The sequence below is a fragment of the Hibiscus syriacus genome, unplaced genomic scaffold (assembly GCF_006381635.1).
Source record: "Hibiscus syriacus cultivar Baekdansim isolate YM2019G1 unplaced genomic scaffold, ASM638163v2 tig00002840_pilon, whole genome shotgun sequence".
NCBI lineage: Eukaryota > Viridiplantae > Streptophyta > Magnoliopsida > Malvales > Malvaceae > Hibiscus > Hibiscus syriacus.
In genome coordinates this window covers 7733424-7805512 of record NW_024061947.1, presented here as the reverse complement: position 1 = coordinate 7805512, position 72089 = coordinate 7733424, and the positions used below count along the sequence as shown (strand labels likewise).

The window sequence follows — 72089 nt, the reverse complement described above, 5'->3', positions numbered from 1 at the left end:
AATGGGCAGGGGTCAGAGTACATGGACACTCAGAAGAGGCTAGATGCAGACACTCTTTAAAGAAATGGTCACTAGATCTACATCGATAACAAGTACCCATCTTTTTACGACATTCTCCCCTATGTTGATTTCCATAGCACTTGTAAATAGGTACATAAGAAACACCTGATGAATCACCCCGCCTAACAGCTGAGAGTGGAGTTGTAGGCCTAGACCAGAATTACTCCTAGAGGAGTAGAAGTACGAGTCATCTTCTCAGGGCGTGGAGAAGACTCAATCAGGCGAGTAGGCCTCCTAGATCGCTCTCGATCTATTCAGTTTTTATAAAAAAACCACGCCCTCAACCTCCTCAATTTCTTTTTCTCTATCAACCAACGCATAAAGCACATTATCCTGATGAGTCACAATCTGCCTACATAGCTCATACCTAAGTCATCGAGCAAACTAACGACACTTGTCCCTATCCGTAGGAACCAGACTTTCACTATACTTCAACCATACTTCATTAACTTCAAAAACTCCATCTCGTACTCGGAGGCTGTCATGTCTCCATGGACCAAATCATAAAATTGTTGTCGTCTCTTAGCCAGATAACTTTTTCCAAGGAAACGTTTCCTAAATCGCTCCCTAAAAAGTCCTATGTCAAGCGGTCGGTCGGAACATTACTCACCACATACTCCCACCAGGTGTGGGGATTCCCATCCAACATCGAAACAGCTCCCAAATATCTCCTCCATAGATCTAAACCTAATTGATTCATACGCCTCTCAGTATCAAATAGCCAATCCTCAACCTCAGCTAGAGTTCCATCAATAAGGCCTGCAAAGGTCCTAACTCCATTCACAATAAAAGTATGAGAAATAGGCACATCGAGTGTAACGTCTACGGCTCTAACTGTACCCTGAATCAACTAGAGAAATTATTTACCGTGATTATAATCCAAAACAACACTAGCATGCTTGATATTAGAATACGATGCTCCTCTAACTAGGGTAGTCAAACCTATACCAAGAGTAAGAGGTGAATCTATCGGGGTCGTAAGATCCTGAGGAGTATAATGATTTATCGGAGGCGGGGGATCTACACGCGCATCATCTAACGAGCCAGCAAACCTAGTCGTTTGACCTCACCCACGACCAGGTCAACAACCTCGTCTAGTGCTCATCTCAAAGGATCTCAAAGCTTACTACATAAGATAAAATCTAGGATTAGAACCGACACTTGGAGTCTCGTACATAATAAATCTTGTAAAAATTGGTGACATGGCCTTTAGAACTTGTTTTTTAAAACATTTTAAAATTAGGTTTTTTGTTTTAAACCCATCCACAGTCTAAGGTTTTAAAAACCAAAAGATCTAATACCAACTAATTGTAACCCTTTAGACTCAGTCTATGTGTTACAACTAGACCTAGCGGATTACAATAAAAATTTTCAAAATAATTGCCACTTTAAAAATCATATATTCTTTAAAAAACATAATTATAATGGTAAAACTCAAATTAGGTGAGAGAAAACTTGAAATATTACAAGTTAAATAAAATATCATTAAATAGTATTAATATAGTCCATAAATCAGAGGTGAAATAAAATAAACCATAAATCAATATATCAAAATAATAGGCACATGTCATCAAAATAAAGGCAGCTCGGAAGATTGAAACATTACAACAAAATTATTGTATAGAATATGTCGATCCTCCAAGTGTCGGGATTGAGTACCTATCCAAAATATCTGAAAGGGCAAAGATGGGGGAGTGTGCTAGGGAGCTTAGTGTGTTCCAATAAGTGCAATATAAAACATACATAAGAATTTGAAAAATCATTCAGTAAAGTACTATAAAAATATCAGTGCCTTTTATTTAGAGAAAATAACCTCAGTGACCAAAAATCCCATATAATATACGATTTTAACCAACTTTTTCCGGATTTGCCAAAATGACCAACAAAATTGCAATGTGATCGCTAATTCGCAACGCGATCTCCATTATCGCAAATCAGTTTCCAGATTCGCAATGCGATTATTACTATCGCAATGCGATTTTCCAATTTCGCGTTGCGATTTTCCCAATTCGCTTTGCGATTAAGTAAATCGCAATGCGAATTTGGAAAATCGCAATGTGATACTGACTATCGCAACGCGATAATACAAAATCGCAATGCGATACTGACTTTCGCAACGAGATAATACATAATCGCAATGCGATTTTCAAAGCGCCATTAGTATTGCAAAGCGTATTTTATTTTCAAATTCCAAACACGAATATTAATATATTGGAACACTGAACCGTCCACAGTATATCCCGTAATCGCAACTCATAACCTAAAACCTAAAATCACAACTCAGTCCCATCTCCATCTCTCACTCTCTCACCCATCTCCGACGAAATCTGTCCCCATCTCCGGCGAAATCCGTCTATCTCCATCTCTCAGAGCCACCCTCACAATCAGAAATGGAAAATCAACCAAATCAACCACCGGGGTTAGTTTTTTAATTATTTTCTTTTTGAAATTTTTGCATTATTATTAGGTTTTTCATATTGAAATTGATGATAAGTTTACTCGTAATTTCAATAATAGATTAACCATTTCACTTAGATTGCTTATTAAATCAACCGAGAATCGCAACGCGAAATGAAAATCGCAACGACAAAATCGCAACGCGATTTTATTCTCTCGTTGCGATAATCAAATTCGCGTTACGATTGTCATTTTCGTGTTGTGATTTTTATTTTCAGAAACTATTCTTCTTCTGTAAATTGAAACTTGAATGAATTGCATTACTTCAACCAAAAAACAAAGACAAATAAGAAATTCACAGTGTTGCAAATTTAAGTTTGAAGAATAAACTATTACTCTTTATGTTTATTGTTTTTGATATATCTTCACAGTGTAGTTTTTGGTATATCTAACTTAGTATGTTTATTGTTTTTGTAGAACTTTTATTCGGCTCAATTGACCTTAAGAAATAAAGTCAGCCTGGCCAAAACAATTGCGTCGAAGCTTTCACCTGCACAAAGAAAAATGTTTGAGGATACTTGCTTCGGGCCATGGCTGAAAGTACAACATCCCGGTGGAGATGTGAGTTGACACACCTGTTTCTTCAAACCATGACTAGGGATCTACCAGATACTATACAACGTCGTGATGAAGAGATATGGTTTGATTTTCCACCGGCGTATACGTGTTTTGGGCGGGAGGAGTTTTGCATAATCACCGGTCTACGCTTCAGACACGATGATGTAGGTCGGTATACTAGACACATTACCCGCCCATCATGGTTATCCCGGGTTTTTCCTGAGCTGGAGAGGCCGAATCTACACGTGGAAGACCTGACGAGCTTATTGAATAAGAAAAATGGTTTTACTCGGATGGATGACGTCGATGTTGTCCGAGTATGCCTTCTAATACTTTTGCATGCCGGCTTTTTAGGCAGAGAGGCCAGACAACCTATTTCGAATGATCTAATCAAATTGGTAGAAGACCTAAATGCGTGGAACCTGTTTCCGTGGGGCTCGCATTTATGGAAAGCTACATGGAATAAGTTATCGTCTGCCTTGGATGATCGAAAAAGTTTGCATGGCGATGGTTCCAAATACAGTTTGACATGCTTTTTTGGGCCTTTAAGGTAAGAATTTTATATAATGTTTCCAAAATTATAAGTAATTATTTAACAATTACTAATGTTTGTTATTATATTGTTTGTAGATTGGATATTTGAGGCCTTTCCCGCCATGAAGACATATGCAATAAAAACTTCAAATGATATTCCCAGGGCTATTTCCTGGAAGAGGAAACGGACCTTGCAATGGGAAGATTTACTACGGTATACGACAATAAATAATGTAAGTTAACATAAATACTACCATATGTTTATAAACAAGTTATTACTAGTACATGTTTAATTTGTTTGAGCTTTTATATTATTAGGAGGCCAACACTCCATTACCGAGGCTGACACCCTCAGAAGCTGAGCTTGCCACTGATTGGTGGCAAGCTAGTAAGCGTTTTTTGATGGCACGGATGATGAGCAGCCTCAACTTCGGGAGCCATCACCTCAAACAGAGCTATCACCTCACCCAGAGCTATCACCTCACCCAGAGCCATCACCTAATCGACCCGACTATACACCTTCACAACGACAACCATCACCTATTCTGTCACATCATAGAGCCTCTTCTCCACCATCGCCGCAAGATAGGCGACCGGCAAAGATGCCACGACGTTTATCTCCCTGTTCTCCACCTCCACCTCTATGGGATGAGTTAGGGGAGTTACGTATGAGGTCAATGCCTTGCGTGAGGAGGTCGGTACTTTACGCAAAGACGATGGTGCATGCGTTGTGAGGTGTCTACTTTACGCGGTGAGGTAGCCACTCTACGTGAGATGGTAGCATCGTTGCAGAATGAGGTTCATACTCTACGCAACGAGGTAAGTTTAAGATTTTTCATATTTAACTTGATGATAAATTTACTCGTAATTTCACTTAGATTAACCATTTCACTTAGATTGCTTAATAAATTCATTCGGTTGCTGTCAATACTGCTAAACTGTTTTTGTTAGTATTTGTTTTTGGTTTTGTTTTTGTCTTTTGGTTGAAGTAATGCAATCCATTCAAGTTTCAATTTGCAGAAGAAGAATAGTTTACTTTCGCAACACGAAATGACTATCGCAACGCGGAAATGGCTATCACAACGCGAAAATGGCTATCGCAATGCGAAATGAAAATCGCAACGACAATATCGCAATGCGAAATGAAAATCGCAACGACAAGATCGCAACGCGAAATGAAAATCGCAATGCGATTTATGTTTCGCGTTGCGATCTTGTCGTTGCGATTTTCATTTCGCATTGCGATCTTGTCGTTACGATTTTCATTTCGCATTGCGATAGCCATTTCCGCGTTGCGATAGCCATTTCCGCGTTGCGATAGCCATTTCCGCGTTGCGATAGTCATTTTCGCGTTGCGAAAGTATGTTTCGTGTTGCGAAAGTAAACTATTCTTCTTCTTGAATGTTTATATATGTTTTCCTTTTAAATGTTTATATAAGTGCTTACTTCTGGAATATTATCTGATGCATTTTGTGAACTATGATAGAATAATGACTTGGGTGAATACAATGCAAGTTTGAAACATATTTGTCTTTGTTTAATATCATGTCTGTTTATTTACTGATTTATGTATTAATTTTTTTAGCGGCCCGATAAGGTGGATGCTTTACGTCGGGTTTTCCTTGTACGACGGAGTTCACGCATCAGACGGCGTGCACGTGCTATTACGTCTCCGTTCACCCCAATGGTACGAAGACTCCGCAAGAAGAAGCCCAACTCACCTTTCATCCCTCAAGAGTCTCCTCCAATCGTTCAAGAGGCCCCTATCATCCCTCAAGAGTCTCCCCCCACCGTTCAAGAGGCCACTGTCATTGTTGAAGAGGTCCCTGCCACCATTCCAGAGCTCGATTCACATGGGGTAATATATCGAATTATTGAGAAACCCCCACCGTTTCGGACATGATGGATGAGAGTTGGCTCTCGTATGAGTTATCGGCTAGTACCCTTCCGGTCTCTGAAGTGGAGAGGAGACAACTACCGGAAACAATTCTGGATAATACCCTTTGGGCTAAGACCGCAGTTGATTTTTATCTACATGAGCGGAGCCAAGGGTGTTACACTGACATAAGCAAACTCAACGATGAGATGTATTTGTTGCTTAAATCGTCTTGGTGGGGTGTGTTTATTAGGGGTTGAAGACAGTGGCTATTTCGATGGGGAGGTAAGTCTTATATTGTCTTATATATGATTTTGATTAATTTTTTTAAAAATTAATGTAATTCACTAATATATGTCTTTTTTTTGTAAAACAGCATAATCGATGCGTGGGTGTCACGTCTTCTAATAATAAGGAAGCTTAGGAAAAATAAAATTCACGATATACAATAATGCTGCAGCTTTTCACGCAGTTCACTTGAAGAATCAACGAGATGAATCATTTTCGTTGGGCAATGGACAAGCTAAACTTTATCCTGCATGGTGGGAGGGTCGATAAGGTTAGTGTTTTTTTTTAAATTTTTTAAAGTTTTTCATAAATAAGTGTGTAAATAAATAAAATTTACTTATGATTGCAGATGTTTATCCCTGTTTTGAACGTCGTCATTGGCTTCTCGTCCAACTTCAGCTCTCATCCCTGAAGATATAGTATATGACAGCATGATAAATTACATATCACTGTTGATTTGAGAGATTATCAAGGGATGGAGCTCTCATTTAGCTAAATTCTTGGATGGGATTAATTATTGGACTCATTCTGGACACAAGAAGCCAAAGAAGTTCAATGTTACAGTTGTCAGAGACGAGTCCGTGCCACAACAATCGTCGGGAGCCAAAGGGGATGTGGTCCTTCGTATGCTGTGCTTGGCGCGTTTGACGACGGAAGCATAGAGTTTCTACCTCCCATCGATAGAGATAGAGCTGTAGTAGGCTTGTGGTTTCGGCATTATATGGCTAGAGCGATATTCGACGCTGCCTACCTGCATCCACGTTATGAAAGTATCCATTTGTTAATGGTAAGTCAAATGCAAGTTTTGTTAACATATACTCCTTTTGGTTTGAAAATTTGGTTAGTACCTAGAATTCAATAATTTGCTGTTTGTAGGTTTTAGATGTGTAGGAAGTCTTGTTTGAGCAAATTTTGGTTTACGCAGGTTAATCCTTAAGTGAGCTACGTGAAATGGATGTACGGTGCAAAAGTTGATTCATTGATTCAATAATTGATGAACAAATAAGAATTATTATTATTTTTTTGATTGTTTAATTGATTTGTAAAAAATGATTTGTAAATGTTCATTTGTTTAATTGATGTGTACATAATTCTTATTTGTGCTTGTTTAATGATTGAAATGTAATAGTTGATTTGTTGATTTTCAATCTGCATTATGTTGAAGGCAAAACAGACTGTCGCAACACGAAAATGATTATCGCAACGAGAAAATCGCAACGCGAAATTAAAATCGCAATGCGAAATGAAATCGCAATGCGAAATGAAAATCGCAATGCGAAATGAAAATCGCAATGAGAAATCGCAATGCAATTTTCATTTCGCGTTGCGATTTTCTCGTTGCGATAGTCATTTTCGCGTTGCGATAGCCATTTTCGCGTTGCGATTTCCCCGTTGCGATAGTCAAATGAATGTCTAATAAGTGATAACAACTGAACAGATCATAGCAATGTTCAAACCAAGTTACTAATACATGCCTAACTGAAAATGTTAAAAGTGCACACAAACGTTTTGCATTTAAAAATCACCTAAGTTAACAGTCCCAAAGGTGAAGCCGGTTGTGATTGGGGATTTTGAAGATGATTGCGATTTTGATTGCCTTTTTGCTTGACACCATATGAGCTTTGATTTTGATGAGGATCCATATTTTGGTAGAGGAAAAGATGATTGTGATGGCACTGGTGATCCACATGTCAACCTTTGAAAATCGTATTGCGATTTTGTATTATCTCGTTGCGATAGTCAGAATCTCGTTGCGAAAGTCAGAATCGCGTTGCGAAAGTCAGAATCGCGTTGCGAAAGTTAGAATCGCGATTTTTGTGTATATATCTACGCAGCAGCAACAACTCATAACCTAAATCCCTAAATCGCAACTCATTCCATCTCCATCTATCACTCTCTCCGGCGACATCCGTTCCTATATCCAACGACATCCTTCCCCATCCGGCAACAGGTCTTAGTTTCGCAGCTCGTTTATTTAGTAATTAATTTACAACCATGAAATCATCTAATGTTGATCATGTTTGGATAGATTTGTGTTTTGGAGGGTCATGGGAGAATGTTCATGGTGTTTTACAATATTTGCCTTTACCCATGAATCTTCAACTAAAACTGTCATTAAAAAAGTTAACTTATGAAACTCTAATGTTACGTATTTCAAAGAAATTGAATTTAGAGCCCCTAAGTGGATTTAGGCTATCTTATCAGAGAAATGGTAAAGTTTATTTGTTAACCGACAATGAAGATGTTGAACGATTCATTGCTTACATTAGTGTTTCAAGTGATGATGTTACATTGTATGTTTTTGAACCTAGAAGTAGTATTGTTGGGTCAGTACGCGGTAGTAATCAACTAAGTTTTTCTCAAAACCCACAACCTTTCTCTAATCCAAATCCCAATCAACTTTCAGCACCAAATTCCGGTTTTCGTATTGACCAATTAGACGATGATGAGCCAAGAGAAAGTATACGAAATGTGTGGAAGATGGCTATCAACTAAAAGTAACAAATCAAGCAAAGATCTTTCGAAACAAGGGTATGATGACAAAAACTGATGTGGCGTATGATGCAAAGAGGATAAAAGATTGCGAAATGTTTCAAGTTAGGACTTTTATTGATAACACATACATGTTCAAGAACCCAAGTTTTTCCCACCATAGACAGGCAACAAAAGGTGTTGGTGGTTTTGGCTGAGTTAATGTTTTTGAATGGCAGGGTATATCGGGGACATGAAATTATGACTGTCATGAATGCTCGGTTCAAGATTAGTATATCATATTCTCAAGATTGGAGAGCCAAATGTTATGCCTTGGAATTGTTGAGGGGGTCGCCAGAAGCATTGTTTGCCCAACTGCCGGCTTATTGTCACAATTTAAAGCTGAAAAATCCTGGGTCGGTAACTCATATCAAAACAGATAGAGATGGACGCTTTGAGTTACTGTTTATCGCCATTGGTGTTGCGGTTAGTAAATCAATATAATTCTGTTGACTCATTTTTGTTAGTTACATACATTTCACATTTAAATGATTATATTTCTTGTGTATATTATTTTGTAGATTCGTTCGTTTATTACTTGCATGCGCCCAGTTATTATAGTTGACGGAGCACATTTGAAAGGTCGATACCTTGGAGTAAACTTATTAGCAGTAGCCATGGATGCTAACAATGGGATACTGCCAATAGCTTACGGGGTTGGCAAATCTGAAACCTCTGATTCATGGACATGGTTTATGGGGCATCTTAGGGATTGCATAGGTCATATTAGCAATCTGACAATCATATCCGATAGGGCAAACTCAATTGACAACGCTGTTAGAAGGTGTTTCCCATATTCTTTTCATGGACTTTGTGGTGTTCATTTGTATAGAAATCTAAAATCAAGGTCTGCTGGTATAAAAAAATCACAAATTGATATACTGAAAGGCTGTAAAAGCTTATCGGGAAGTGGATTTTAATAAACATATAAAACTGTTTAAGACGTGTTTTGCCTCAGTGTGCTCAAATACTAGAAGATGTCGGGTTTGAAAGATGGTCAAGAGTACATCAACTTGGAGCAAGATATGGTTTCATGACGTCTAATAGTGCAGAATCAATCAACGCTCTAAGTCGTCATTCCCGAAAATTACCATTACTATGTTAATGGAGTTTTTTCGAGCCTCTATTCAACAGTGGTACTACAAGAAAAGAAACCATGTATATTTATTTCTTTAAATTCGTAACTTATCATATTTTACTAAGTATTATTTATTTAAATTTACAGGAACATTAACGTGTTACACCATGGACAGAAAAAAAGATAACGAACGTGTTGTGAAGTCAACGTCATGGAGAGTTGAACCATGTTCAACACTTTGTTTGAAGTACTGGATAATAACTTAAATGGGCTTGTCGATCTAATGCAAAGCTGTGTAGTTGTATGAAATGGAAAACATCTGGTTATCCGTGTGGCCATGTTATAAAAGTTTCTCTTCATCTAAACCAAGATGATTCAAGCGCATACGCTATGGATTGCTACACTACAGAAGTATATCGACAGACTTATGCCGAGATTGTCTACCCTATTCCACATCCTTCTGAGTGGGACATACCAGATGACTTACAAACAGTTTTGCCACCAGCCATGGACAGAAGGCTACCTGACCGACCAAAAAGTCACGATCGTATACCGTCTAAGGGTGAAGAGAAGAAGAGATCGACATGTAATCGGTGCAAGGAAAGTGGTCATACAAGGTTGACATGTAGATCACCAGTGCCATCACAATCATCTTTTCCTCTACCAAAATATGGATCCTCATCAAAAATCCAAAGCTCATATGGTGTCAAGCAAAAGGCAATGAAAATCGCAATCATCTTCAAAATCCCAATGACAACTGGCTTCACCTTTTGGGACTATTAACTTAGGTGATTTTTAAATGCAAACGTTGATGTGTGCACTTTTAACATTTTCAGTTAGGCACGTATTAGTAACTTGAGTTTGAACATTGTTATGATCTGTTCAGTTGTTATCACTTATTAGACATTCATTTGACTATCGCAACACGGAAATGACGTTCGCAATCATCTTAATGTCTATCGCAATGCGAAATAAAAATCGCAATGAGAGAATCGTAATGCGAAATGAAAATCGCAATGTGAAATGAAAATCACAACGAGGGAATCGCAAAGCGAAATGAAAATCGCAACGCGATTTTAGTTTCGCGTTGCGATTTTAGTTTCGCGTTGCGATTCTCTCGTTGTGATTTTCATTTCGCATTGCGATAGTCATTTTTGCCTTCAACATAATGCAGATTGAAATCAACAAAATCAACCATTACATTTCAATCAATTAAACAAGCACAAATAAGAATTATGTTCACATCAATTAAACAAATCAACTTTTACAAATCATCTTTTACAAATCAATTAAACAATCAAAAAATAAGCAATAATTCTTATTTCCTCATCTACTATTGAATCAACTTTTGCAGCCATACATCATTTTAACGTAGCTCACTTCTGAGATTAACCTGCATAAACCAAACATTTTCTCAAACAACACTTTCTACACATCTAAAACCTACAAACAGTAAATTATTGAATTCTAGGTACTTAACCAAACATTTTCAAGCCACAAGCCTATAAACTTACCAATTGTTTATGGACATTTTTATAACGCGGATGCAGGTAGGCATCGTCTCGTATATATCGATCTAGCCATATAATGTCGAAACCACAAGCCTACTGCAGCTCTATCTCTATCGGTGGGAGGTAGATACTTTATACTTCCTGTGATCAAACGATCCAACACCAAGCATACGAGAGGACCACAATCCCCTCTGGGTCCTTTCGTTTGTTGTGGTGCAGTCTCGTCTCTGCTAACTGTAATATTGAGCTTCTTTGGCTTCTTGTTTCCAGAACGAGTCCAATAATTTATCGCATCCAAGAATTTATCCAAATGAGAGCTCCATCCCTTAATAATATCTCTTAAATCAGCCAATGATATGTAATTTATCATGTTATCATATACTATTGCCTTAAGGGATGGGAGCTGAAGCTCGACGAGAAGTCAATGTTTACGTTCCAAAACAGGGATAAACACCTGCAATCATAAGTAATAATTCATTCATTTGCGCACTTATTTATGAATACCTTTAAACTCAATCTAAAATAAATACTAACCTTATCGACCTCCCACCATGCAGGATAAAGTTTAGCTTGTTCATTGCCCAAAGTAAATGATTCATCTCGCTGATTCTTCAAGTGAACAGCGTTAAAAGACGTCAGCATAATTGTATATCGTGTATTTATTTTATTTTCCTTAAGTTTCCTAATTATTAGAAGACGTGACATCCACGCATCGATATGCTGTTTTACAAAAAAAGACATATATTAGTAACTTACATAAATTTAAAAAAAAATAATCAAATTAAAATATAAGAAAAATATAAGACTTACCCCTCCATCGAAATAGCCATTGTCTTCGACCCCTAATAATACGCCCCACCAAGATCGATCAAGCAACAAATAGATATCATCGTTGAGCTTGCATATGTCATTGAAACACCCCTGGCTCCGCTCATGTAGATAAAAATCAACTGCGGTCTTAGCCCAAAGGGTGTTATCTAGAATTGTGTCCGGTAGTTGTCTACTCTTCACTTCAGATACCGGTATGGTACTGGCCGGTAACTCATACGAGAGCCAACTTGAATCCATCATGTCCGGCACATCAGAGGGTTTCTCAAGAATCCTACATATGACGCCATGTGAATCGGGCTCTTGAATGGTGGGAGGGACCTCTTCAACGATGACAGTGGCCTCTTGAACGGTGGGAGAGAGGGGACTCTCGAGGAATGATAGGGGCCTCTTCAACGATAGGAGTGGACTCTTGAGGGATGACAGGCGAGTCAGACTTCTTCTTGCGGTGTCTTCGCACTATTGGGGTGTACTGAGACTTAATAGCACGTGCACGCCGTCTGATGCGTGAACTCTGTCGTGCAATAAAAACCCGACGTAAAGCATCCACCTTATCGGTCCGCTAAATAATAAAATACAAATATCAGTAAATAAACAAACATGATATTTAAACAGTGAAAACAAAGACAAATATGTTTCAAACTTGCATTGAATTCACCCAAGTCATTATTCTATCATAGTTCACAAAATGCATCAGATAACAAAGGCAAATATGTTTCAAACTTGCAACATTGTCAACTTAGTATTTGTCTTTGTCTATTGGTTGAAGTAATGCAATTCATTCAAGTTTCAATTTGCAGAAGAAGAATAGTTTCAATTGGCAGCAAACGAACAAATTTACTTTCAACCAAAAGACAACTACTAACTTCACAGTGTTAATAAACAGTTTAGCAGTATTGGCAGCAACCGAATAAATTTACTAAGCAATCTAAGTGAAATGGTTAATCTAAGTGAAATTACGAGTAAATTTATCATCAAGTTAAATATGAAAAATCTTAAACTTACCTCGTTGCGTAGAGTATGAACCTCATTTTGCAACGATACTACCATCTCACGTAGAGCGGGTAACCTCAACACGTAAAGTAGACACCTCTACACGCCATGCACCATCGTTATCTCGTAGAGTACCGATCTCCTCACGCAAGGCATTAACCTCATCACGTAACTCCCTTGACTCATCCCGTGGAGGTGGAGAACAGGGAGATAGAAGTCGTGGCATCTTTGTCGGTCGCCTATCATGAGGTGATGGTGGAGATGAGGCTCGATGATGTGACGGGATAGGCGATGGCTCTCGTTGTAGAGGTGTATAGTTGGGTCGATCAGGTGATGGCTCTGGGTGAGGTGATGGCTCTCGAAGTGGAGGAAATGGAGGCTGTTCATCGTTCGTGCCATCAAAAAAACGCTGACTAGCTTGCCACCAATCAGTGGCAAGCTCAGCCTCCGTGGGTGTCAGTCTCATTAATGGAGTGTTGGCCTCCTAAAAATATAAAAACTCAAACAAAGTTAAATGTCTACTATTAATAACTTGTTTATATATGATAGTATTTGTGTTAACTTACATTATTTATTGTCGCATATGGTATTAAGTCTTCCCAATCCAACAGATGTTTCCTCTTCCAGGAAATAGCCCTAGGAATATCATTTGAGGTTTTTAATGCATATGTCCGCATACTGGGGAAAGCCTCGAATATCCAAATCTACAAACAATATAATAACAAACATTAGTAATTGTTAAATAATTAATTATAATTTTGAAAATATTATATAGAAATTCTTACCTTAAAGGCCCAAACAAAGCCTGACAAAGTGTATTTCGACCCATCGCCCCGTAAACTTTTGCAGTCATCAAAGGCAGACGACAACTTAGTCCAGGTAGCTTTCCATATATACGAACCCCACGGAAACAGATTCCATGCATTTAGGTCCTCTACCAATAATATTAGCTCCTGAGGAATAGGTTGTCTGGCCTCTCTGCCTAAAAAGCCGGCATACAAAAGTAGTATAAGGCATACTCGGACAACATCGACGTCATTCATCCGAGTAAAACCATCTTTTTTATTAAACAATTTCTTCATATCGTCGACGTGTAAGTTCGGCTTCTCTATTGACTCATCAGGAAAAACCCTGGATAACCATGATGGGCGGGTGATATGACGAGTGTACCAGCCTACATCATCGTGTCTGAATCGTAGACCAGTGATTAAGCAGAAATCCTTCCGCCCAAAACAAGTATACGCCGGTGGAAAATGAAACCATATCTCTTCCTCACCACGTTGTATACTGTCGGGTAGATCGCTAGTCAAGGTCTGAAGCCACAAATGGGTCAAATTAGCATCTCCACCAGGATGTTGTACTCTCAGCCATGGCCCGAAGCAGGTTTCCTCAAACAATTTTCTTTGTGTAGGTGAAAGCTTCGAAGCAATTGTAGTGGCTAGGCTAACTTTATTCCTTAATGTCAATGAAGCCGAAAAAAATTTCTACAAAAACAATAAACATACCAAGTTAGATATACCAAAAACTACACTGTGAAGATATACCAAAAACAATAAACATAAATAGTAGTTTATTCTTGAAACTAAAATTTGCAACACTGTTTTGTCTTTTGGTTGAACTGAAAATCGCAACGAGAGAATGAAAATCGCAACGCGGAAATGAAAATCGCAATGAGAGAATCGCAACGCGAAATGAAAATCGCAACGAGAGAATCGCAACGCGAAATGAAAATCGCAATGCGATTTTGGTTTCGCGTTGCGATTTTCATTTCGCGTTGCGATTCTCTCATTGCGATTTTCATTTCCGCGTTGCGATTATCTCGTTGCGATAGTCATTTCCGCGTTGCGATTTTCATTCTCGAAACTATTCTTCTTCTGCATTACTTCAACCAAAAGACAAAACAAATACAAATACTAACTTCACAAGGTTAAATACTAAACAGTTTAGCAGTATTGGCAGCAATCGAATGAATTTAATAAGAAATCTAAGTGAAATGGTTAATCTATTATTGAAATTACCAGTAAACTTATTATCAATTTCAATATGAAAAACATAAAATAATGCAAAATTTTCAAAATAAAAATAATTAAAAAAACTAACCCTCGGAGGTTGATTTTCCATTTCTGAATGATTGTGAGGGATTTCTGACCGTGAATGGTTGTGAGGGATTTCGCCGGTGATGGGGACGGAAATCTTCGGAGATGGGGACGGATTTTGCCGTAGAGAGTGAGAGATGGAGATGGGACTGAGTGTTGTGATTTTAGGTTTGAGGTTATGAGTTGCGATTACTATGGACGGTTCAGTTTCCGATATATTAAGAAAAAATTCGTGTTTGGAATTTGAAAAAAAAATACGCGTTAATACGAATGGCGCTATGTAAATCGCATTGCGATAGTCAGATTCGCATTGCGATTTACGTATTTGCATTGCGATTTTCCTAATTCGCATTGCGATTTACTTAATCGCGTTGCGATTTACATATTCGCATTGCGAATTATGAAAATCGCAACGCGAATACATAAATCGCATTGCGATTTTGTATTATCGCATTGCGATAGTCAGTATCGCATTGCGATTTTCCAAATTCGCATTGCGATTTACTTATTCACATTGCGAATTGGGAAAATCGCAATGCGAATTGGGAAAATCGCATTGCGATAGTAATAATCGCGTTGCGAATCTGGAAACTGATTTGCGATAATGGAGATCGCGTTGCGAATTAGCGATCGCATTGCGATTTTGTTGGTCATTTTGGCAAATCCGGAAAAAGTTGGTTAAAATCGTATATTATAGGGGATTTTTGGTCACTGAGGTTATTTTCTCTTTTATTTAAAACATATATCTACCCACCACCCGTACACCGTATAAAAACCCCAGCACATGTATCCATAAGGACTTACCCTAGACCCCTAGGATCTAGGAGTCCAATATGGAAGATCAAAACATAAAGGAATTACCAGCTAGCTGAACCTTAGAGTCTCCAGACACTTACTCGGATAGTACCCTAATAAAGAAGTTTTCATACAATACTAGTAATATAAAAAAATCATAAATCATATATTTTACAGTAACAGTAATCTATAAAACAGATATCAAACAAATCAGAAATTTCAGATCAATAAAATTAGGACTCAAGAAAAATCATCAAAATCATGCTTTCAAAATAAGTTAAAACAGATAAATATAGTACACAAGGAACATACCTCGCAAAACGGGTCAATCTGAGGGATTTACTGAACACCGATCTCGCTAAGAACAAATGTAGTACAAGATCGAGTAATCACAGCTCACGCGAGTAGACGGGTCGAGAAAAAATAGGTCAAGCAGTCGTACAATCGAGAGAATCACGAGTACCTATCATAACCAAAGTCATAAATCAGTCATCGTCCTTCTTTTTTATTTCCTTAACCAATTTCTTTAAAATAACTATGCAAGCTCAAGTTCAAAGGTCAATTCAGAGGCTTACAGGTTAGAATTTCAGGAAACAGACTTTGTATTCAGACTCGGGACATCAAAAAACATAAAATAGGATTTTTTTTTCAAAAAAAAAGTTAACTTTTTGGTCAAAGTCAACGGTTACGAGGTCAAAGTCAACGGGTCTGGTCAATGGTCAGGTCAAAGTCAACGGTTCAGTCAGGGTTAACGAGTCGAATCAATTCGGTCTGAGTTGATTCGAATGACTCGATCTAAGTTAATTCGGTCAACTCGATCTGAGTTGACTTAGTTTCCATAATGTTCAAAGGGAACGATGTCCAAGCGCGGCGGTGACGAGTCCAGATCAACGCAAAAATCAACCAAAAATTGATGAAACCGAACGAAAATAAATTTAAAACTTACCCCGAAGGCGAACGATGGAGAAACCACGATGAGGTATCGGAGCTGAATGGGTTTAAACCGAAACTTTGCAAGGATTCCGAATATGAAGACGGTGAGGCGAATGAAAGCTTAATGTGGTCAAAATCGACGTAAACAATTGCTGACAATTTGGGTTTCACGAAATTTCGATCGGGTTTTCACGACGATCGAATGTTATATGAAATGGGGTCAATTGGGGTTTGGTCAGATGACGATGACACTTTTTTAGTACCGACGGTGAGGCAAATCGGCGACAAAATCGTCGAAAATCGAAAGTAAACAGAGGTGGAAGTTATGGTTCTCGACGGACTTCAAACGACGATTTACGAGCACGATGGATCTTGACAAAAGGTTTGGGGAGTTTTGGTTGCGAGTGAATGCCAATCAAGATTGTATTAGCGGTGCATGACACGAAGGGTGGAGGACGATGGTTCGAGGGAGGAATTGGCGATGTCGATGGGGATAAAAGGTTTAGGAATTTTGAATTCTGATTGGGGTAGGGAAAATGAGGATTTATAAAATCCAAACTGATATCTTTAAAAAAAATTATCCTATATTAACATAAATAGTGACCTAACCTAGTGGCTAGTGCAAGGCTTCCTATATATGTTAGTCACGAGTTCAAATTGTGTTAACCACTCCCTTTTTTCTTTTCCTTTTTTTCCTGCAAATAGAGAAAGAGCAAAACCCAAGTTGGGTCTTTGTACTTTTGGGTTTTTTGAAACTGGGCCTTAGATTTCTAATAAATTGCAAAATAGTCTTCAAAATTAATTAAAATTAAATTCAAATCAAGTCCAATAAAAATCGGGGTGTGACACCTCAACAACGATCTGATGTATGGTAAGTGTCGGTTGCTTGACCCTTTTTTCCTGGAGAGTACGTTACCATATTTTCTCGTAATCGGTTATGTTACTCCATAGAAAGTTATGGCACCAGCATCCATTGCTATGCTGGGATGGAGACATGTGATTGTGCCTATATTGAACAATTTTCAGCGTCTACCATATTTTCAACTTTCCGGATTTGGACAGGCATTTCCTACCATGTTTTCAACTTTTAATCTCAGACACCCAAACTACATTATATTTGATCATATCTAAATTAATAGTTCGTATTAATTGTATTATGATTAGTATTATTCTTCTGTTTAATGTCATGCTTTTATAATTATATCAACATGTTTTAAATATTAAATTTGAAACGGTAGGAAAAAAAATAGAATCACAATGACATTTACATTACTAAAGTAGGAGCAAATGCAACATGATCAACAAAGCATCTACAACATCGCCTTAAATCAGATCAGATCGTTACTAAAATCCCTGCTTGGTATTTCATCAACAATTTGTTTTTCTTAAAAAAGAATTGATAAAAAAAAACAAAGGAAAAAGAAATGGGAAAAGCATTATATATACTGATGAGTATCATGATTTTCAAGTGTGCCTATGATGTCCAAATCCAGGCTATTCTTCTTCTCGTATTCAGTAGACATTGAAGGAACTATCATCCAAGTGTAGACGACGGTGAAAAGAACCCTCAGCTCCCATAAAACTTCATTTACAGGCAATGATTTACTCAGCTTCGATTTTCCTCAATGGCGGCTGTGTTTTCCTGCAAACTTCCTAATCTGTACTTTTAAAGGACCTGCTCGCCGATCAAGTCCAGACCGACCAGAAGAAAAGATATCCCTTGAAATAGTAAGAAATAGAAATGGATACCCTGTGCAGAAAGGAGGCTCCTAGCTGAAGCTGTTAGAAGGAGGAATGCAAGTGCTAGCTCCTTCCTATATATCCTATTATGCGTCTTTTTCTTAGCCTTCTGTTCTTGCTCAAGTTCGGTTTTCAATTCATCAAGATTGGGTTCTGATACCCCACGCTGATGTTTCGGTTGTTTCTCGACCAAGGACAAAAGATCACCCTCGGATGACCGACCGGATTTTTTGGTAACGACCCACTCATATGCACTGCCAAGTTGGAATAGACCGGAGATCATTGCATTGAACTTTGTCACCGACATTGTGTTCTCGAAAAGAAGGTATGGAACAATGAACGGGAAGGATTTTGGGGCTGGAAGGATGTTGAGGAATGACATTGCAGCGGGGATGTAACAGACAATCCATGCCGGAAGCTCAGCCTCAGGAACGAACATCGTCATCGGGAGAATTATGCAGAAAAGTGTGAATGAATAAAATGGTAGGATCAGTTTTCGGAGCAGAAAGAACAGAAAGATCATATTGAATTTCTTCCACACACTAATCTGCACCAATTGGAATACAGAACAAGAACAATGTTGGGAAATGGAATCACAAGAGAATTATCGAGTTTAACAAATTAGAATAAATCATTGCCACTTTAAGCAAAATGTAGCTTGAAAAAGTAATCACCTTAGCATGGATAATATCCGACAAACAGAGGCGGAACAATTGCATTGGTCCCGAATGCCATCGATGCTGTTGTTTTCTATAAGCTTCGTAAGATTCGGGAAGTTCACACTGACACTGAACAGAAAAAAAGAATAACAAGCACTAACCTCCAAGAACGTTGAATAGCTGCAAAATTCAACTATCAATAGGACTGATGAAACTATAGCAATTACCTCGACATCATTGAGGAAAATGAACTTCCATCCACAAAGATGGGCACGAACTGCGATATCCATGTCCTCAACCGTGGTTCTCTCTAACCACCCACCGGAATCCTCCAAAGCCTTAATCCTCCAAACCCCAGCTGTCCCGTTGAACCCGAAGAAATTAGTGAAAACACCATTCACTTGTTGCTCAACCTCGAAGTGAAACGACAAATTTATGTTTTGCAATCTTGTTAGCAAATTTTCATCCTTGTTAACAAAAGACCACCTTGCCTGAACCAATCCTACATCCTCATTATCCTATAAAGCAAATATAACCAAAATAAATATTGAATTAAACAAATCCAAACACATACTAAATCGAGCTTGAAATTCACAGAATTGCAATCAAAATCAAACACAGAAATACTTGGTTTAGTTACCTTAAAATGGGGTATAGTTCGCTTAAGAAAATCAGGATTCGGCTGGAAATCGGCATCGAAAATGGCAACAAATTCATAGTCTTTAACATAACTACAACTCATTGCAGACTTAAGATTACCAGCTTTGTAACCATCTCTAATCACACGATGCCGGTACACAATGTGAACACCTTGTTGTTGCCATTTATGAACCTCTTCTTTGATAAGCAACTGAGTTGTTGGATCATCGGAATCATCCAAAACTTGAATCAAAATTTTCGACTTCGGCCAGTCCAAGTTACACACTGCAGCTATCGACTGCTGGTAAACCTGCAAATCAAAGATTTAAAATTAATGGGTTTCTTTTAAAACGATCAAACAATGCGCTTTCTATGTTTGTTTTTACCTCTTTTTCATTACACATAGGGATCTGAACAAGAACCATGGGGAAGAACCCATCATCCCCAGATTCAAGATCTGCAACAGCAACTTGTTTGGGAATTGGCTTGATTTTCTTGAAGCGGATCCAAAAACAACCCAAACAGAGGATTAATCTATCCAAGCTTTGGATAATGAAGAGAATAATGCAGACATTTGCGAGAAACTGAAGAGGAGGTGCCAAATACTCGACCCGAATCAAAACCCAACGGGAGTACAAGGAATCGAAGAAATCCCTAACGCCGAGCGGCGCCGTAAAGACGTACTGCAATTGTAGCTTCGGCGCACCGAAATGCCAGCCTTTAAAGTAGGCGGCAATCTCGAAACCCAGTAACAATAACGATAACCAAAGGAACACTTTGATGCAGCTATAGAACCTGGTTTTAACAGTTGTATTTTCGTTGGCGGAACAGTTGTCGGCGTCGGCGTCGGTTCGACCGGAGGCGACTCGACGACGGACGGCGGAACCGACAGCGACCAATGTGGAAGCAATGGAGGTTAAACAACCGGCGGCGCGGTGGGCTTTTAAGAGGAGGACCCAAGTGAGTTGTTTGGCGTTTTTGCCACGCGCTTTTTCGCGAGTACCCTTCGGGGTGTTACCGACGAGGAAATCGTCTTCGGACGGAGCTTGGAGCTCCTCCATTGACCAGTTTGGGTTTTCCATTTTGACAACCACCGGAGTTCCTTTGTGGCTGCCTTTTGCCCACCACCCAAACGACGGCGCCATTGTTGGGGTTTTTTTTTCCTTACCTTAAAAAAAACTGGACTGTTGGGTTTCGATCTTGGGTGAGATCAAAAGTTGAAAATGTTACCGGAAAAATGGCTAGAAATTGAACAACATTATCAAAAACAAACGAAGAAGAAACAAACTATAAATTTAAAAAAAGGAAAAAGAGGGGTCTGGATGGATTTGAAGACAGAGAAATGAGCCACTGAGTTCAACAATACACTTCTTCTCACTCGTTCAAGTGCAAAAAGGTTAGCGTAAAAAGAAAAATAATACGATTTTGATTTTCTGAAAAAAGTTTTTTTATAAAATGAGATTTCATTTTTTTAACACATACGTTTGTCTGTGACAGTCGATTCAAATAATGGAATTGGGAAGGCAACAGTTTTCTAATATAAATAAAATAAAAGGTTAGTTATGTGCTGGGAATTTGAGACAAATACAATTTAAAACTAAATTATCTTTTTATTATTATTATTATTATTAATCTATATTATAATTTTTAATCATTTAACATTGAATGATCATAATTTTTATATTTTTAATATTTAAATTTAAAATCTTAATAAATAACAACAAACCTTTTATTATAAATAAAAGATGTTTTTTTAACATAAATTATATGGTGAGTATTGAGGATTTTTATCGTATATCAACATTACATGTAGTTTATTATTTTAGAATTATTTTTATTTAAATTTTAATGCATATAATTTAAAAAATATATTATATGTATTAACTTTTTATTAATTTAAAGTAAATATAAAATAATATTTATGCAAAATATATCATGATATCTGAAGACATCAGACTGAAATCTAAACTTCAAAGTACAACAATAATATTTTAATAATTAAAATCGTTTGATTCATTTTATTATATATATCGTTAAAATTTATTTTTGACATATGTCTAGATGTATTCTTTTCAGTTGAATGTAATTCGATTAACATCATTTTTATATGTTATATAACAACATACAAAATTCAATATATATAAATATTTAATATCTCGATTTACGGATAGAATATGATTTAAATTATATAATTTCCATATAAAAATATTTTTTGATTCTTTTTTTTTGCGTTATATTAATTAATTTTAATTATGATTATATATTATATTATAACTATAACTTTTTGATAAAAATAATTTTAGGAAATAGTTTATGGAGTTTATATTAAATTTAGAAATAAAAAATTGTAAACAAATGTAAGATTGAATGCTACAAATTATTACTTTCTATTATTTTCAAATGAAACGGAAAAATAATAATTGAATTTTTTTATAAATATATTAAACTTTATTGATTGAGATTTTATTATCAAATAAAATTATTATTGTCATATTTTAAAATTTATTGATTTAAATATATTTAACTATTCAATATTTGAGATTTAAAATTTTATGAGTCATTTGTAGATATCTTCGTTTGGTGACAACTTAATTCAAATTGAATCAAGAGTAGATTTAAATACTATTATATAAGAAAAGTTGAGTTAATTGCATGATTGATCTTAAATATTTTTTTTTATTCGTAGTCAATTTTTATTTACTTTTTTTCCTCTGTACGCTACAGTAATTAATCCCCGTTTTACAACCATAATTAGTAAAATGAAAAATGACCGTGGTTAGAATTTGGAAGCTTCCACTTGGATGGTTCCTTTTATGTTTCGACAAGATCCGTTCACGCGCCGTTTCGGAGCGTGTTTTATATCATCTTATCTTATTCAAATTACTCTACATTAATTAATTAATTAATAAATAATTGTAATATTTATTTCTCAACAAAAAATTGTAATATTTAACTTTTCGTTTTCTTAAACTTTTATACAAGGATTGTTGTACTTCCGTTAAACGTATTTTGTGTATCACTTTCGTAGCCGTATTACTGTAAGCTTTCGAAGAAGAAATCTTTTTATAAATAATCTCACAATAATACTTCTAAAGAAAGAATTTCAAAAAAGTTTAAAAAATAATAAAAGAATTCAGAAGAAGAATCTTAAATAGTTAATACATCTTGAAATTTTAATAATTTAATATAATTTTTAAAATGTCCACATGATCTACCGAGTCAAATTTATTATCAACTATAATATCTCAACATACAGATAATCATAATAATCTTATGTCATACATCAGTTTCAAAAATTATTATAAAATCTCTCGAACAAAACTAAATAGAAAGAATAAAATCACTTCATCCTCGATCATATCTTTTTTATCTTCTTACAAAAATATAATATATTAGCATTGATTAACGATTAATTTTACGTCTATTATAATTTTCTATCTAAATTGAAAAAAAAAACACTTTATAACTACCACAATTCTTTGTTCTTTTTTTTAAAAAAAAAGGAAAAAATAATCACTACAATAAATATAGGCTTTTTGCTATGGAACGATTTTAAGAGTAAATTTTAAAATAGGTTAATATTATTGCTAAAAAAATCTAGAATATTGGTATGTTGGATAGATTAAAAATCTAGAGTAAATTTTTTGGTTAATATTTTTTGAGTACTTCTACTCTAAAGTTAAAAATTAGGAAAATATTTTACGAAAAATCAGATGGTAAATTTTTTTTAAATAAAATACAAATAAACTGAGAAAATAAATTACATTGAAAAAATTAATTATAACTATCAAACGTTAAAAAATATTTTTTTATAAAAAAAAATACAACTATCAAACATCAAAAAATATTTTTTAAAAAAATCAACTATCATATACAATAAAATAAAATAAAAAATTTAAAAAATATTTTTCAACTATCATACACATAATTTTTATTTCGTTAAATACTAAATAAAGAATGCAAATATCACGCGCCATAAATAGGGTATCAGCTGTATCGAAATGACGATCAAAAAGTGTTTGACGCGTCTAAGCCACCGACAATTTTGATTCAAAGGAGAGTGGAAGTCAAGAAGGGTTATTTTGGGAAATACGAGAGGGGGAAGAGACGAGAAGAGAAACTTCAAGGAATAAATCAATGCCCCAATCACTTGTCCAAAACCCTTTACCTAAAACATTTATTCCCGGGGTGACATAATGATTTTTGCCTAATTTAATTTAAGAGAAAATAATCTCATAAATTAAAAATGCCTTATAATATAAGATTTTAACTAACTTTTTTTGGATTTGCCAAAATGACCAACTAAATCGCAATGGGATCGATAATTCGCAACGCAATCTCCGGTATCGCAAATCAGTTTCTAGATTCGCAACGCGAACTTCGACTATCGCAATGCGAACTTGGACTATCGCAATGCGAATATGTAAATCGCAATACGATAGTCAAAGTTCGCAATGCGATAGTCGAAGTTCGCATTGCGATAGTCGAAGTTCGCATTGCGATAGTCGACTATCGCATTGCGATTTACATATTTGCATTGCGATAGTCCAAGTTCGCATTGCGATAGTCGAAGTTCGCGTTGCGATTTATTCCAAATTTATTGCGATAGTCCAAAATCGAAACGACTGGTGGTATTGCATTTGTTTCTTAAGAATTTTCTCTAAAAAGATAGTATTCGCGCGGACGTGTGTCGACCCGAGACGAGACGGACGGCGGCGGCGGCGCGCGAGAGTCCCCCTTGTTCTCTATCACTCAACAAGGAAGTGGGAAAGCCAAGCCTTAAATACCATTCCCAATAGTATTTCTAATACTATGTGGGATTGAGCATTACCAACACTTGTTTCCAATACAATGTGATTATTCAGGAAACAATTCACAATCATGCACCTTAAAACAACTGAATCAACAAACAATTGCATTAGTATTATACGATTAAATATGTCATAATTAAAAGTCAATCTACAATCAATCGCGATTATTGCAATTTTAAGCAAAACATTCAAAAATAATATCACTATTTAAGGCTCAATCCCACATAGTATTGGGAACAAGTGTTGGTAATGCTCAATCTCACATAGTATTGGAAACACTATTGAGAATGGTATTTAAGGCTTGGCTTTCCCACTTCCTTGTTGAGTGATAGAGAACAAGGGGGACTCTCGTGCGTCGCCGCCGCCGCCGTCCCGTCTCGTCTCGGGTCGTGTCGTGGTCGTGGTCGTGGTCGTGGTAATACTTGTCTTCGACACGTCCGCGCGAATACTATCTTTTTAGAGAAAATTCTTAAGAAACAAATGCAATACCGTCGTTGCGATTTTGGACTATCGCAACGAACTTGGAATAAATCGCAACGCGAACTTGGACTATCGCAACGAATTTAGAATAAATCGCAATGCGAACTTCGACTATCGCAACGAACTTGGAATAAATCGCAATGCGAACTTGGACTATCGCAACGAATTTGGAATAAATCGCAACGCGAACTTTGACTATCGCAACGAACTTGGAATAAATCGCAACGCGAACTTCGACTATCGCAACGAACTTGGAATAAATCGCAACGCGAACTTGGACTATCGCAATGCGAATATGTAAATCGCAATGCGATAGTCGAAGTTCGCGTTGCGAATCTGGAAACTGATTTGCGATACCGGAGATCGCGTTGCGAATTATCGATCGCATTGCGATTTAGTTGGTCATTTTGGCAAATCCAAAAAAAGTTGGTTAAAATCGTATATTATAAGGCATTTTTGGTCACTGGGTTATTTTCTCTTAATTTAAACTTAAGGGTTTTCTTATTCTTAACTAAAATATGAAAAAATAATTTATTTTTTGTTATAAATATAATTACTTTTTGATAAAATGAAAAGTATTATTTTTATTAAAAAATTTAAATTACAATAAAAGTTTACGACTATCGTTGTAAACTAAAACACATGACAATAACATTTTTATATAATCATTAACAAAATAAACTAATTACTTAAAATCACACAAGGATTATGCAAAGAAAAAGTTAAAAGCATAATCAAATAAAATTGAATAAAAGATAGATACAATTAGATCTAGCCACATCTACAAACGAATCACAAAAAATAATTAATTTATTTAAAGACCACCAACTAATCACAAATTAGAATTGAGCAACGTGAGAAAATTATACACAAACGCAAATTGTATATTCAAATCTAATCAGAGGATCCAAACATGAAAGAGCAATATGATAACAAATGAGTGTCATCTTAATTAATCTTGGCGATGTCAAATAAAATTATAAGAAAAAAACGAAATAGCAATCAAATGGTATAAAACGTCTCAAAAAAAAACAAAGGAAATGTGCCATAAAAGTAAAAGAAAACATTTTATAAAGGTAAAATTATGAAAAATTCAAAAAAAAATACAATAAAATAAAGTAAAAATAATTAATATCAGTCGATCAACACTAAAATAAATATCGTTATCGATTATAAAAACAAAGAAATAAAAAAGACTGAAGACAACACAATAAAAAAAAGAAAAAAAATAGAGCTTTTATAAATATAATTAATTAAATCTTCATTGGTTTGAAGAAAATTAATTCTCTACATTAATGTTGATTGTGTTTACCATTATTTTATGTGTAAAGTACACAAATGGTTCATCAATTATAGGGTTCTATTTTTTAGAGTTCCCTAATTCTTAAAATTTGTAAAATAATTTATCGATTATAAGATGCTATTATGTTGAGTCATTTGACTATTAAAAGTTACAATATGGTCACTCGAATATTTATATGTCACAAACTCATCATTTTCCGTTAAACATTTGATGGTCGTCTAAGTTGAACGTTAACATACTAATTGAGATATGATAAAATCATATTTTAATGATATCTATTAGCCCCTTCATTGCTTTCAAGTACTAACTCAGTGACATAATATTTCAAGTACTAGGTCGACTACAAAATGTAAATAGAAACTTGGTCCACAAAATACAACTCAAACAGCTCTATGATCAAATTTCATCATATATAAGCGAGCATGTTAACGTCCAACTCAGACGATCGCCAATTTTTTTAAACGAAAAAAAGAGTTTGGAAACTATGAACAGTTGAGTGACAATTTTATAACTTTTAATAGTCATGGAACTCGACAAAGCAATGTATTGCAATTAATTGATCATTTTGTAACTTTTAATAGTTAAGGAACTCAACGATGCAATGTCCTATAATTAAGGAATCATTTGTATACTTTACCCTCTTTTTATTAAAATAACTAATACTAACTTTCAATAAATATGATATGTGCCACTCGTGCAGAGAGTTTAATTAATTATTTTATTTGATGTTAAGAATTTATTTAATCGGTATTAAAAGCTTAATTGAGTACAAAAGATAAAATAATTCTTTGATTAGTGTCTTAATTTTGGTTAGTCAAACTTGAGATTTCTCATTAAAAAATGTCTAACAAATCAGTTGGTGCTCGATAATCTCACATCATTGAGAAAGCGCTAAGAGTACGTTTCAATTATGAAAATTTGATTTATTTTTAAATCAAGTTAGAGGTCAAAGGTATCGAGCGATCAATTTGACAAAATAACTTGAAAGATAAATAAATACCATTAATTTCTTTTATATTTTAAAATATTTGTTTATTCTGCATTTATTTTTTAAAATAATTAATTTTAAACATGATTTTACATGGAGAAAAGTTCCTTTACAATGATAGAATTATTTTAATTAGATTTCACCCCAAACAGAGATAAAAACATGATCAAAAATATGAAAATAATTTAATTGTCTAACTTTAAAATACTGGGATAAAAACATGAAGCCTGTCGTGGCTTCATCAACTTTCGCACAATCTTCGCTCTCTACCCAGCTACCGCCCCTCCGCTACGTATAAAATGCAGCTGCCCAAATTGTTCGGTTAAATGTACGAACTAAATTATCTCAGTAGTTAAAAAGAATATTTGTTGTTTTTAAAAGTTTCGGGCTCAAACACCAACGGTTATAACGAGGGTGATTAGATATCATTATAAAATTATTGAGAGTATTTAAAACATATATTATTTAAATTATTTGATTAAATGGATTGCTGACAGAGAATGTAAGATCAAAAGAACAACTGGATGATATAATGACCAAGGCACAAGTATTTAATTTTTAAGTTGGGACTAAAAGATATTTTAATTATCAATTTGAGGTGGGATGTCGAAAAGAGTTAATTATTACTCAGTTAAAAGGGACACTTAATATGTTAGTTGAAAGTTAGTAGCATGCAATGATAGTTGTATGTATTGCATGTAAGAATGAATATTACAGGAAATTAAGAATGGATTTCTTCTTGTTTTAACAGGGACATATAAAGAAGGCATGTAAAATATTTACAACCCAATTGCAACATTTGTACTTGGTCTCTGTTGATGGATGAGCAATGATTTTAGCTTTTTCTAGGACCAACTTGGTGGTATGTTTCTCTGAAACAGAACATAAGCTTCATTGTTTTTTTTTAATAAATAATAATTTTCTTATTTTACTAGAAAAACGAACTCAATTAATATTATTTGAAAAAATGTCCCCCAAATAATCCACATAACGTTCTGCAAAAAGTGTTTAAAGATCTCACGTTCTTCAGAAAGCGAGTTCCATTGATTTCTCAAGTCCAAGTTCTTTCACGTCAATGAATCTTTTTTGCAGGAAGCGAAGTCTTTAAACACTTTTTGCATAACGCGATATTTTTAGACGCGTGGCCAAAGATGGGATCACCACAATCAAAGTATAATATTTGGGACCGACATGGGTTGGTTCAAGTGTAAATAATTTGATATCACTTAACCAAGATCTCGAGTTCGAATCTTTATGTATATGAAAAATCCTTGCAGGGAGACTTACACACACCATAGTTAGATATGCGTCGCTGGTCAATCCGGATTAATGAAGACAAAGCCTTGAAACTAGGGATGACAATGGGTATTTCTCGGCCAAACGTGTCCGTGTAATATATAACCAACATTTTTAAAGCATTATTGGTACAAATTAATATCACCAATTATTCACCTAGCTATTCACCAATTAATTCCAATTAATTTTCGGCTTTTGCAGCAATTGTTTAAAAAAATTTCATGCATGCATGCTTCACCGCATTCACGTTGCTGCATTTCTGGTTTAGTTGCTACTGCCATTCTGGTTTACCATACGACAAGGGAGCAGAGGATGGGAAATCACGGGCCAACCTTGGATTGCTTGGCGACCTATCTCTAAGGGCTGCATGAAGCGCTCGGACGACATGGAGACCAATCCTCTTACTAGCAAATAATTGATCAAATGCAATATGCAAAGAATTTTTCTTTTTCAAAGCATTATGTGGGCAAATTAGACGTTTCTCCTATATTACAATTCCTCGTGTTCGTGATACATGCACCAGAGTCCATCACAATGACAATACATATTTCTTTGGGCTAATGTTTTTACTCGAACCTATTAGAAAAATAAAGTCTAAAAAATTTAAAACTTATCTATTTGGTAAGCATAATGTGAATGAATCATTAAAAGGTTCTAACGTTTCTCCCTTTCATGTTTCATATTCAAGGTTGAATCTTTTTGAAAAGAGGGAGGATGATACATGCATCACAAGGCTCAAGATACACTCATTTTAGTGAATACAACACATGCAAATGTCTTTCATATACAAGATTAATACGATAATTTATAAATATTACTAATTTTCAATATTTTTATTGATTATTTGTAATATATATAATTTAATATACAATGATACATTATCTTTTAGGATTAAATTTACTATTTTATTAGGAAATAAGATAGAGTTGATGCCAGCAGATTCCAACGTCCACAAGCCACATTGTCACCACCATTCAAACCATTGTGCTATTCCGATCAAAACCCAACAGTTCGGCGATGACGATGATGGCCAGTGACCGTTTTGGTTAAGAAATTGAAATTGAGAATTAGGGATTTGGATATTAGGGATTTAGATTTAGGAATTTTGGGACGGTAAGGACGACGATTAATCAATGGGTGGGTTGTAACGGGTGGGTGACCGTTCGGTGATGACGATAGTGGTCGAAGATGGTCGGCGACAGATGGTAATGGGGGTTGAAATGAGAGATTTTAGTCTTTTAGGTTTTTTTATAATTTAAATAAAAAGTTGGGTTTTTTTTATAAATAAATAATTTTTTTATATTTTTTAAATTAAAAATAATATTTTTATTAATAAAATTTTTAAAAAATATACGATAAACACCTAAAAATATAACTGAGAAAACCTTAGACACTTTTTCTAGCGAAAAAATCTTTAGGCGCTAAAATATTTTTCGAGTCATAGTTTGGACACTTTTTTGTATTAAGCCTAAATTATATTATAAATAATCAATAAAATATTGAAAATTCGTAATATTTATAAATTATCGCATTAATCTCGTACATGAATTTTTGCATACTCTGTTTTCACTAAAATGAGTGTATCTTGACTTTCTAGTATCATATTAATGCGATTTAAGACTTGTTGGAAAACTAAGAGACAACCGGTCGTAACTCCAGAATACAAGTCGACCAAATAACATCAGAATCACATTCAAAAAGCAGTCACAAGTCTGTTGCTTTACTGTTCTTCTTTTCAAAGTCTTGGTCGCATGGATCAATTGAAAGCGTTAGTACATCTTCCTTTGATGCGAGTCTTGTCAGTGACAGATCTTGGTGGTATAGTTTGAGGGGGCCTAATCAAAATTTTTAAAATTTTTGGAGGTCTAATCAAAATTTTGAGGGACCTAGTGAGATTTTTTTTTAAAAAATGCGAGAGTCTAATTGAAATTGTCAAAAATTTTGGGAAGCTTAATAATTTTTTTTAACAATTTTGAAGGGGATTAATTAAAAATATTCAAAAAATTAATACTTCATGAGAATTTCTAAAATTTTCAAGGAGGGTAATTAAAATTTCAAAAATATTTTAAGGGTATAAAGCAAAATTTCCAAAACTTTGGAGGTGCCAAGGCTCCCTCTAGCCGCCCTGAGTCTTGTGACGCATGTATCATCCTAACTCTTTTAAAAAAGATTCGACCTCGAATCTGAAATGCCAAAGAGAGAAATGTTAAAACTTTTTAATGATTTTTTCACATTATGCTTACTAAATAAATATGTTTTAAAACTTTGAGATTTTTTTTCTTCTAATAAATTCGAATAGAAACATTAACTCAAAGAAACATGTGTGGTCATTGTGAGGACTTTGGTTAATGTATCAGTTCGTCCCAATGCTTCCAAAAACCAAATTAAGAACAGCCAACTAAGCTCAGGAAGCTACTTGAATAAATCAATTTTAAAAACAAACAACGATAATAACACCGCCACGCCTTTGTGTACGCTAAAGTTCTACATGATGACTGCCGATTCAAAATACCTTATTTACTAGCTGTCACGGAAGATTGGCTAGCACAAGTAGACGATTTTTGTGGTTGTAATAAGTAGTACTCTTATGTGTGAACTTCCCAGTACTTGATCGGATATTGATTAGTCTATGTTACATGGTATTGTCGGATTTGGATATTCTTCGATACGAATATGTTCAATATTTTGACTAATTTTTTCATATAGTTGGAGGATCCTTGGACATTTCTCCATGTCTAAACATGTTGGACATTATTATTCTAAGAAAAAAGGAAGAATTAAGAGTCGTATTGAAATTAGCCAACAAATATTAGCCCCTTACAGATTTAATATCAGCCAAGTTATACTCTGCATGTATTCTCCATGCCTGTTCTTTGTTCTGATTTCCACTTTTTGTAGATTAAATCCTAAGTGGAGGAAGAAGGAAGTATATTAATCTCATAGCTCTAGTATATAATATAGAGGTCAAATCTTTGTTTAATATTCTCTATGACCGGTTCATGTCCGCTCGTAGATTACATTCTAAGCGAACGAAGAAGGAAACGCCTTAACCAGTACCACATAGCTCTATGTTTAATATAGAGGCCAAATCATTATTTAACCCAAAGTTATTTCAACTGTAAATTGTTCATGTGGTACAACATGCAGGATGGACTCCGAGTGCATGTGATTGAAAGGGACTTGACTGAGCCTGACCGTATAGTTGGGGAATTCCTACAACCAGGAGGCTATCTCAAGTTGATGGAATTGGGACTTGAAAGTATGTGTTGGATAATATATATATCTTATTTATTGATTGTTCTTGATTCTGTACACTAATGGAACTTTTTGGTTTCCCCGATAGAACTTGGGAATGTATTCTATGAGCCTTCTGCATTTTTGTGAATGCAGATCGCGTGGAGGAGATTGATGCTCAGCAGGTATTTGGTTATGCTCTTTTCAAGATTGGAAACATACCCCACTTTCTTACCCCTTAGAAGAGTTCCACCCAGATGTTTCCGGTAGGGGCTTCCACAATGGACGTTTCATTCAGAGGATGCGGGGGAAATCAGCTTCCCTTCCCAAGTATATCTTCCCTCTTTTTTTTTTTTTATTAGTATAGGGTTATTATAAGATAGTATTTGTTAGAAAGACTCTCAACCATTTGACAATAAACTCTCAACCATTTGACAATAAACGCTCAAACACTCCTGCAGATGTCGTGTTCGAACCCGAGACCTCTAAGGATAATAACCATTTCTTAACCACTGAGGTTGCTTGGTAAAATATTCAACTGCCTAATGTAGCATTGTGATAAAATTAAAAGTTTGAGCCTTCCTAAGTATATATTTTCCCCTTTTTAGATATTCATTGCTCCAACTTTTGCTTTTCAGTGACAAATATTGATGAAAATATTCAACTGCGTAATGTAGCATTGTGGTAAGAAATAGTAATTCCTTAAGGTATTTATGCCTTTTTCTCCCCCATTGGTTTACCAGTGTACATTTAGAGCAAGGGACAGTTACCTCCCTACTTGAAGAAAAAGGGATAATCAGAGAAGTACAAAACTAAAGATGGTCGAGAATTGACTGCATTTGCACCTCTGACCATTGTATGTGATGGCTGTTTTTCAAACTTGCGTCGCTCCCTTTGCAACCCTAAGGTGATCTCATACGTCAACTTTGTTCCACTCATATTTCTCTTCTTATTCCTTTTTTTTTTTAATATGGCCTCAATTACACTCTGAAGGTAGATGTACCTTCTTATTTTGTGGGATTGGTCCTGGAGAATTGTCATCTTCCATACTCAAATTATGGGCATGTTATAGTAGCAGATCCTTCCCCCATTGTGTTCTATCCGATCAGCGGCACGGAGGTTCGCTGTCTGGTCGATGTACCTGGGCAGAGGGTTCCTTCTATTGAAAGTGGTGAGATGGCTATCTATCTAAAGACTGTGGTGGCTCCCCAGGTATTTAACTTCAATTCGGTCTGCACATTTAAGCTCCTTGTAGCTTTATTCGTTTTAGCTTTTCTTTTGCTCGTGATATCTGAATTTATGTTTAAGGATATCTTGGATTGCCAATGTTCTGCATATCTAACAGGTTCCCCCAGAATTCTATGATTCATTTGTAGCGGCCGTCGACAAGGGAAATATTAGGACAATGCTAAACAGGAGCATGCCCGCTTCTCCTCATCCCAAATCCGGAGCACTATTGATGGGAGATGCATTCAACATGAGGCATCCATTAACCGGTGGAGGAATGACTGTCGCTTTATCCGATATTGTTGTCCTCCGTAATCTACTAAGGCCTATACATGACCTCAATGATGCACCTACCCTCTGCAAATATCTTGAATTCAAGTGAAACTGATTCGACTGTCATGTTTTGCAGCCTGTGGCATCGACCATCAACACCTTAGCAGGCGCATTGTACAGGGTATTCTGTGCTTCCCCTGATCAAGCGAGGAAGGAAATGCGACAAGCTTGCTTCGATTATCTAAGCCTCGGTGGTGTGTTCTCGACCGGACCTATCTCCTTGCTGTCTGGTTTGAACCCCCGCCCCTTGAGCCTGGTTCTACATTTTTTCGCGGTGGCAATATACGGTGTTGGTCGTTTACTACTGCCATTCCCTTCGCCTAAGCGAATCTGGATCGGAGCTAGATTGATCTCGGTGCCGATCCCCATCCAAATTATCCCATTTTCTTTAATTTCATCTTTTGGCATTGCAGAGTATTATTTTTATTTACTCGGATGTCGTATGGTATGTTACAGGGAGAGTCGGGAATCATCTTCCCCATTATCAAAGCAGGAGCTAGGCAGATGTTTTTCCCAGCCATGGTTCCTGCATATTATAGAGCTCCTCCACTTGTAAAGTGAGGCAAGAAAAATATATTCATATAATAATCTATATAGAGAACAAGATAGTTAACATTTTGACAAATTTACAATCCAAACCAATAGATTATTTATCTTGTATATCCATTAATCCTATGTCCTTTAGAAGTATCAATAACAATGAAACTAAAAATATAATTATAATATCATGAATCTTAAAGGAAACATCGGATATATATGTTTGTAATTGTGATAATACTACTTGTGGTGTGTTAGGCATTGAATGACCTAATTTATAATTTATATTAAATTATAATTTAATATTAAATATTTAATTATTTTTTAAAAATATTTAATTATATTTTCATTTAATTTAAGGCATGATATTAAATTTAGACCCTACTATTTGTTACAATAGTCATTTTTTACTTTTCTTTTTTTAAATATTTGGACCCTTAACATTTTATTTTTTAAATAATTAAACATAAAAATGATTGTTAATAAAATATAAAAATAATTATTAATTAAATGTAAACAACATTTAATAATTAAAATTATAATATAGATAAAACTATATTAATAGTAAATTAATTTTTTTAAATGAATTATCATATAGTTATATACCAATTGAAATATAGATTTAATATTATACTCTCTCTGTCCTATTAAATTTGTCCCTTTTGAGTTTTAAAATTGTTCCTTTGAAAAAATTAACAACTTTTACTAATTATATTATCTTTTTTACTTTTTTTAATTTCCTAATAAAATAAATTTTAACTTTTACAAAATAGAATTTTCATTTTTATATTTTATAACACATCTCTTACACACAAAAATTCTTCTAAAACTACGTCAGAAGTCAACAATGGACATCAAAATGGGACGCAAGGAGTAACTAATATAAATTAGTTTGATATTTTTTTATTGTTTTTTCGGTTTTCAAGGTTTTGCCTTAATTAATCTGGATCGACTCGAGTCGTACACTTGACTTTGGTATATTAGTCTCCTAATATAGAATTTCTGCATACACGAAGACTTGAACTCGAGATCTTTTTAAGTAATATCAAGTTGTTTATCACTTAAACCAACCCATTGATAATTAATTTGATATTTTCAATCAAATATAAAAATAGAAAAAACATTAATAAATTAAAAATATTGAATTATATTCTAATAACAATAATATCAAAGAGAGAGAATGGATTTTTAATATTTTTTTATACGGTCATGCGTTTGATCCTTTATGCTAAGAATCAGCTTTCTAAGTTAACAAATAAGATTAAAAGGTAATCATGTCGGCCATGGGTATTTTGCCGGAATAATGCATATGGGGAGGTTTAATTCTCCAAATAATGCACTTTAATTATTATTTCCCAAAATGGGGTGATTGCTATAGGAAATATGGAAAGCTCGGCGTCTTCAGGCTGTCGTCGTCTTCAACTTGGATATCCCGGCGTTTTTAGGGTTAATTTTTACATGCCAAGATGGATCTCTCGGCGTCTTCACCTGTCGTCTGATGGGAATGCTCGGCGTCTTCAAGCAATTGGACTGCGAGATCTCTCGGCGTCTTCTGCATGCTACAAGGAATGCCAATGTGGATCTCTCGGCGTCTTCACCTGTCGTCTGGCGGGAATCTCTGCATTACTCTCTGAATCGTGCATGCATTATGGGGGCCTGAACGTCTTCATCTCTGCATGCATGCAGAGTTGATTTAACAGTTCAATACAATAATAATAGGAGTGCTCGGCGTCTTTAGTTAATAAGGTTACAGGGGTGTTCGATTTCCCGGCGTCTTAAGATATACATGGAGAATATTTGGTTGCAGGTGGTCGTGAAATCTCGGCGTCTTCTTCTTCCGAGATTCGTTCTGCATGCATCTGTATTCTTTGTGGCCGAAGCGTGAGATTCGTCTGAAGCGTGAGATTCGTCTGAAGCGTGAGACTAATAATTTACTCGAAGTCTTCAATTACTTGTTATAAAATAGAGGTGGGTATTGTATTTCATTGCATGCAGTTGGTTTTAACTTACAGAAGCAAGTGAGGGAATTTTTTTTTGCATTAGATTCAATTGAAGCTGCTGCTTGAAGTGATATTGGAGATTTTTGTTGGTTCGGTAATTTTTCGAGCTTTGGTTTAACGTCGTTCAAAAACACGTAAGTTCTTTCTCGTTTCCCATGCGAACTCTGTTTTTTTCGTGTTGAAAGAATGCTCATATATGTTAGGAGAATGATACATTTAAATTTTGTCCATGAGACCATAGTAATGTAATTTAGAGTACTAATGATAATTTAAAATTAGAAAATGTAAGTTTGATGATTAGGTATACAGAAAATTTAAGTTTGAGTATTATTGTTAATTTAAATTTTCGTGTAATTTTTAGTTGTATTTTTATATAATAATTATTAGAATTTTTATTTTGATTTAGTGGGAAAAAAATTCCCATTATGTAATCCTGATATTTTTACCGTAATAATAATGTATTTAAGTATTATTTTTATAAAACAATTGTTAACATAATTTATATTTATTATTTATAGTTTTGTAAATAATTAATTTTCATTACATTATTAATGTAATTTATTCTGAATATCTATATTTTTACGTGTAGAGAAAATGAGCAACAAATTTTTCACGATTGTCCATTACAATGGACATATGATGGAAAATGAGGTCGGAGTTATTTTTCAGTCTGAAACACCTATAAATATGATGTTTAAAAGGGACATCACATTTGCAGAGATCAAGGAGAGGATAGAAAGAAAATACGTGCTAAAGTTGATGGTTTGAGGTACAGATTTATGGTATGTCCCAATCCGGTCAGGTATGCTGCAGTACCACTTGAAGAAGACGATGATATTATAACTATGGTTGAATTACATGACTCAACAAATATTCCAATTATTGAGTTATTTGTTGAGTTGTGTAATATATCTAATGTGCCTGGGTCATCAATAAATGCGGTTGAAACTTCATCTCAAATGGGTTTCGAGAGTCATTTCGATAACCCAACATAGGTCGATGAACAGCTTTGTGGCGATGTTGGAAAGCGCAAATGAAGTTGGTGGAACATCTGGAGCCGCAGAGTATGATGCTGAAAACCGCTGGGAAGAAATACTTGAAGATTCCAGTGAAGATGAAGAAATTGAGGAACCTCTTTTGGCTGAGGATGATGCCATGTTCCATGGTGATGAAGCTGATATCAATATTGATGAATATTCGACATCGTATCAACCTACCCCTCACATGCAGGAGATTGATTATGAAGCAATGAGGGCACCTAAATTCCCGGAGATGCCACATTTAACTTCAGGCTATATGATTGAATTGTCCGATAACTCTGGTGAATTAGCAGTTGGGAAGCAATACAGAGGAAAAAAAGAAGCTACACTAGCGATTAAAGAGTATTGCATAAGAGGCCATGTAGATTGCAAGACTGCAGAGTCCAACCAGAAAACTTTGTACGCAAAGTGTGTTAAATATGGGCCCGAGTGTAAATGGTTGATCAGAGTGTCCAAAATGCAGAGGCAAGATGCTTGGGTCATCACAAGGTACAATGGTCCACACATGTTTGCAAAACTCTATCGAACAAGACCACCGACTACTGGACTCCGATGTAATTTGTCAATATGTGAAGGTTTTGGTTGAACAAAATCCAAGGATCCCTTGCTCGGTGTTAGCTGCATCTATTCGAGACCAGTTCGGATACAATGTAAAATACAAACCCGTGTGGCATGCGAAGGAGAAGGCAAGGAGGTTGATATATGGCGATTGGGATACATCATACAATGAGTTACCTGATTTGTTACGAGCTATAAAACAATTCATACCTGGAACCATCGTGAAGTCTCAGACCATGCCTGCATACGACCGAGAAGATCAACTTGTTCAAGGGAAGAGAATATTCCATAGACTCTTTTGGGCATTCAAGTCTTGCATAGAAGGTTTTCCATTTTGCAAACGTATGGTCCAAATAGATGGTACGTGGTTATACGGTCAATACAGACATATATTATTGATAGCAGTTGCGCAGGATGGTCAACGAAATATATTTCCAATTGCATTCGCCATCGTTGAAGGAGAGACAACAGAGGCTTGGGACTTCTTTCTCAATAATCTACGTAAGTATGTCGTCCGAGAAGAAGGAGTTTCCTTGATATCCGATCGAGGAACTGGTCTTTTGGCAGCAATTGAACGACCGGGAAGTCGTTGGACACCTCCGCACGCATATCCCGCATATTGTATCCGTCATATTGGTAAGAATTATATTGAGAAGTTTCATAACGGCCGTATTCGTAGGGAGATAGTCAGCATGGGTAAGTTTTATTTTCAGCATTTGTACTCATTTATGTGTTTGTTTATAAATTGACTTTAACACAATATCTATTTTGAAACAGGATATGAACTACGCCAACCAAATTTTGACAAGAGATTGGAGGATTTGAAGGCCATAGATGAGCGTGTTTGGAAATGGGCGTCGAAAATCGAGCGGGAGAAGTGGTCGCAAGCATACGATTGTGGTCGGAGATACGAACACATGACTACAAACCTTGCTGAGGCCATTAATTCAGTACTAAAAGGTACACGACATCTCCCAATAGCGAGTGTGGTGAAAGAGACATACTTTAGGTTGGCTAAAGTTTGGTCTGATAAAGGGAAAGAGATCGAGTGTCTGATAAATCGAGGTAAAATCTGGGCTCCGGCGGTGGTAGAAGCAATGGAAGCAAATGAGCGTATGGCAACCTCAATGTTTGTTCATGACTTCGATTGAATTGGACATACTTTTGTTGTCATCGCATGCATACGTCGCAACGAAGGAGCAGATCGAGAATCATTTACTGTTAATTTACGACAAAGATGGTGTGATTGTGGCCGCTTTCAGGCGTGGAGATATCCGTGTGCTCATGCAGTCGCTGCATGTATGCATACTGGAATCAATTCATACACTTATGTTGATGAGTGCTTTCACCTACAGAGGATATTAAATATATACAACCATGAGTTCAGACCGATCCCAAATGAATCTTATTGGGACAATCGCGATCATGATGAATGGTTGCCAAATCCACTACTTCGTAGAAGTCCAACGGGTCGACCGGAATCTACTCGTATTCATACCAGTATGGATATACATATTAGAGAGAAAGGCCAACCGAAGAGGTGTGGATTATGTAGAGGTGAAGGGCATTCAAAAAGAAATTGTCCAAACCTTCCACAGTATAGACCTCAGCAGTAATCTTATTTTTATAAATTTATATTATATGCGATTCAATTACTCGAGTACATATTTAATAATAATTATTTAAATTTAATTATTTAACTTTAATGATTTAATAATAATTATTTAACTTTAATGATTTAATAATAATTACTTTAATGATTTAACTTTAATGATTTAATAATAATTATTTTAATGATTTAATTTTAATGATTTAATAATAATTACTTTAATGATTTAATTTTAATGATTTAATGATTTAACTTTAATGATTTAATAATAATTACTTTAATGATTTAACTTTAATGATTTAATAATAATTACTTTCATGATTTAATGATTTAATGATTTATAATAATATTTTAATGATTTAATGATTTAATGATTTAATGATTTAATAATAATTACTTTAATGATTTAACTTTAATGCTTTAATAATAATCACTTTAATGATTTAATGATTTAATGATTTAATAATAATTACTTTAATGATTTAATTTTAATAATTTAATAATAATTACTTAATTTTAATGATTTAATTTTAATGATTTAATAATAATTATTTGACTTTAATGATTTATATTTACTGATATAATAATAGTAAATATATTCGATTCAATTACTTTAATTTGATACAAATAATTAAAATAAGGATTACAACTCTTGTCGGTGTCGGGTGTTGTTGAGTAATAATGTCGAGGCCCACGTCGGTTTCGTTGTTGTCGTTGCACTTGTTCAGGAGTTTGTTCAGCATAACCAACCTGCTCATTCATCGAGGGCATAGGTTCTGGTGTTGTAAATACATGCCCACCACCACTATGCTCTCCCATCTGAGGACAAACACTCGTACTTGTGATCATAGATGTCATCTGATCAAATCATTTGTTGCCCCAAACATAGGAGGGAACATGAGTGATTGATGAGGAACATGCTGAGGAGTGTAGGGCGTAACACCAGAATCACCAACCATTTGACTAAATGATCTTGTGTGATCAAAAGATTCTGGTGGGATATTATCCATTGTCTCTTGTTCTGCTCCACGGTGAGAAGAACTCCCACTCCCACTCCCACTCCCAGTCCTTCTTGGTTTCTCGGGTTTACCGAATTTTTTGGTATACTCTATAAATTGTCGCCTTTCTCTGATCGTTGTCAAGAACGGCTTTCCATGTTCCCAAAAATAATTCAGGTAATCCGAACTCTTGAAGTCAAAGTCATCTGGTTGTATGGGAGTGAGCGTTGGCAAGTATGAACCCCTGTTGTTCCAATGATTGATATGGTTAGCATGCCTCACCGACCAATCCTCACCGACCCTACCCCGCCCATCTAATCGATGGAGAGCATCATGATTCTCTGGAATGACTGGAATATGTTGGTGGAAGCCGAACTGCCTCAACACTCTATCGGCAAATTGGAACTCCACAAACATGAAATGGATCAATGGTGTAACAGCACACCAATATTCACAACCCTCCCAGACATGTTGCAGTACGCACGACATAATTTCTTGATCATGGTACGGCCTCCAAATAAACTATAAAATAAAATTATATAGTTATTATTTAATTAAATAATTATAAAAATCAACAAATTAATAAATAACAATATTATAATATACACATAAAAAAAATAAATTCACTTATTAATTTTATATATACCTCAACTTTGCATTTGATGTCAATCTTAAACCTAAACTCTTTCACGTTGTTGAGCGCCAACCCCGTTCTTTCTATTTTATGCCTCTATCTGTATACCAATCAAAATAAAATTTTGTAATTATTTTTCATTTACAAAATATTCTTTATTTAATTAAAGATAAAATATTTTAAATCAATAAAATTACCTTCCGGCAAGAGGAAAGTCAACTGCAGTTCGGCTAATCGGTGTTAACCATGGAATTCTGTACCACGCCCACGATTGTAATAACATCGTGCATCCACCGATTTCAGTCGTGTACGCATCATTAACAATTAATGATGCCTTGCACATCTCGCGATACAAGAATGCCAATATTGCTGATCCCCAACTATATTGACGGGTCATAAAGAAGTTCTCCAAAACGGAAGATATTGTATATGGACAAGATTACTGGATTTATCTGGCATCAAGATTCCGCCGATCAAACGTAATATATATGCTCGAGTTGCATATATAATGTCTCGCTCACTACATTGTGGATCGAGCTTAAACTCATTTGCCAACCAGGATAATCTCAGCCGTGACCCTTTTGCTACATCTTTGTCTGGTACCTTTCCAAGGTAACGCTCACATATTGCAAACATGTCAAGATCTGTATTTCCAACCACTGCCATTCCATTTGTAGGAACCCCTAGTTGTAAAGCCACATCCTCCAAAGTGATCGTACATTCACCACATGGAAGATGAAAAGTATGAGTTTCTGGTCTCCACCTTTCAATTAATGCACTTATCAAACCGGGGATCAACCGAAATTCTCTTACAAAAGCAACATCATAAAAACCCACTGTTTTCAAATTATCAACAATACGTTGATCTGGCATCTCACAGTTGATAAGTCGAGGACGAAGGACTCGTTGTTCGTCATCCTGCAATTTATTAGTCATTGTAATTAGAATTAATACACCGTTCTCAAATAAAAAAAATAAGTCGATCATATTACCAGTTCTCCCAAATTACTCGAAATGTGTCGACCATCTAGTCTCAAAAGAACATTTTCTTCGGCCATGTTTCAACAAATCTAGACAAAAAAAAATTAAATATTACACTCAATTATTACATTGTTTTATTCAAATAATCAATTGCATGTTATCTACTTTAATAAAAAATAAACATCAAATATAAAATGATCCCTAATTACTATTTGCTTCTCAACATTTTCAAACTTTGCAATTTAATCACTAAATTTATAAATTCTTTCAAATTTAACCAATTAAGCATATTAATACTAAATTCAAGCATAGTATACCAACTTTTTATAATTTACTCTAATTTCTTAAATTCCTCAAATTTTGCAAAATGATCCCTAATTACTATTTGGTTCTCAACATTTTCAAAGTTAGCAATTTAATCCATAAATTTTAAATTCTTTCTAATTTAACCAATTAAGCATACTAATACTAAATTCCAGCATAGTATAGCAACTTTTAATAATTTACTCTTATTCCTTAAATTCCTTAAATTTTACAAAACGGTCCCTAAAACTTTACAATGTTCCAAAATGGTCCCAACCTTATTTCAAATTATGTAACAACATATAAATTATTATTTCAGAGTGTAACAACATATAATCACAAAATTAATAAACTTATGAAACTAAAATTATGAGATCAATATGAAACCCTAAACCTTTAAAACAAGAATCAAATGAGATCTAGGGCTTGAGTTTAAATTACTTCAGGCTATGCTTTGTGATCTTACTGCTGATCAATCTCCCTCTCAAGCTCTCACTGCTTCTGTAATTGTGAATTGCCTCAGCCCCAAACTCTCACATTGCCTCAGCCTCAGCCCGAGCAGTCTCTTATAAACACATTCGTAACTCATCCATGCATTAGGATTTATTTGTTAAGAAGACGCCGAGCTATCCAGCCTTCCATGCAAAGACGCCGAGAAATCCTTACCTAAATGTAAAGAAGACGCCGAGAAATCCAACAGTTGCATGCCCCCCACATGCAGACGTGCAGGACCCCCACATGCAGACGTGCAGCCTTGCAGGACCCAGGACCCGTGATTTCTGTGCTTTCTCCTTGCAGAACCCGTGCTCTCTCCTTGCAGAACCCGTGATTCTCACGTCCAGTCCCATGCACAGCACTGAAGACGCCGAGAGTTCCTATGAAGAATCCAACTGAAGACGCCGAGAGATCAATCATACATGCACAGCTCCCACGCTTCCACATCTGCTGAAGACGCCGAGATATCCAAGTTGAAGACGACGACAGCCTGAAGACGCCGAGCTTTCCATATTTCCTATAACAATCACCCCATTTGGGGAAATAATAATTAAAGTGCATTATTTGGGGAATTAAACCTCCCCGTATGCATTATTCCGGCAAAATAGCCTGTCGGCCATACCTTAATAAATTTATTCAATAATTTTTAAAAAAATAAAAATCTAAAATGATGACGTGTTAGACAATTTTAAAAAGTTAGGCACGATTAAATTTCCACAAGTCTCACGTGCGGCTTCGGACAACTCTGATTCGTCACTGAGAGCCACTCCACTTTAAAAGAATAAGGTCGCGAGGCACAGTAACAAAACCAACAAAGTGGCGCCTCGCCTGCCAAAACCGAACCCAAAAAAAAATGTAACAAGAAGAATCGAAGATTGAGGCGGTTGTAGATTAGACTACTAGGATCTCACATTATAGCCACGTGGCGCTTCCATCGCCATCGCGGTTAAGAAAAACCATCGCTCTTTTCAAATAATTAATCGACGCTTTTAACCGTGGCATTCGCTGGAATGTTCTCAGTCACCAGAAAACATTCCTGCGCGTGTAATTATCGTTTGAATTTTCTTGAAATAAATTTATTTTCGAAGATATTACCATCTTTTTATTTATTTATTTCTGAATTCAGACCTCTTTCTCTTTCGGCAGTTTGGTTGAATTTTATTTTCATCTTAAATTTTTTGTTTCTATTTGAAGCAAGAGGAAAAACCATAGCATTTGACGTATAAGTAATCAATTCGAAATTTTGCAAGTGTTTGGTTTCCTACTTTTTAAGCGAATGATTCTGCTCCACAATCTCATTGCCTTCGTGTTGGTAACCTTTTCCAAGTTTATGGGGCTCTGATATTTGCCCAGGTACTTCACTTTATTTATTCAATCTTTCTTTTTCTTTTTTCCGATTGGTTTGATTCTGTTTGAGTTTCCGTCTTGGAGTTATTGTTAGGAGCATTTTTCTCGTTTTAAATATGATTTTTTTAATTGCTTTAGTTTTTGTACAATCCTTCTTCTTGGAACTATAGACATGAATGAAAAGAAGAATGTGGAAATTTGATCAGACAGGAAGAAAATAGTTTAGAATTTTTGTTAGCTCTATTACTAGAAAGGGAACTTAGAATTGAAAACCACCGATATTAGGGTTTTTTGTTTGTCTTTTTGGAAGTTTGATGATGTTTTCCGTGTGCGTTTATTTTAAGCATTGCTTTTTTTTATTTGAACTGAATCTTTTGTTTTGCGATGATCGATGAGAATGTTGTTAAATTTTGTTTTCTGAACTATGGCAATTCCCAAATCAATTTTGCAGCACTTGACTCTGTGACTTGCCACTTTCTTCTGCATCAGAAGGTTCTGTTTTGAGCAAATTGAAAGTAACATTGCTGTCCTTGCTTGGTTTAGTGCTTTAGTTACTAAAGCTTGAATAGAAGGATATAGGGGACTGAGATGGACATAGCAGCTCTTTTGACTTCTGCTGGAATCAATATAGCTATATGTGTGGTGCTGCTGTCATTTTATTCCATACTGAGAAAACAACCTAGCAATGTTAGTGTGTATTTCATGCGGAGGCTTATTTCAGAACAAATAAAGCCTGATCCTTTTGGCCTTGAAAGACTTGTGCCCTCTGCAAGCTGGATTGTGAGGGCCTGGCAAGCAACTAATGAAGACATATTGGCTGCCGGTGGCGTGGATGCCCTAGTTTTCTTGAGAATAGTTGTTTTCAGGTGATTTAGTTTTGCTACTAAGTTTCTCCAAAAGATTACACTCACAATTATATTCGCAAGTACTTTCATGTTTCAATTACGATTGGTTGATGTCTGTTTTTTGTTCTGCTGGTTTAGTAACTGCACTTCTATTTTCCTCCTGTTCTTTACAGTATTCGGATATTCATCATTGCTGCTATGATCTGCGTTTTTTTAGTTCTTCCAGTAAATTATTATGGACAAGAAATGCAGCACAAGAAAATCCATGCAGAATCACTGGAAGTATTTACTATTGGAAATGTAAAAGAGGGCTCGAAATGGTATGTTAATTTGATCCATTATAATGATGGGATAGTTTCTTTAGTTCCTTCTTACAATGAAATGTTATTTGGATGCTTCCATGTTGAACCTTGAACATCATAACCACGAATGAAATTCCGACTTGTGATACCCTGTAGAATTCTACTTTACCGTGTTTTTGCATGCAACTGAAAGGAAGAATCCAAGATTTTATGTTTATTATCTATTGTACATCTATTAAATTCCTGGGAGAGATCTAATTAAGAATTGATTTCAAGTACTCAAAGCATTGACTTTTTAAAGTTGTCTGTTTCACTAGCTGTGCTTCTTCAGGCTGAGATATTGAGATGCAACTCCAACACAGTGGTTTTTTGTTAAGATAGATTGGATAAAATCAGCTATTTATTGATTGTTTTTCTTTTTCATTTAAAATATTCCAGGTTTTGGACTCACTGTCTTGCATTATACGTCATATCCTGCTCAGCTTGTGTTCTACTGTACTTTGTAAGGATTTACATACTGAAACGCGTTATTTACTCATACATGGTCTGACTTTAATTGATGCATTCTTAAACTTCCTCTAGCATTCGTTTAAAGATTACTTCTATGCTGTAGGAGTACAAAAGCATCACTAAAATGAGAATAGCACATATTACTGGATCTCCTGTGAATCCAAGTCATTTCACAGTTCTAGTCCGTGGCATCCCGTGGTCTCGGGAACATTCCTACAATAAGACAGTAGAAAACTTCTTTTCAACGTACTATCCAGCAAGCTATGTGTCCCACCAGATGGTATATCGAGCCAGTAGAGTTGACAAATTAATGGTACACATCTATCTTTAGTGACTATATTGGGGATGTAAATATATATGGTTTTATTTATTTTTCGTTTTTAGGGGAAGGGGGATACGTGTTGTTCAATGATTGAACCCAGGGCTAGTGTTAATTGAGACTTAATATCAAGTCTTTTGCCAGTCCATCTGTGGTTCAATTGACATACGAGTTTTCCATGAAAAGGCTTTAATTTTAAAAATAAATTCTTTAGTATTTTGTTAAAAGAAAAATGGACTTAGCTGGTTGTGCTTTCGTGCAGTTATTCACTACTTTCTTGACTTCTAATGAATCAGTTTGGTGTTCATCTGGCCTCTGGGGTGGATGCTATTATTGTTGACAAACAGAAAATGTTGCTTTTAGTTAATCATTTTGTTCTATAGACTAAATAAAGTTGCTTCTTTGTTGGAGTTCTCAACTCAACAAATGATATGAAACCTGAAAGAAGTAAAAGATAAAATATTCAGTGCGTACTATCTCTGATAGGCGATCGTGATTTTCTCAAATTTGGTTTTGGGGACCGTGTTTTAAATCCTTACATCACTGACTTTGTTCAGTGTTATCATACACTTATGGCTTGCTACCACTTACCAAACAATTATTGTTTACTTATTTTGGAATATAAAATATGTATTACTAACCTGCTGCTGCTGTTTCTGTTGCATTGCATTTAAGTTAAATTTTCCAACTTCTCATTTTAATCGGTTGTCTTGATTAGGTTTCTTTTTAGTTGAACAGAGTAATTTCAAAAATAAATGTGTATCTCACCTACTCTATGCGCATTCTACTCTTCCATGCACATGCAATGTTTTGTTTGTTTTATAATCTTTAACAAGTTCTATGTAGTATGTATATTCTCTAACAATATTTTCTTCGCAGAAGGATGCAGAAAAGATGTACAGAATGTTAAAAACCATTGAATCACAGAGTAAAGAGAGTTATATGCCATGCTGTCTTTGTGGTGGAACTACACATTCCTTTAAGGCACTTAACATCGAAGAAGAAAGTGTTAAGAGTAAAACCAGCAGTGATGGGCTGCAACCATGTCAAAGAGAAAAGCTTGAAAAGGTTGGAATAAGTATAATAATTTTGATTTCGGGTCATAGTAATATTATATAGTTTATTTACTCCTTTCCAGGGATTCGTTTCCAAAAGTTAACTTGTCTCGGATAGTTTTCAGTCATCAAAGTGATTTTTCTTTTTATATCTCCTCTGGATTTTTTTAATGTGCTATAGGCATATCAGTTCACCATGATCTAGTTTTTCCTCTGACATCAAAGAATCCTACTGGATATAACTCTAATCTTTGTGACCCTTTGCAATAGCCCTCATTTGATGCTAAAAAGCAATTTATATGCTTGCTTTGATGGTTGACATGTTATTAATCTCAACCTTTTCCAAGATGGGTGTTTTAGCGTACTGCTAGATTACCTCCTTTTCTAGAGAATTATGATGTGAAAAAAGGAAGTTGTATTCTGGAATTTGAGCAACTAGATTCCTCCTGTTTTGATAGATGGCATGGCAGCATTTACTGTAACTTGTAATTCCAACCATTGTAAGAGTATGGGATATACAGTTTATTTGAACTGTTATTTCTTTCCCAAATGCATGGTCATTTTCTTTATTTCTTTAGAGACTCTTCTCCCTATGTGGTTTCAATCTTGTTGTTCCCCATCACCATCATGTGGTTATTAATGTTTGAAAAAAAAAATTGCATGTAAAGTGGTTCGAGACCCTTAACTTTATTCAGTGTTATTATGCAGTCATGACTTGGCAGTACTTGTTATACAATTACAATTACTTATTTTAGAAAATAAGATAGGATTTAGTGTGCTGATATGATAGTGCATTGCATTTAAGTTGAATTTTCCAATTTCTCATTCTCATTTGGTTGTTGTTGCTGTTGTTATTATTTTATTATTATTATTTGAAAATGAACTTGTATTTCACCTTTTCCATTCTTATTCTATTCTGCAGCACCACACAATGTTCTATTTATTTTATAATGTATAATAAGTTCTATATATTCTCTAACAATGCCGTCTTTGCAGAAGGATGTGGAGAAGATTTACAAAAAGCTAAAAACCATTGAGCTGCAGAATAAAGAGAGTTCTACGTCATGTTTTCTTTGGGGTGGAATGTTACGTTCCTTCAAGGTGCTTAAAAATGAAGCGGAAAGTATTGAGCGTAATGCCAGCATTGATAGGTTGCAACCAAGTCAAACGGACAAGGTTGGAAATTTTCAAATAAGTTGAGTTTAATAACTTTGATTTAAGGGTTAGTAGTCGTGTATAATTTGTATATTCCTTTGGTGGTCTGTTTCCAAAATTTAACTTATCACAATTACAGTAAGTTGCATAATTGAATTTGAGAAAGTAGTTTTCTTCTGTTTGAATTTATGCCAGAATATATTGATAATTCTAACCATTGTATATCAGATATAGTAGCGGCCTCCTACATTGTCTTAACACTTATTTTTTAAGCTGTTATTGCTTTCCCAACTTCATGGTCATTTTCTTGATTTCTTTGTGGAGACTCTCCCTATATGGTTCAATCATATTATTCCCTTTTGCAATCATGTAGTGGTTGATTTTTTAAATCAATTATTGATCTCTAAATTTTAAACTTTTGATGGAAATGGCCATGTGATATCCTATGTTATTTTGGTCTTTGATACAGGAACGTCCAGCTTCTTTTGTTTTCTTCAGGACCCGTTATGATGCTGTTGTTGCAGCTCAAGTTCTTCAATCATCAAATCCCATGTTATGGGTGACACAACTAGCCCCAGAGCCAAATGATGTTTATTGGTCAAACCTCTCCATACCCTACAAGCAAGTTTGGCTCCGTAAAATAGCAACACTTCTAGGTGCTATTGTTTTTATGTTTGTGTTCCTTGTTCCAGTTACATTTGTACAAGGCTTGACTCAACTGGACCAGTTAAGACAAACTTTTCCATTTCTTAGAGGAATTTTGAAACAGTAAGTATCTTTCTGCTAACTATATTGCTAAAGTTGTGTTAGGTGGTTAGTCTTCGCTATGTTGCTATCATTACACATTGCAGTTGTGGCTGATGCCTGAAGCAACTAAATAGAACATGGAATTTGCAGCATGTTAGAATATATGAAATTATGCATTTATGCATAAATAACGCATGGAAAGAACAATACTTGTTAAACCCTTTTGTAATGCTATATATCTACCATTCTAAGTTTTTATGTGATCATTTGTTTACATTTTATATTGACTTCCTCAAGGAAATCAGTATCCAGAAGTAGATTGTGCTATCTTATTTTTGGAAACTATATGGAAAATCAATGGTTGGAATTTCATGTGCATTGGCGTGATATGAGCCTTATGCTTTAAATATTTTGAAAATGTTGTGGCATATACTGGGAACAGACACAGAGTGAAGGTTCTGACAAGAAAATCTCAATGTATAAATAAGAACATGGATGTAAATGGAAGAATAAATAATAATATCCCTTGTCCATCATGCCTATAGCTTTTTGTCCCATGTTTAATCTGCTGCAATTATTTGCTTCTAACAGCTGATAGATTGCAGATGAATTTTTTGTTTCTTATTCTGGAAGAAGTTTCTTATTGAATCCTTTCAGTATTTCATGAATATATATATATGATCACTTCAGAGTAAAATTATGCAGGAGCTAGTACGGCTAGCTTCTAATTGACCATCATACAGAAGCAATTTGTTTTATTTTATACATCATAATTTACTGTTTTTGGATTATTAGTAGAGAATGGATTTGACCTTTTGTTTTGAACCTGTCCTGTTTGTTCATACGTGCAGCAAGTTCATGAACCAGCTTGTAACAGGTTACATACCAAGTGTCATTCTGATGTTATTTATGTATGCTGTTCCACCAACCATGATGCTGTTTTCCACAATTGAGGGAGTTGTTTCACGTAGTGAGAGGAAAAGAAGTGCATGCGTCAAAGTTCTGTACTTCACAATCTGGAATGTTTTTTTCGTGAACGTTCTTTCTGGATCCATAATTAGACAATTGAGTGTTTTCTCAAGTGTTAGAGATATACCTACACAACTTGCCAAAGCAGTACCGACCCAGGTAACTTTCCATGCCACTCCATAATATTTGGTTTAATAGAACCCTAATTCTTCCAACTTCATGGCAGAGTTTCAGTTGCATCTAGATTTAGATTTTATCTTGGTCTATAAGATATGCATCACGTGCTCTATTTTTATATGAACCTAAACTATACTTTTGAAAGTTATCTTTCATGAGTTTTAAAATTGTGATAGCCAACTTCTGTTTTTAACAAGCCTGCATAGCAATACCTTACTCTTGGGTTTTTCATTTTAATGTCATCTGAATATGAATCTTCAGGAATATTTCCGACATTCATTAGTGTTCTTGTCTTCTTGAGTAAATGCAGGCTACCTTCTTTACCACATATGTTTTAACATCGGGCTGGGCGAGCTTGTCCTGTGAAGTAATTCAACTTTTTCCTCTTTTTTACAATTGGTTCAGAAGATTCATACTAAGAAAGCAGGAAGAGCCATGTAGTAGTTCTGCTCTAACCTTCCCTTACCATACTGAAATCCCACGACTTCTTCTGTTTGGACTGCTTGGATTCGCGTGTTCTATCATGGCACCCTTAATATTGCCCTTCTTGTTGGTTTACTTCTTTCTTGCTTTCCTTGTCTACCGGAACCAGGTGTGTGTATTTTCTGATCAATTTTGTGCCCTTCCTTTTTATTAATAAAGTAATAGTGCATTATGTTTGTGCTGACATTGTTTCTAGATATATTGTCTTTGCTTTATGGTGTGGACCTTGTTCATTCACACTAATAAACCAAGCTAAGAGAATAAGGTTTCTAGATTACAATTTGTTAAACAAATTTCACATTTTGGATATTGAAGTGCTTTTCATTGGAGTGGATTGAGCTGTAGCTGGAGTATCCATGAGAAGATTAATCATTTCCCTTTAGTGGGAGCCAATTCTTGGAAGTATATTCCAAGGTTTACAACCTACATGTCAACCTTGCTTATAAAAGTAATTTATCAGTGACTCCGGAAAAGCTTCTTTATGGAATTTACATTCTAAGCTTCCATATCCCTGGTATTATAGAATATGCCAATACCTTCTTTGTACTTAAAAAGTAACTAACGGATAATCTGCCTCTGTAATTTTTAGATTTATGTTACAAGTTGTTCATGGTGTGTTTTTATTCTGCATGATGATATTATGCAATTAAGTACAAGATAGATCCAGAAGAATTCAATTTCTACCTGTCCTTTGATCATGCTTTTTTCTTTTCTTTTTCCCAGATCCTCAATGTATATGTACCAAAATATGAAAGTGGGGGACTGTTTTGGCCTGTTGTTCACAACACAACGATCTTCTCATTAGTTTTGACCCAGGTTATTGCCCTTGGGGTCTTCGGTATAAAAAGATCGCAGGTTGCTTCTGGTTTCACCATTCCCCTTATACTTTTAACTCTTCTGTTCAATGAGTACTGTAGGCAGAGGTTTTCCCCGGTTTTCAAGAGGAGTCCTGCACAGGTAAGAATCAGAAATCTCTCTCTCTCTATCAAACTCTGTAACCATTTTGTTTTTTGGTGTGATGACTTGGTTGTTCAGGTTCTTATAGAGAAGGATAGGCAAGATGAGAATTTGGGTAGGGCGGAAGAGATTTATAAGCTGTTACGTACAGCATATTGTCAGTTCCCATTGTTTTGTCCAGACTTGTCCATTTCTCAGGACCCATCCACTTCTCGGGACTTGTCCATGCCTGGAAACAGCAGGCAGAACAAAGAACACGAGAGTTCCAAAGATGCAGAGTCTCCTAATCCAGGTATGGCGGTTCTAATGTTAACTGGTTCGACTTCTTTCAATCTAGAATCAATTTGTAATTGCTGGATTCTGTACCTTTAGACTTTCAGGAAATTCGCTTGTTAAGTTAAATGAAAAGTAGGCTGTTCATCACATTTCGGAAGGGGAATCAGTTGATAGAAACATCCATTTAGACGCTCTGTTAATGGTGGCAATTGGGATTTAGAAAATAGTACATAAGGCGACAGTTTTTGCTCAACAAAGACACTACAAATGAATTTACTTATAAATAGAGAAAAAAACCCTTTGATATGCATACTTGTACAGTTTCCAAGGAAAGTGTTAATATCCCTATTCGATGTGTATACATGATTGAAATATTGGACCGATACTCTTTGTACAATTTTGGTTATTACAATAAACGTTAGTTTCTTTTCTACTTTGGTTGGCAAATAACTGGAGTATTTGACCAGTAAGAAATTAACCAAACTACGCGAAAATGACATTGCTCTGCAAACTCTTTACCCATTTACGTTAAGAGCATAATATTTCAATGCAGGTGGAAATTTCATCATTGGCTTCTGAAATACTACTCACTCGTTGTTTTGTTCAACTAACTGCCACAGCACAACTAGGACAATGTGCGACTTACAGATAACCTCCCAAGATCGACCTAATGAACTCGACTTTCTGCAACTCCAGATGAAGAAGATTGAGATCCATCTTTAAGGGAAAACGAATCGTCTCCATACCCCGCCTCCAAGCTTCTCCATAGCCACATAACTTGCATCAATCCACCGTTCGAGACATGCAAAAGAAACACCCTTGTTCGTATCGCAAAAAACGCAGAAACAAACTTGAAAACAACGAAGAAACCACCCATTGCCAAGAGCTGCCATTTCACTTCCGAGTCCTTCCCCTGCTTAAACAGACAAAACCCAGAATTACTACAATAAACCAGACACTCAAAAATGATCACATACACAATATTCAAGAACGGAGTATGTACCTGGAAGCTTCGAAATGCTTCTTGGGATGTTTCTCTTAAGAAGTCAGACATAAATAATCCAACAATCAGACCAAAGGGTATCATCAATTCTTGGTTTCTGGATATAGAAAACATGAAATCCGACAGACAGCTGAACACAATATATGTAACGAAAGACAACTTCAATGCTCTCTGTCCAGCAATAATTAGTTTCTCCAACAGTAAATTCTCAGCTTTTTTCCAAGGAAAAGATTTTACAGAGTCGGGGATATTTTCCCATAATTTGTCCTTGATGATAACGAGTTGTTCCTTGATCTTATTCGGATCGCCAAACACTGCCATTGTTATTTTCATTTGACGTTTTGGGGAAACTCGACGACGACAACTTAATTGCAATGGAAAACTATTGAGCTGAGACGAACAAGGCAGGTGTTGATATTGCTTAACCTGTATGAAGAATTCGATGACTAAGCTTGAAAATAGAGAGAGAAAAAAAGGGTGTGCCCTCAATGGAACAAACTGGAGTTTTGTGCTAATTTCGAGTTCCGTTTTGATATGGGAAGATAAGTTTATGCTGATCCATGCAGAGAATTAAGTTGAAGGAATACCTTGAAATTCAGAGTTGAAGGCAACACGGAGGACGCCAAAAGCGCCATTGTTAAACAAAAACACTTTCCTCGGAAAACACCAGAGGTTAGTTATGTGTATGTTGGCCTCTAGGGTTTAACTTGTGGAGACGACGATTGATTGAAGGGAAGGGACGGGTTTATGATCCTTATGGGCTGAATCTCAATCCAAAATCTCTGGGTCCGTTCGGACTATTACGGATCTTTTTTTTTTTTTTTGAATAAAACAAAAGAAAAATTAACGGGGTCCATCATTAAACTTTTTTCTCATAATCTTTCATCTTTTCAAATTCCTAGCAGGGAGTAAAGCTTGTAATCGTTGTAACCTTAAGAAGTTTGCAACCATTTATCATTCCTAATAGCATCTAATTAACCCTCGGATAGGGAACTATGTATAATTTTATGTTACGGGGTAATTTTTTAAAATTTTAGTAGTGAATTAACTTATAAAATTTTAAGTGATGAAAATAAATCATTAATAGAAATTAAAAAGAAAAAATTTAAAATATATGATAATTTAAATTTTCAGGAGCGACATCTCTCCTAGGTTGATCCCTATCCAAAAGCATATGATGATTGGTGATTGATAATGAAAAAGTCATTGAGATCACCCGTTGATAACCATTTTAAAATATTTTAGTTCATTGATATAAGATTAAGTTGAGTTAGTACTTGTCAAGTTTATATCAAATGTCCGTTCTTAAAAACAATTCAAGTAAATCTTTAATTCTACGATGCAAAATAAAAAGTTAAAGAATTAATGTTAATATAAAAAAAGTAAATTCCACATAGATTGAATATATATTTTCTAAAAATATTTAAATATAATTTTATGTGTTATGAATATATTATGTGAATGCTATTTTACCCCTATTAATTAATGTGATTTTTTAGCATTCTTCAATTAATTGAAGAAGATGAAATGTCAAATGGCTTGACTCTTCACATGTATCATAATTATTACCTTATATATATATATATATATATATATATATATATATATATATATATAGGGTTCATGTACTCATCAAAGATAGAAATAATGTCGCAATCGACCCCTCGGGGGAAAGATCCGACGAGTTGCAACGATGAGATTTTTTGAAATGTTTTTGAAACGATTTTATGAAATGTTGGGAGTCGCCACCAACCATTTTAAGGTGCAATTGGAACACCATAAAAACTAGGTAATTTTTATAAAATATTTTATTTTTATCAAAATATCAAGTTTGGGGTCTACGAAAATCAAAAATTGGGTTCGGGAGTCAGTTACGCATGGGGATAGATTAGCACCTCACAGCGCCCAAAAATTGGTACCTAGTTGATTACCCTCTATTTAAAAGTTGAAAATTTTGAATACGAGATCTTATTTAATTTAAAAATCATCATGGATGCAAGGTTTTGAAGAGGGTGCTCGTTTATTAAAGCCAATAATATTCACCCCTATCATGAATGTGGGAGATCAATTATTGTACCCAATAACTGGTCATTGCCTCGAATTTTTTAAAAAAATGAAGGGTTTTGAAATGGATGTCCATCTACTTCGAGAATTATTAGTGGTCACCCCCTGAGCATAATGCAGGGGATACACTATTAAATCCTTGGTAAATGAACATTGCCTTAGTTTTGAAATCGGAATGCAATCAAACAATCCATTATATTGAAGCTAATTATATTAGGTGGATTAATTAAGGCTTCCCCTAACCTAAAGTGCCAATTTAAGTGATTTAAAGAACCTAAAGGAGTAAACCTATAAATGAAGGTTCTACTATTAATCTTATTTTATTTTAATCAGTTATTGAATCGAATAATCGAGATGGTCTCTTGGGCATTTAGGCGAGGGCCAACTCAGATTACTCCCTAAATTAAAGGACAAGATTGAAATCTAACCTAATGTGAAGACTCTAATTGAAGATATAATTAATTATGTTAAAGGAAAATCTAATTAAAAAGTTTAGGGACTAAAATATAAGAATCTAAATCTAAGGGCTAAGTTGAAATTCTAAGGCTCTAATTATTAATCCTAATTAAATTTTACCAATTATTGAATCGAGTAAGCATGTTAATGCGAAGATCAATTCAAATTACTCGGTAAATTAAAGGACTAAAGCGTGAGAAATATAAATTTGATTAAGTCTAAAATCTAAATTTATGAACTAAATACAAAGGTTTAAAAAGAGTAACAAAAGCAAAGATGCAAATTCCAGTAAGTAACCTAAGGCCAAATAAATATACATGGAAAGAAATCAGTGAGCCACATTATAGGTAAATAGCACATATACACATTTAAAGAACAAAAATGGGTTCCACGTGTATAATGCATAGATACCGTAAATGTAATATATATAGTATATATAGTTTGGGTAAATAGAAAACTTAACACATAATATATGTTATATACACATATACGTAATAAATGTAAAAGATATAAAGCTTCATTCATCATATAATTAAAAATAAAAGCTATATTTTACACACTTTTCTATGCAAATTATAGTGAACATACAAATGGGGAAGTTAAAAGAAAGCAAATCAAGGCTAATAAATTATAGCAAAATAAAAGTAAACTATGGGAAATAAAGACAAAGAAATTTACAGCAAAGATGTTACACAGTCAAAACAATGAACACTCAAATTAAGGAAACAATGAATTAAAAGGGGTAACAAATGATATAACACTGAAACAGAAAAAAGGGCAAACCAAAATAATGAAAAGTTAATGTACTAGATATACAAATTTTCCACTATGATAAATAACAAAGATGGTAACTAAGATACAAATTTACGGCAAGGATGGGACGACTACATCGAAATTCTACCAACTATTTATCTTAGCTATCATGAATAAAATAAAAAGGGAAATCACATTAGCAGGGCAATAATTTCGAAACTAAAGTACAAAAATATGAAATCAGGGATTAAAATGTAAAAACTATAACAGCCTCAATACCGGGTTAGTGACTAAATTGTAAAGCTTCAGAATTTGGTAACTAAAGCAGAATAATTGAATAGTATTGTAATTTGGTATAGGGTTAATTTGCAAGGAAGAAGGAATAGAATGACAAAATGGTCATTTGCAAGGAAAATAATTAATTTCGTTAGATATATATGGAGGTCACGTGTATGAGAGGAAGCAAATATCCAAGCTTCCAGACAACTCTTCTCCTCCTTTCTGCTTGTGCGTATGAGCCAAGGTAAAAGTAAGAATTCTTATTAGTTGTTTATTAGTTGAGATTTAAGTTTGGTTTTGCTCTTTAGATACTAATTAAGCTTAAGGAAAGTTTAATTTGCTTTAAAACAACAAGATGAATGGAGTAGGAAGAATTAAAGATTTGGAGTTCTTGAATGAAATTTCGAAATAAAGTTCATAATGAGAATTGGAAGTTGAATTTGACTTGTCATCAATTTGATTAAGGGATATGAAGGGTTAGAATCAGATTTAGAATATGTGGGAATTTGAATGAGATCCTTAAATTCTATGTGGAGGAATGGATTTTGAAGTTTAAGAGATATTGAATAGGTATTAATTAGTTTAAATAGGTGTTTAAGAGTTAAGAGTATAAAAAGGGGTGAAATATGAAGAGTTGAGAGGATTAGGAAGGGATTTTCGTGCTCAAAGTATCATTTCTGGGCTGTATGCATCGATGCATATTCAATGTGTACCGATGAACTCTCAAATAAATGAACATCGAATGTTATTAGTGCATCGATGCATAAGGAGCGCATCGATGCACCCCTTTAAAATACAAACATCGAATGGGATTTGTGTACCGATGCACAGGTAGTGCATCGATGCACACATTAAGGAATACATCGATACACTGTAGAGTGCATCGATGCATACCTTCATTAAAAGATAAAATAGCTTTCTTTTTAGCTTAAGGAGTGATGGTTTAGAATATATCAATTAGTATACTGATATGTATTAATGTATTACTATGTAGATATAGAACGTAATCTTGTTCCAGAACAATCGAAGGATTAGAATCGAGTCAAAGTAAGCAAGGCTAAGGTGAGTGTCTATCCTAGATAGAATTGTATTGAGATAAGACTTGTGATAAGTCTATATCTTATAATTGAATTTATGAACCCATATTCATGCATATGCATACATATATATGTGTATTAATGTTATAGTGACTTCATGTATAATTCATTTATGATTTAACATGATATTATATGAATGAATGCAATCATCAGAGAATCCTTCCAGGTATGTGAAATAAGAGAAATGATCATATGAAGTGGCTTATGTGTTTACATGGACAGTGATGAAAGAGAATTAAATGAGAAATGTATTTATAATTAAGCCCATGTTATTTAATATGAGAGTTGTAGGTATAATTGGCATGCCAAGAGTCGAGGGATTATCAGTGGTCCTTCAGGACATAGTGGTTCTTCGGGACATAGTGGTCCTTCGGGACATAGTAGTCCTTCGGGACAAATATTCAGTGCCCCTAGTGGGATTTTATTCGAGCTGTGGTGACAACATTGTGCACAACCTCAGTGTACTTGCATACTTTTTGTTCTTAATAATGTACATAGGCATCCAAAGATAAACTAAAGGAAATGTTTTTGAAATATAATTGTTTATTCATGCATATCCTACTCATATGTCATAATGTGGTATTTACATGTGCATCATAATGTTCTAGTGGATTGATAGAAATGTATGTTCGTGATATTATTGTTATATGTTTATTTATGCCTCACTATGTCTGTGACTTAGCGTGTAAGTTATTTACACGTAGGTACCAAGAATCCAGAAGAGTAGAAATAGGGGTGGCAAGATCAGCATCATTACTAGAAGATCATATCAGAAGTAACTGATAAAGTATGTATTTTGTCGTATATAGTGTTGGCATGTAAGAAAAGTGTCAGTTATGAATTCTCTGATCAATTTTGGTTGTTTTGGTCAATTCATGTAAATAAACCGCTTTTATTTTAATGAAAGTTTTAAATTTTCCTTGAATTTTGTCAAGAGTTAAAGTTTGAAAAGTCAATGTGACACCTCGGACTCATATTCGGGTCGGATATGGGTTGGGGGTGTTACATTTAATAGTATCAGAGCTACGGTTTAGTCAATTATCGGCATAAACTAGAGTCTAAAGTGTCATATAATGTATAAATGCCAATAAAATAGTGAAAATTTCTAATCTGATATATTAGTAATTACATTGTTTTGCTAATAGAATGATATGGATATGTTTTTATAGATGTCCGAACATGGTAGCTCTAGAAGTGAAGCGGGAGATGATAGGCCCACTGAAAGCAGTAATTCACCTGCCCTGGCTAGGCAGAGTGAAGATCAGGCACCCTCTGGAGTGTCTGTAAGTGATCAAGATGTGTTCTTCAGAACACTAGACGTGATATTGGCGCGTTTTCAACCTTATGTTACTTCGACTCCAAGAATGAATGTTGCGAAGGAGTTGAAGGGTTTAGGAGCACCAGAGTTTAGAGGTGAAGCCGGAGAAGGTCATGTTGCTGCGGACCTTTGGCTTAATGATGTAAAAATCATGCTTGAGGGACTTCATTGTTCCGATGCTGATAAGCTAGATAGAGTGGTTTCCTTGCTGAGAGGGCAAGCAAGGATTTGGTGGACCAACGTTACATTGAGAATGTCTGGTGATCAAGTAACTTGGTCATTGTTCTTAGAGGAGTTCAAGCATAAATATATCAGAGATCAGTTCATCCGACAAATGAAGCAAGAGTTCATGAACCTGAAGTAATGGAACCGTACAGTGTATGAGTACGAATGTGAATTCAACAAGTTGAGTCATTTCGTTACCGAGCTTATTCCTATGGAGAAGGATGCTTGCGAGTGGTTTATAGAGGGATTGTGTCCTCGGCTGAAAGAGATGTTAATTGTGTTGAATTTATCTTCGTTTCAAGAAGTGGTGAACCATGCTAAAGCTCTGGAAAGAGCTCAGAATGAAAGGTTCGGAGATTCTCGGGCTCAGACATCAAAAAGAACAGGTGCATCGTCGAGTTCGGCACCAACAAAAAAGGGTAAAGATGTGAGTTCTTGACCCCAAGCGAGATTAGAGTCAGTTGTATCTTCTGCAAGGCGATCAAATCAGATGAGGGGTTGACAGACACAGACAGTGGGATATGGAGCTGGGAGATCTAACCCGAGCCAAGTCAGACAATGTCCACATTGTGGAAGGAACCATTCGGGTTATGTAGAATGATTTCTGGAGCCTGTTTTAAATGTGGGGACACCAGACATTTTGTTCGGGATTATCCTATGATAGTTGGTGAATCGGTACAGCCAGAGAGGTCTACCTTGGTTATTCCGAGGGGAAGAAGTAGAGGTAGAGGAAGAAGTCAGTCAGTGTCCTTGACTCCACAAGAGATACGCTCCACAGCTCGGGTGTATAATCTCAAGACTAGCGAGAATAGAGATGACCCAGAGATTATAGCAGATACCTTTCAACTGTACGACAAGAATGTTTTTGTATTGATTGATTCAGGGTCTACTTATTCTTACATTTGTAGTAAGTTAGTGAGAGAATTGAATATTCAGTTAGAAGATACTAGAAACGAGGTGATAGTGACTAATCCGTTAGGGCACAATGCTCGGGTCAATATGATATGTCGAGGGTATCCCATACAGATTCAGGGAAGATTCAGGGAATTGAATTCCCTGCTAATCTGATGGAATTACCTCTTGATGAATTCGAGGTGATATTGGGAATGGACTGGTTATATCATTATTATGCTAATGTTGACTATAGACTGAAAAGGGTAATGTTGAGAAGTCCGGAAGGGGTAGAAGTCGTGGTATTTAGTGAATGATGAAACCCATTGGCTAATGTAATATCAGTGATGTCGGCAAAAAAGTTATTGTTGTAAGGATGTTAAGGGTTTATTGCTAGTGTGTTGGATGTGAGAGCTAAAGAGAAGGGGATTGAATAAATTCAAGTCAGAGAGTTTCCTGACGTTTTCCTGCAGAGTTACCGGGTTTACCTCCAGAAAGAGAGGTAGAATTTCATATTGAGGTAATGCCAGGAACTGCACTTATCGCCATGGCACCATACAGAATGGCCCCAAAAGAATTACAAGAATTAAAGATCCAATTACAAGAATTATTGGACAAAGGGTTTATCAGACCAAATGTCTCACCGTGGGGAGCTCCAGTTTTGTTCGTAAAAAAGAAGGATGGATCTATGCGTCTTTGCATTGATTATAGACAACTCAATAAAGTGACCATCAAGAACAAGTATACCCTCCCCAGAATTGATGATTTATTTGATCAGTTAAAGGGAGCTTCTGTAACATCCTCAATATCGGGTTAGTGACTAAATTGTAAAAAAAATTAGAATTTGATGACTAAAATAGAATAATTGAATAGTATTGTAATTCGATATAGGGTTAAATTACAAAGAAGAAAGAATAGAATGATAAAATGGTCTTTTTCAAGGAAAAATAATTAAAGAAGGGATTTATATATTAGCTCCACGTGAAAGAGAAGAAAGAAAAACAAGGTTCCAGAGTTCTCTTCTTCTCTTCTTTTCTCCTAAACGTGAAGAAGTTAAAAAAAATGTGAGATTTTTCATGAGTTAATTGTTTGCTAAAATTTAAGTTTTGTTTTGATCCTTAGATGCTAATTAAGCTTAAGGAAAGCTTAATTTGCTTTAAAACAACAAGATGAAGGGTATAGGAAGAATTAAAGATTAGGAGTTCTTGAATGGAATTTTGAAATAGAGTTCATATTGGAAATCGGAGGTTGAATTTGACTTTTCATCGACTTAATTAAGACATACGAAGTGTTAAAATTAGATTTAGAACATGTTAGAAATTGAGGGAGATTCTTAAAATCTATGTTGATGATTGGATTTTTAAGTTTAAGAGGTATTGAATGGGTATTAATTAGTTTAAGTAGGTATATGCAAGTTAAGGATATAAAAAGAGGGGAAATATAAAGTGTTAAGAAGATTATGAAGAGATTTTCGTGCTAAAATAACATTTCTGGGCTATGAATGTGCATCGATGCATCGAGGGTAAAAACTCAAAAATTGTTCAATGTGCATCGATGCTCATGAAGTGTATCGATGCACTCCTTTAAAATAAAAACATCGAATGTCATCAGTGTATCGATGCACAAGAGGTGCATCGATGCACCCCCTAAAATACAAACATCGAATGAGATTTATGTACCGATGCATAGTTGGTGCATCAATGCACCCGTTAAGGGATGTATCGATACATGGTGTAGTGCATCGATGCACACCTTCATTAAAAGATAAAAATAGCTTTCTTTTTAGCCTAAGGAGTGATAGTTTAGAATATATTAATTAGTATATTAATTATTACCAATGTATTACTATGTAGATATAGAACGTAATTTTATTCCGGAATAAACAAAGGAATATGATCAAGTCAAAACAAGCAAGGCCAAGGTGAGAGCATATCCTAGATGAAATGGAATTGAGATAAGACTTGCGATAAGTCTATCTCTTATCATTGAATCTATGATTCTATATTCATGCACATGCGTACATATATAAATGTTAACGCTATAGTGATTCCATGCATTTTTCATTCATGATTAACATGATATTATATGAATGAATGTCATTATTAGAGAATTCTTCCAGGTATGTGAAATAATGAAAATGATCATATGAAGTGACTTATGTGTTTACATGGACAGTGATGAAAGAGATATGAAATGAGAAATGTATTTATAATGAAGCTCGTGTTATTTAATATGAGAGCTGTAGGTATAATTGGCATGCCAAGAGTCGAGAGATTTTCAATGGTCCTTCGGGACATAGTGGTTCTTCATAACAATAAGTGGTCCTTCGGGATATAGTGGTCCATCAGGACAAATATCCAGTGCCCCTTGAGGGAATTATACGAGCTGTGGTGATAGCATAGTGCACAACCTCTATGTACTCACATACCTTTGTTCTCAATATTGTACATGGGCAATCCAAAGATAAATTAAAGTGAAATTAGCATAAAAATGTATGTTTTATATGTGCATGTTATCATCATATATGTTATAGTGTAATAAATATATGCAAGTCGAAATGTCATGATCAATGGTAAGAATGCATATTTATAAATTCATTGTTATACATGTGTATACATATATTTATGTTATACCTCACTAAGTCTGTGACTTAGTGTGTAAGTGATTTACACGTAGGTACCAAGAATCGAGAAGAACAGAAATAGGAGTGGCAAGAACAGCAGCACTGCTAGAAGATCAGATCAGAAGTAATTGATAAAGTAGGTATTTTGTTGTGTATAGTGTGTTGGCATGTAAGAAAAGTGTTAGTTACAAATGCTCTGATCAGTTTTGTCTTATTTTGGTTAACTTGTGTAAAGTAACAATGTTATTTTAATGAAAGTTTTAAATTTCCTTGATTTTTCGTCAAGATTCAAAGTTTGAAAAGTCAATGTGACACCTCAGACTCATATCCGGGTCGGGTACGGGTTGAGGGTGTTACATTTAATGGTATCAGAGCTATGGTTTAGTCGATTATCGGTATAAATCAAAGTCTAAAGTGTCCCATAAGGTATACATGCCAACAAAATAGTGAGAACTTCTGATCTGATAGAATAGTAAGTATGCTGGTTTGCTAATAGAATGATATGGGTATGTTTTTATAGATGTCTGGACATGGTAGCTCTAGAAGTGAAGCGGGAGATGATATGCCCGCTGAAATTAGCAATTCACATGCCCTGGCCAGGCAGAGTGAAGATCAGACACCCTTTGGAGTGCCTGTAAGTGATAAAGATGTGTTCTTCATAACATTGAACGCGGTATTGGCACGTTTCCAACCTTCTCTTACTTCAACTCCAAGAATGAATGTTGCAAAGGAGTTGAAGGGTTTAGGAGCACTAGAGTTTAAAGGTGAAGCCGAAGAAGGTCCTGTTACTGCGGACCTTTGGCTTAATGACGTAAAAATCATGCTTGAGGGACTTCATTGTTCTGATACTGATAAGCTAGATGGAGTGGTTTCCTTGCTGAGAGGGCAAGAAAGGATTTGGTGGACCAACGTTACATTGAGAATGACTAGTGATCAGGTAACATGGTCCTTGTTCTTAGAGGAATATAAACATAAATACATCGGAGATCAATGCATCCGACAAATGAAACAAGAGTTCATGAACTTAAAGCAATGGAATCGTACAGTGTATGAGTATGAATATAAATTCAACAAGTTAAGCCGCTTCACTGCTGAGTTAATTCCTACAGAAAAGGATGTTTGTGATTGGTTCATGGAAGGTTTACGTCCAAGACTGAAGGAAATGTTAATTGTGTTAAATCTATCCTCATTTCAAGAAGTGGTGAACCGTGCTAAAGCTCTAGAAAGAGCTCATAATGAAAGATTCAGAGATTCTCGGGCTTAGACATCAAAAAGAATAGGTGCATCATCGAGTTCGGCACCATCAAAAAGGGGCAAAAATGTTAGTCCTCGACCCCAAGCGAGATCAGAGTCAGTTGCATCCTCTACAAGGGGATAAAATAATATGACAGACACAATCAGTGGGATCTGGAGCTGGGAGATCTAATCCGAGCCAAGTCAGACAATGTCCACATTGTGGAATGAACCATTCGGGATGTGCATGATGATTTATGGAACCTGTTTTAAATGTGGGGATACCAGACATTTGGTTTGAGATTGTCCCATGTTAGTTAGTGAATCTGCTCAGCCAGAGAGGTCTGCCTCGGCTACCCAGAGAGGAAGAAGTAGAGGTAGACAAAGAAGTCAATCAGAGTCATAAACTCCACAAGAAATACGTTCCACAGCTCGTGTGTATAGTCTCAAGACTAGCGAGGATAGTGATGACCCAAAGATAATAGCAGGTATCTTCCAATTGTATGACAATAATGTGTTTGTATTGATTGATTCGGGGTATACATATTCTTATATTTGCAGTAAGTTGGTGAAAGAATTGAATATTCTGTTAGAATCTACTAGCAGTAAGGTAATAGTGACTAATCCATTAGGACGTAGTGCTCGAGTCAATATGGTGTGTCGGGGGTGTCCCATACGGATTCAGGAAATTGAATTCCCTGTTATCTGATGGAATTACCTTTTGACGAATTTGAGGTGATACTAGGAATGGACTGGTTATATCGTTCCAGAAGGGGTAGAAGTTATGGTATTTAGTGAAGGATGGAACTCGTTGGCTAATGTAATATCAGTGATGTCGGCAAGGAAGTTGTTGCTACAGGGATATCAATGGTTTATTGCTAGTGTGCTAGATATGAGAGCAAAAGAAAAAGGGATTGAAGAAATTCATATAGTCAGAGAGTGTTCTGACGTTTTTCCTGTAAAGTTAACGGGTTTGCCTCCAGATAGAGAGGTAGAATTTCAGATTGAAGTAATGTCGGGAACTGCACCTATTGCCATGTCACCATACAGAATGACCCCAAAAGAGTTACAAGAATTAAAGATCCAATTGTAAGAATTATAGGATAAAGGGTTTATCATACCAAGTGTTTCACCATGGGGAGCCCCATTTTTGTTTGTTAAAAAGAATGATGGATCAATGCATCTTTTCATTGATTATAGGCAACTTAATAAAGTGAACATCAAAAACAAATATCCCCTCCCCAGAATTGACGATTTATTTGATCAGTCAAAGGGAGCTTCAGTGTTTTCAAAAATTGATTTACGTTCTGGTTATAATTAATTGAAGATTCAAGATAAAGATATATCAAAGACATTATTCAGAATGAGATATGGTCACTATGAGTTTATCGTAATGCCATTTGGAGTTACAAATGCTCCAGCTGCTTTCATGGATCTTATGAACTGAATATTTCAACCCTATTTGGATCGATTCATTGTGGTATTCATTGACGATATTTTAGTGTATTAGAAGTCGGAAGAAGATAATAGTTCGCATTTGAAGATCATTCTACAGACTTTGAGAGAAAAGAAGCTTTATGTCAAACTCTCCAAATGTGAATTTTGGTTTAAAGAAGTGATGTTTCTTGGGCATGTGATTTCTACAGAAGGAATTCGAGTGGATCCCTAAAATATTAAAGCCATTTTAGAGTAGAAGTTCCAAAGAATGTGTCAGAAGTCCAGAGTTTTCTGGGGTTAGCTGGTTATTACTGAAGGTTTGTTAAAAACTTTTCGATAATAGCATTACCCCTAACTAAATTATTGAGGAAAGAGGTAAAATTTCTGTGGACTCCGGAGCGCCAAGAAAGTTTTGAAAGGCTAAACAAGGTCTTGACAGAAGCTCCAGTGTTGATTCAACCCGAGTCTGGCAAGAACTTCGTAGTGTATAGAGATGCATCTCATAATGACTTGGGATGCATGCTAATGCAAGAAAGTAAAGTGGTAGCTTATGCATCGAGGCAACTCAAACCGCATGAAAAGAATTATCCCACGCATGATCTAGAGATGGCTGCAGTAGTATTTGCACTTAAGATATGGCGTCACTATTTGTATGGTGAAAAGTGCTACTTGTATACAGATCACAAGAGTTTAAAGTACTTGATGACTCAGAAAGAGTTGAATTTAAGACAAAGGAGATGGGTTGAATTCTTAAAAGATTAAGATGTAGTGATTGATTTCCATCCAGGAAAAGAAAATCTGGTAGTAGATGCCTTAAGTCGAAAGACGTTTGCAGCCTTGCGAGCTATGGATGCCAAATTATCATTAAGCGGAGACGGTGCAATATGTGCAGATTTGACTCTCAAGCCATTATGGCTAGATTGAATTAAAGAATTGCAAGCTAGAGATGAAAAGTGTTTAAAGAAGTTACAGCAGATAAGGAATGGAGAGGCTACGGATTATGAAATGAAAGTTGATGGGAACCTATATTATCAAGGGAGGCTGGTGATTCCAGATAATGATGAGTTGAAGAAAGACTTGTTAACAGAAGCTCATTGTAGTCTATTGAATATGCATCCGAGAGGAAATAAAATGTATATGGATCTCAAGAGTCGATATTGGTGGTCGGGAATGAAGAGAGATATTATAGAATTTGTATCCAGATGTTTGACATGTCAGCAAATCAAAGCTGAACATCAGGTTCCGTCAGGACTGTTACAACCTATGTCTATTCCTCAGTGGAAATGGGAGAATGTAACAATGGATTTTGTAACGGGGTTACCTTTAACTCCGAATAAAAAAGATTATATTTGGGTGATTGTAGACATATTGACTAAGTCAGCTCATTTTATTATTGTACGAGTTGATTTTTCCATGGATAAGTATGTTGAATTGTCTATCAGGGAGGTTATACGTCTACATGGTGTACCTGTTTCTATTATTTTGGATCGAGATCCTAGATTTACGTTATGGTTTTGGAAATCATTACATAGAGCGTTGGGAACTAGGTTGAATTTTAGTACATCATTTCATCCACAAATCGATGGGCAATCCGAGAGAACAATCCAAATTTTGGAGGATATGTTGAGAGCTTGTGTTATCAAGTTCAAAGGATCATGGGAAAGGTACTTGCCTCTTTCTGAATTCGCGTACAACAACAATTATCAATCAAGTATCAAAATGGCACCTTATGAAGCTCTTTGTGGAAGAAAATGTCGTACACCCCTAAATTGGTTCAAACTTGAAGACAGAAATTCTTGGTCCGGAGTTGATCCAGGAAATGGAAGAAAATTTTCAAGTAATTCAAAGTAATCTCAAAGCAACAGCTGATAGACATAAATCATATGCGGATCTAAAGAGAAAAGAGATAGAATATCAAATAGGAGATAAATTATTTCTCAAAGTTTCTCCTTGGAAGAAGGTTTTGAGATTTGGTCGAAGAGGAAAGTTAAGTCCTCGATTCATTGGACCTTATGAGATCGTAAAGAGAGTTGGACCAGTGGCATATCAATTGGCGTTACCACCTAAAATAGAAAAGATTCATGATGTCTTTCATGTCTCAATGCTTCGAAAGTATCGATTTGATCCCTCCCACATTGTGACTCCATAAGAGATTAAGATTCAACCGGATTTAACATATGAGGAAGAATCGATTCAAATTTTAGCTCATGAGATTAAGCAATTAAGCAACAAGACTATTCCATTAGTCAAAGTATTGTGGAGAAATCACAAAGTAGAGGAAGCAACATGGGAGCGTGAAGAGGATTTGAGGAATAAATACCCCCATCTTTTCGTGCAATAAAAATTCGAGGATGAATTTTCTTTAGGGGAAATTTGTAACATCCTCAATATCGGGTTAGTGACTAAATTGTAAAAAAATATAGAATTTGATGACTAAAACATAATAATTGAATAGTATTGTAATTTGGTATAGGGTTAAATTGCAAAGAAGAAAGAATAGAATGATAGAATGGTCTTTTGCAAGGAAAAATAATTAAAGAAATTGTTTATATATTAGCTTCACGTGGAAGAGAAGGAAGAAAAACAAGGTTCTAGAGTTCTCTTCTTCTCTTCTTTTCTCCTAAACGTGAAGAGGTCAAAACAAAGGTGAGATTTTTCATGAGTTAATTGTTTTCTGAAATTTAAGTTTTGTTTTGATCCTTAGATGCTAATTAAGCTTAAGGAAAGCTTAATTTGCTTTAAAACGACAAGATGAAGGGCGTAGGAAGAATTAAAGATTAGGAGTTCTTGAATGGAATTTTGAAATAGAGTTCATATTGGAAATCGGAGGTTGAATTTGACTTTTCATCGACTTAATTAAGACATACGAAGTGTTAAAATTAGATTTAGAACATGTTAGAAATTGAGGGAGATTCTTAAAATCTATGTTGATGATTGGATTTTTAAGTTTAAGAGGTATTGAATGGGTATTAATTAGTTTAAGTAGGTATATGCAAGTTAAGGATATAAAAAGAGGGGAAATATAAAGTGTTAAGAAGATTATGAAGAGATTTTTGTGCTAAAATAACATTTCTGGGCTATGAATGTGCATCGATGCATCGAGGGTAAAAACTCAAAAATTGTTCAATGTGCATCGATGCTCATGAAGTGTATCGATGCACTCCTTTAAAATAAAAACATCGAATGTCATCAGTGTATCGATGCACAAGTGGTGCATCGATGCACCCCCTAAAATACAAACATCGAATGGGATTTATGTACCGATGCATAGTTAGTGCATCGATGCACCCGTTAAGGGATGCATCGATACACGATGTAGTCCATCGATACATGATGTAGTGCATCGATGCATACCTTCATTAAAAGATAAAAATAGCTTTCTTTTTAGCCTAAGTAGTGATAGTTTAGAATATATTAATTAGTATACTGATTAGTACCAATGTATTACTATGTAGATATAGAATGTAATTTCGTTCCGGAACAAACAAATGAATAGGATCAAGTTAAAACAAGCAAGGCCAAGGCGAGTGCATATCCTAGATGAAATGGAATTGAGATAAGACTTGCGATAAGTCTATCTCTTATCATTGAATTTATGATTCTATATTCATGCACATGCATACATATATAAATGTTATCGTTATAGTGATTCCATGCATTTTTCATTCATGATTAACATGATATTATATGAATGAATGCCATTATTAGAGAATTCTTCCAAGTATGTGAAATAATGAAAATGATCATATGAAGTGACTTATATGTTTACATGGACAGTGATGAAAGAGATATGAAATGAGAAATGTATTTATAATGAAACTCATGTTATTTAATATGAGAGCTGTAGGTATAATTGGCATGCCAAGAGTTGAGGGATTTTCAGTGGTCCTTCGGGACATAGTGGTTTTTCGGAACAATCAGTGGTCCTTTGGGATATAGTGGTCCTTCAGGAAAAGTATTCAGTGCCCCTTAAGGGAATTATACGAGTTATGGTGACAACATAGTGTACAACCTCTATGTACTCACATACCTTTGTTCTCAATAATGTACATAGGCAATCCAAAGATACATTAAAGTGAAATTAGCATAAAAATGTATGTTTTATATGTGCATGTTATCATCGTATATGTTATAGTGTAATAAATATATGCAAGTCGAAATGTCATGATCAATGGTAAGAATGCATGTTCATAAATTCATTGTTATACATGTGTATACATATATTTATGTTATGCCTCACTAAGTCTGTGACTTAGTGTGTAAGTGATTTACATGTAGGCACCAAGAATCGAGAAGAACAGAAATAAGAGTGGCAAGAACAGCAGCACTGCTAGAAGATCAGATCAGAAGTAACTGATAAAGTAGGTATTTTGTTGTGTATAGTGTGTTGGCATGTAAGAAAAATGTTAGTTATAAATGCTCTGATCAGTTTTGTCTTATTTTGGTTAACTTGTGTAAAGTAACAATGTTATTTTAATGTAAGTTTTAAATTTCCTTGATTTTTCGTCAAGATTCAAAGTTTGAAAAGTCAATGTGACACCTCAGACTCATATCCGGGTCGGGTATGGGTTGAGGGTGTTACAGCTTCAGTATTCTCAAAGATTGATCTAAGTTCAGGTTATCATCAATTGAAGATTCAAGAGAAAGATATTTCAAAGACGGCATTTAGAACGAGATACGGTCACTATGAGTTTATAGTGATGCCGTTTGGAGTTACGAATGAACCGGCTGCTTTCATGGATTTGATGAACCGAATATTTCATCCTTATTTGGATCAATTTGTAGTGGTGTTTATCGATGACCTTTCAGTGTATTCAAAGTCGGAAGAAAAGCATAATTGGCATTTAAAGATTGTTTTACAGACTTTGAGATAAAAGAAGCTTTATATTAAACTCTCTAAATGTGAATTTTGGTTGAAGGAAGTGACGTTCCTTGGACATGTAATTTTTGCAGAAGGAATTCGAGTAGATCCTCAAAAGATCAAAGCCATTTTAGAGTGGGAAGTTCCAAAGAATGTGTCAGAAGTCCGGAGTTTTCTAGGGTTAGCTGGATATTACCGAAGGTTTGTTAAAATCTTTCAATAATAGCATTACTCCTAACCAAGTTATTGAGGAAATGAGTAAATTTTGTTTGGACTCCGAAGTGCCAAGAGAGTTTTGAAAAGCTAAAGAGGATTTTGACAGAAGTTCCAGTGTTAGTACAACCTGAGTCTGACAAGAATTTCATGGTTTATAGTGATGAGTCCCATAATGGTTTGGGATGTGTGTTGATGCAAGATGGCAAGGTGGTAGCGTATGCTTCGAGGCAACTAAACCCACATGAGAAAAATTATCCAACACATGATCTCGAGATGGCTGCGATAGTGTTCTCTCTTAAGATCTGGCGTCACTACTTGTATGGTGAACGATGCTATTTGTATACGGACCATAAGAGTTTGAAATATTTGATGACTCAAAAGGAGTTAAATTTAAGAAAAAGAAGATGGGTGGAATTCTTAAACGATTATGATGTATTGATCGATTTCCATCCAGGGAAAGCGAATGTGGTAACGGATGCCTTAAGTCGAAAGACGTTTGCAGCCTTACGAGCTTTGGATGTCAGACTATCTTTAAGAGGAGACGGTGCCATATATGCAGAATTGACTCTCAAGCCATCATTGCTAGATCGAATTAAAGAATTACAAGCTAGAGATGAAAAGTGTTCAAAGAAACTATAGCAGATAAGGAATGGAGAGGTTACAGATTATGAAGTGAAAACTGCTGGAAACCTATATTATCAAGGGAGGCTAGTAATTCCAGATGATGATGAGTTAAAGAAAGACTTGTTAACGGAAGCTCATTGTAGTCCATTGACTATACATCCGGGAGGAAATAAGATGTATATGGATCTCAAGAGTCGATATTGGTGGCCTGGAATGAAGAGAGACATTACAGAATTCGTATCCAAATGTTTGACGTGTCAGCAAGTCAAAGTTGAACATCAGGTTCCGTCAGGATTATTGCAACCAATGCCTATTCCTCAGTGGAAATGAGAGAATGTAACAATGGATTTTGTAACAGGGTTACCTTGGACTCCGAATAAAAGAGATTTCATCTGGGTAATTGTAGATAGATTGACTAAGTCAGCTCATTTTATTCTGGTACGAGTTGACTTTACCATGTATATCGTTATATAGAAATTTTGTCATAAATTGACAAATTTGTAGTGAGTTGCAGCGGTGGGTTTCCTGCACCCTATTATAAACAGGTGGAACATGTCTTCCGCGACCTCCCCATGTTGTCTTCCCGTACGTTGAGCACTTCGCTTCGTAACACATCTATGCTTTCTTCTTCCTCGTTAATATTATGTTATTCTTTTGCCTGTTTTGCCTCATTTAGAAGGGATCCGCCTCATTGGATATGCAATTGACTTTGAATTAATCGTTTCTTTGGGTTAAGCTGTATAAAAAGTCCTTATACTATGTTTTTTATGTATTTAGTCTTTCTGTTGAAATCGGTTTCTTTATTGTTCCCTATTTTTCGAAAGATGTATTTTTTTTCATGAGATTATTATTATTTCATTAATTCCATAAAATATATCTACACGTTTATATAAATATACATTTTTAAAATGTAAAAAAATATAAATAACTAAATTGTAATAAAAAGATAAAATCTAGGAAAAATGTATAACACGAGGATCCTCTATGAAAATTTTATCTTTCTTTTGTGTGTCGATAGGAGAAACAATCTGGCCTTTATTTTTTAATAGTATTTTTTTCAACGAATAAAACTCCTAATAATTTGAGAAAAATAGCAAGAGCTGACGGCTATTTCTGTCGTAACGCATAATGTTTTTTGAAAGGTTTAAAATACAAAAATTCAAATTATATCATTTTTTTAAAAATAATGTTTAAATTTTTGTTAGACTATTTAGATATCTAATATTATAAATATTATCATTTTACGTGTCTCAAATGTATATTTGTTAAATTTCTTTATTAAATGGCACCTGTCATATTCAATTAATTTTGATTTAAAAACTTTAAAATCATTTAAAATAATTTCCCACGTGATCCCCTTTTCCCAACCCCACGTGCCCCCTCCTTCCCGGAAACCCCTCCACCCCCTCCACCACCCCCGCCCCTGCCCGAACAAATGGAAAATTGGAAATTCATCAATTTAT

The 72089-nt window shown here is 35.2% G+C and overlaps 3 protein-coding genes and 1 pseudogene across 6 annotated transcripts; 2 read left to right on the top strand and 2 right to left on the bottom strand.

The window, feature by feature from the left end:
- Positions 1 to 17915: 17915 nt before the first annotated feature.
- LOC120156345 (probable xyloglucan glycosyltransferase 12) lies at positions 17916 to 20888 on the bottom strand. The gene is made up of 5 exons (XM_039167670.1): positions 19964 to 20888; positions 19579 to 19887; positions 19166 to 19456; positions 18954 to 19067; positions 17916 to 18826 (listed from the first exon to the last, which is right to left on the bottom strand). The coding sequence occupies exons 1-5, from the start codon at positions 20720 to 20722 to the stop codon at positions 18206 to 18208; spliced, it is 2094 nt and encodes a 697-aa protein (XP_039023601.1). The 5' UTR covers positions 20723 to 20888; the 3' UTR covers positions 17916 to 18205.
- Positions 20889 to 31970: 11082 nt separating this feature from the next.
- LOC120152331 lies at positions 31971 to 33810 on the top strand (annotated as a pseudogene).
- Positions 33811 to 43623: 9813 nt separating this feature from the next.
- On the top strand, positions 43624 to 51976 carry LOC120156286 (CSC1-like protein RXW8). Of its 3 annotated transcripts, none has more exons than XM_039167657.1 (13): positions 43625 to 43757; positions 44324 to 44617; positions 44770 to 44916; positions 45337 to 45400; positions 45512 to 45721; positions 46607 to 46795; positions 47779 to 47958; positions 48407 to 48705; positions 49536 to 49812; positions 50141 to 50422; positions 51037 to 51270; positions 51349 to 51562; positions 51651 to 51975. In XM_039167657.1, exons 2-13 carry the CDS (start codon positions 44340 to 44342, stop codon positions 51680 to 51682), a joined length of 2406 nt encoding a protein of 801 aa, XP_039023588.1. In that variant the 5' UTR covers positions 43625 to 43757; positions 44324 to 44339; the 3' UTR covers positions 51683 to 51975. The 3 variants fall into 3 exon arrangements, with proteins under 3 accessions (XP_039023589.1, XP_039023588.1, XP_039023590.1); XM_039167659.1 differs by having other exon boundaries at positions 43633 to 43757; positions 44473 to 44617; positions 51651 to 51853; XM_039167658.1 differs by lacking the exon at positions 50141 to 50422 and having other exon boundaries at positions 43624 to 43757; positions 51651 to 51976.
- Positions 51977 to 52101: 125 nt separating this feature from the next.
- Positions 52102 to 53321, bottom strand: LOC120156322. Of its 2 annotated transcripts, none has more exons than XM_039167660.1 (3): positions 53137 to 53321; positions 52550 to 52975; positions 52102 to 52462 (listed from the first exon to the last, which is right to left on the bottom strand). In XM_039167660.1, the coding sequence occupies exons 1-3, from the start codon at positions 53182 to 53184 to the stop codon at positions 52214 to 52216; spliced, it is 723 nt and encodes a 240-aa protein (XP_039023591.1). In that variant the 5' UTR covers positions 53185 to 53321; the 3' UTR covers positions 52102 to 52213. The 2 variants fall into 2 exon arrangements, with proteins under 2 accessions (XP_039023591.1, XP_039023593.1); XM_039167662.1 differs by having other exon boundaries at positions 52199 to 52459.
- Between the last annotated feature and the right edge of the window lie 18768 nt (positions 53322 to 72089).

Bases quoted from the DNA above. Each gene is read 5' to 3' on its own strand.
- LOC120156322 (XM_039167660.1), bottom strand. From the start codon at position 53,184: ATGGCGCTTTTGGCGTCCTCCGTGTTGCCTTCAACTCTGAATTTCAAG. The intron at 52,976-53,136 runs GTATTCCTTCAA...TTCTTCATACAG, and splicing joins CTTCAACTCTGAATTTCAAG to GTTAAGCAATATCAACACCT. The intron at 52,463-52,549 runs GTACATACTCCG...TGTCTGTTTAAG, and splicing joins AAGCATTTCGAAGCTTCCAG to CAGGGGAAGGACTCGGAAGT.
- LOC120156345 (XM_039167670.1), bottom strand. From the start codon at position 20,722: ATGGCGCCGTCGTTTGGGTGGTGGGCAAAAGGCAGCCACAAAGGAACT. The intron at 19,457-19,578 runs GTAACTAAACCA...TTTGCTTTATAG, and splicing joins GAACTATACCCCATTTTAAG to GATAATGAGGATGTAGGATT. The intron at 19,068-19,165 runs GTAATTGCTATA...TTTTCTGTTCAG, and splicing joins TTTTCCTCAATGATGTCGAG to TGTCAGTGTGAACTTCCCGA.
- LOC120156286 (XM_039167657.1), top strand. From the start codon at position 44,340: ATGGACATAGCAGCTCTTTTGACTTCTGCTGGAATCAATATAGCTATA. The intron at 48,706-49,535 runs GTAAGTATCTTT...TCATACGTGCAG, and splicing joins CTTAGAGGAATTTTGAAACA to CAAGTTCATGAACCAGCTTG. The intron at 51,563-51,650 runs GTATGGCGGTTC...TTAGACTTTCAG, and splicing joins TGCAGAGTCTCCTAATCCAG to GAAATTCGCTTGTTAAGTTA.